A 72,089-nucleotide genomic window follows, 5' to 3' on the forward strand; every position below is an offset into this window, starting at 1 on the left:
ACATAAGATCTCTAACCAAATATCCCACCTTAAATATTGGAATTATGCCCCAAGACATTCGAAACTCTAGGCTTGAGATGCAACTACTGCAGTTAACATAGGAATGCAGTCTAAATGCACTACATATTAAGAAATTTATGTTGCATTTCCAATAGCTAACCACATTCAGTGAAACGCTCCACTTGGATTATATTTTAGCTGTGTGGATGAGTTTAAAGCAATAGAAAGTTAAAGATTTTGAGTACTAATTATGGCTATATTATGCATCATGTGTACCAGGGGAATCCCTTTTGTTGCAATGGGGGAGTAGATTGATTCCTTTGTTTCTCTTTTTTCAAAGAGACCAATAGTTTGGTGTTGCAACGATCAGACGTTTTCTGTTCCATGGAAATAATGTATCTATGCTACTGTTGCTACTATCATATACATATCAAAAACTACACCTAGTTTTGTAATAGTCTACTTGCATATTTGCATATATTTAATAATAATCTCATGTCAACTAATTATTCTATTTTTTATTTAATTGTTTTTGTTTTCAACATATTATTTTTATTTGAGTTGAAAGAAGAAAAATACTAATTGCACTTTTGACTTAGAAAAGAGAATATTCATTAGCGACTTAATCAATTTAAATAATCAATGTTGATATTTCACATAGGAATGGATATTCAAATCTTATATTTTACATGGTTATGATTTAAGTCCTTATTTCATTTAAGTAACTTTATTATAATATCTTATTTTATTGATATTTTTATATTTAATCTAATTTTTATTATTTATTTTAGTTTTAATTCTAAATTTTATTTTTATTTTAATATTTAAGATAACTTGAGTTCTAACTTTTGGATTTTAATTGTGTTATTAATTTATTATTTTAGATTCTAGATTTAAATTCATTAATTTTTATATTTAGTTTTTAAGATAAAATTTTAAAATTTTAACTTAATTAATATTTTTATCCTTAAAAGTATATAGTTTAAAGTTCAAATTTCAAAATAAAACATAATATAATATTTATCATAGAAATAAATATTATTTAATTAAAAATATTTTTAAAGGCTATGATCTTTAACGGCGTTTGTGGGAAAAGCGCCGCTAAAGGCCATGATTTTTAGCGGCGTTTATGGGAAAAACGCCGCTAAAGGCCATGATTTTTAGCGACGTTTGTGGGAAAAGCGCCGCTAAAGGCCATGACCTTTAGCTGCGTTTGTGGGAATGGCCTTTAGCGGCATTTTTTTCATAAATGCCACAAAATGTTAGCGGCATTGTTTTTAGTGGCGCTTACAAGTGCCGCAAATAATTTTAGCGGCACTTATAGGCCCAAAAAAAATACCGCTAAAAACCTGTTTTGCTGTAGTGATTTATGTCTCTACCCATGGAGTCAGCTGCTCCGATAGCCAAGACTAGCTATCTCTCCAATTGGAATTGTAGACGACATAATAATTCTTCAAAGTAATTGAATTAAATGCTCACTTTAATTTTTTTACTAGATTACGAACTCGTTTAGATTATCTACTGAAGTAAGTTTTCTTTCTTGCAATGTAAACGTTCTTATCATGCCACTTATCATCAGTTCAAACTTAAACAATCACTGAGTTAATATTTGTTTGTCATAATTTCTCTATGTATGCAAAACATGAAAGACGAAAACACAAAAGATATTATAATGAAATGTGAAATTAAATTTATTCATTTATTTATCGTTCAAATACATAGAAAATAGATACATGTTTACTTCAATATGGGCACAATTCCCAACACATAGAGTTGTCATTGATACGTGATATTCATGACAGGTTTTAAATATTTATAATGAATCATTCTTGAAACTAACTATTATCACGATAAAGGCAAGTGTACCTATCGAATAGTAGAATAACTTTAGCAAGACCGAATTATCGAACCCAAAGGAACTAAAAGTACTAGTATCAACTTTCTTTTTATTATCTAGCCTAAAAAATACAAGGGTTTTGTTTATCTAACTAATTAATTAAACTAAGAAATCACAAAAAAGAAATTTGGGGAAAATACTTTTTGGAAAACTGGATTGATTAAGACAATACCTAAGGAAAAATCCACCTAGACTTCACTTGTTATTTGACTCTGAATCGGACGATTTATTCATTCAACTTGTTCCATAGAGATCCCTAAGTTATATTATTATCTCTCTCGAGACTAACAACGTCTAACCCTAGTTTGAATAATTGAAATCTCTTTCTAATTAACGCCCTAGGGTTGCATTAACTCGATCTATGGATCCCCTTATTAGGTTTCACCCTAATCCGGAAAAATCTTGTCACCCTATCTCTAGGCGCGCAACCAACTCCGCTTAATTATGACAAATTTACTCTTAGACAGGGTCTATTCCTCCTCTGAATAAGAGCATAACTTGAATCAATATCCTGGAATATCAAAACAAGAATTAAGAACACATAATTAAGAACAAGTCAAATATTTATCATACAATTCAGATAATAATAACAAGATTCGTCTTATGTTTCATCCCCCTTAGGTATTTAGGGGTTTTAGTTCATACTAATGAAAGAAAACATCTCAAAAGAATAAAAATAACAAAGCATAAGAAAACCCAAAAATCCTAAGGGAATTTGAAGGGAGATCTTCAGTCTTGATGGTGAATCCGGCTTCTGAGATGGATCGATCGGCTTTCCTTGAGCAATTCCTTGCTTCCTCCTATGCGTTCCCCCTCTTCTCCTCTTCTAGGGTGTATTTATAGGCTTTGGAATGCCTAAGAGCCCTCAAAATTGGCCTTTTCTAAATTGGAATAAACTTGGGCTCGGTAGGGACATGCCCGTGTGCGATTGCTTAAGGCCGTGGTCAAGGCTGTTAAATGGGCACAGGTGTGTGATTTACCCGTGTAAATTGTACTTTGACCTTGCCAAAGGGACACGGCCGTGTGGTCTGCCCGTGTGAGGAAGTCCAGGCCGTGTTGATTTCATACGTTGGCCCATTTTCTTCGTTTTTGGCCCGTTTCTCGTTCCTTTCACTCTCCTATGCTCACCTAAGTATAAAACATGAAATTAAGGCATTGGGAGCATCGACTTCACCAATTTTAAGGAAAAATCATCCATAAAATGTGCTAAGCATGGGATAGAAATATGTATAAATTACGGTTTATCCGTCATCATCACTGTACAAGCCTATTTTTAGTGAGATCGGAATAATGGTTTCGAGACCACAAATCCGGGCCAAAACTTTTATTTTATTTTATTTTATTTTATGGTTGGTATCATGATAGGAAGCTCACATGAAAATTTTGGTACGAAAATTTTACCGATTGTGTGCTTAATTAGCGAAAGGACTAAATTGCATAAAATGCAAAACTTGGGTTCTAGTAGCTATAGGTATCAAATAGCTATGGAATTCAAAACTTAAGGTCCTTATATGGTAATTAGACCATTGAAGAGTATTTAGTAGATATTTTAATGACTCATCCATGGAAAAATTAGAAATGGGTAGGGACTAAATTGAAAATTAATAAAATTAATAGATGATAATTAATTAAAAAGAAAAAATCATCTATTTTCATATCATCTTCCCCAGTTTTTCTATGGAAACCATAGGAGAGAGGAATAAAACTTTTCAAGCTTAAAAAGGTAAGAAATCAAGTCCCGTTTCTAGTAATTTCTATATTTTTGGAATCGGGATAGTCTAATCTTTCTATTTAGGGGACTTATTTGAAAAGTTAAGGTATGAAATTTGGGTCACGGATGAATATGCTGGAACTTTAAAATTTATGGTAGAAAATGAAAAGTTATTCATATATAAACAACTTTTACAAAGCAATTTTTTATGAAAACTTGATTTAGGGACTAAAATGAAAAAGTGGTAAAACCCATGGAAAATTCTAAAATTTGTGAAATGTATGTGCTATAAGTGTAATATATAGATTTTGGCTAGGCTTGTAAAGAGGGTTAAATTTCATGAATTTCATTTTTCGGGCCTAAGGACGAAATTAGAATTTTTGAAAAAGATAGGGGCAAAATGGTAATTTTTCCTACGTTGTAATAGGATGCAAATGTATATGAAATATGATAGATTAATAGTTAAATTTACCCATATAGATCCGGAGTGACCAACCATGGAACTAGATCAAGGAAAGCAAAAGGTTTCGGATTAGTTGAAATTCAAATACGAAGGTAAGTTCGTGTAACTTAAAAATGTATGTTAATATCCTTGAATTGCATTGTATGATTGTGTTGATATGTGTGAGATGATATATACATAATGAAATAGTCTTAAGTTGTGTAACATGAACAAATTATCATATTTTGGTTGAATGTTGAGTTTCGATAGGTTAAGAATAATAGTGCATATGTTGCAAATAGAATTTAGCCCGAACGGGAAATTCTAATGTAAGCCCTCTTGAGCTTAGGTTGTAAACTGGATTTAGCCCGGACGGGTAATCCATATTAAGCTCTCTAGATCATATGCTACGAATAGGATTTAGCCTGGACTGGTAATCCTACTGTAAAATGTACGGCTCAAGAGTGTGCCTTTTTATTATGTACCCTAATGGGTACTTTTACACATGTGTATGTTACTGAACATCCATCGAGATTTCAATAGTTCAACAGAAAAGACTCTTGAAGTGTGGAAAGGTGAAATTAATGGAAGCTTGTAATGTGATAAGCTCATTTACGTTTACTTGATATTCATATGAGATTATGTGACTAACTTGTTGAATAAGTGTATGGGTTTAGGTAACTTACCCAAAATCGATGGAATGTAAATTTATGTATGCTTGTGTTAATAAATATGACCGGTAAGTTTATTTTCTATTATACGAACTTACTAAGCATAAAATGCTTACTCTGTTTAATTTTCCCTGTTTATGTGCTCAAAGCTCGCGAAGGTTGGAAGTCAGTCGGAGCAATCATCACACTATCCACTATCACATTTTGGTAGAAATAGAAATCTCATTTTGGTATAATGGCTTGTATAAACTTATTTGGCCAATGATGGCTTGTAATTGTTGTTTTGTAATCTAGCCATTGGAGTGGCTAGTGGTGGTCTAATTTTGGCTATTTTTGAAGTAATATTTTGGTAATCACATAAGTGCTTATTATGTGTTAGTTTGTTGGAATTATGTTAGCATTTAAGTTTATGATAAGAGTAAGGTTATATCTTTTGATGCATGAGATAATACCACATGATTCATGGCTAAATTTATGTGAATATGATGTTGGATTGGTGGATATATGCTTGTGAGTTTTGGTGCAAGAAAATGGCAAGTTTTGGGTGACAAATGAGGCTGGGAAATTGCTTTATTTTGTCCACACAGGTAGAAACACAGGCGTGTGTCTTGGCCATGTGTGACACATGGCTTGTTCCCATGAGCATGTGGTCCGGCCGTGTGTTCCCTACATCTTAGAAATGAGAAACAGAATGCTCAGAATTGGGCACACGGGCATGTGTCTTAGCCGTGTGGTTGACACAACCTTGAACACGGCCATGTGAAAACTGCACCTAAATTTTGAAAATAAAATTCGCCACACGGCCTAGCACACGGACATGTGACTTAGCTGTGTGACTTTAATTTCTTCATGCCTTAAATTCAAAGAGTTACATGAGTTAGGGGCATGGGCGTGTGTATTACAAGGCTTGACCACGCGGGCATGTAAGCCCTGCACCTTGGAAAATTTTTGAAATGTCGGGAAAAATTTTACGAGTTTTCGATTAAGTCCCGACTTAATTCTAATGCTCGTATTGGACCTCGAGGGTCCAATTAAGGGACGTTTTGAATGATCTCGGTAAAGGAACAATAATTTACATAAATTATTTGTAAAATGTTCTAAATGTTTTGGTAATACTCTGAAACCCTGTTCCGATTACAGATATGGGTTAGGGGTGTTACAGTCACCACTGCTAGCCATTACTGGGTCACTACCAAACATTATTAGTCAGTCGCCATCATGTTATAAAAAACCAGGTTCGAAGATGAATTTCTAACATAGCGAAAAAATAAAATTTTGAAAACCTAGTCTGTTTGTAATATTTATGGTAATAAACTTTTCCCCAAAATCGTACATGTGTTTTGGGCTAGACGAATCCTTGTCGTTCCCTACTTTGAACGGAATGGCCTTCTCTACTATGATTGTACCATGAACTACTTCAAGTGTGGGCTCGAACGAATTTGAATCAAACACATAACCATAAATAATTTACTTTACTTTCAGTGGGAAATAAAAAATCTCTCTTTAATAAAAACTAATAGAATTCTTATTTCAGAAAATATAATTTACACTTAGAGATAATTCTCATTATTTTCGAACAAAAATAACAATATCTCAAATTTGTGTAAAACTTATTTTATTTTTAGCCCTACCATTTTCATCTATTTATAAGGAGTAGAAGTGAAACCTTTGTTGAATTAGTAGAAGTCTATTTAATAGAAAAACAACTTTCTAGTTGAACTAGGAGAGAAAGGGGTGGCAACCCTAGTTAAATGTACTAGGGTTTTTCTTTCCTTGTTTAACATGAGAGGCTTTTTGGCCTCTCCTATATCGGGTCCAATTATAAGTGTTTCCTAAATTTTTAACCCAGCACTAGGAAGCACTTTATAATTCAATCCAACTCAATATATGTTTTTCTATTTTAAAAAATAAACATCATAAATTAATTAATTTTTAAATTAAATAATTTTCTCAACTCGAATCTGATTCCATTAAAATCATGGAAACTTTACCATAAAAGAATATGAGAAAATATATTTAATGTCACTCCCCAAAATATAGGGGGTTAATTGTAATGATAGACAAGGCAAATGTATAGGCTTAATGGTTAAGTTTTAGAGAGTCCTCCCTAAAGACCCAAGTTCGAGCTACCTTCCTCCCATTTCTTTTCTTTTAATTTTTAGCAACCTAGAATAAAATTCACACCTAAATATATACGATTGGGAATAAAGATTAAGCAAGAAATAAGTTTAGGCGTGATGGTAAAGAATTAGTTTTCCCTCCCCAGTAACCCAAGTTTGAGTCACTCCTTCCCTTTTTTCTTCAGTAATTTCATCAAGTGCTCCCCAAAACACAAATTAAGTGTCTAAATTAAACAAGAAATTAGCAACAGGGCCCATGGTTAAGGCATCATCCTCCTTAAAAGCCAAGGTTCGAGCCCCATATTTCCCACCGTTCATTTTAAATTCAAGTTCGACAAATCTTGGGAAAATTACAAGTGATGCCCATAGGGTTTACAAACCTTAGGAATTTAACCAATAATTTCCTAATTAGAATTCATATCTTATACTTCCTCAAAAATCCAATAAACTTAGAATTCCACAATCTTTTTCTTTTATTTTACTAATTAGATTTTTATGTTGCCTTTTTTCAAATCCTAATAGAATTTGCTTTCCATTTTTCTATTTATTCTCTTTTTATTTTCTTTCCGTTTTCTTTACACCATATTTTCATCCTAATTGTTGATAATTATTTTTCTTTCCCAAATCAAATCATTCTCTATTCAATCATTCTTTTTATCGGTTTTGTAATTGACTTCAATAGCATCCCTATTTTTGCCAAGAATCGGTAAGTACATCTCGTTCTCAATATTTAGATTCTAAATTTTTGTAATATTTTTATATGATGTTAATCTTATGTTTGATTAATCAATCTTTTACGGTTCTTGCCAAATTTGTTAATATTGACAACTCTTTAAATCAACAGTTAATTCATTTGTAAATATTATTTGAAGGATCGAATTTAGGTGAATTAGATCAGAATTAGGAGTGAGGAACTTCGATTGGACTCTCGATGAAAGGTGTGTGTTCTTTCTGATCGGTTGTTTAACGTCACAACAATAATGTGCAAGTATACACTATCGATGGAAGTATAGTAGGCATATATGAGTTTGTCGGATATCGATCTCACGAGGATTGTTGTCTTTTGTCTATCAATGTTAGTGCAATAAATAGATAGAAACGAGATAAATTGTGGGAGTAGTTGTCACAGAAATAACTTGAAAACAATAAGATAAAATATGATAATGATAAATTGGGATCCCCAACATTAATATTCAACAAAATAGTAAGTGCTCACAAGGTATAAAAGGATAGGTTATTGTCGATGCATTAAATTGCAATGAATATCTTACCAAGCTTAACTTCTATATTTAATCTAAGATTTAAACATGTACATTAACCACACCTTTCGATGATGGTAATGGAACATTATTAAGAACAAGTGGATTAAATTCCTCTAATTCTCATGCAACTTCTATTGTCATGCTTGTTAGCTTGAACTGTTGCTGCATTTTCCAGTGTCAGTGATCTCAATAACACTTCAATGCTGAAAACAATCAAACCCAAAGATTAAATACTAGAAGCAAGATTGAATAAAATAACATTTAAGTCATAAATCATGTGTACTTCCGTACAAACATGAAATAGAAAGTAATCACCATCGTTTAAAAAAGAAATATAAAAGAAACAAGTAGAGAATACTATTCCTAGAAAATCTCGACTTGATCTCTCAACTCCTTCTTGTGTCACACTCAGGGCTCCTCGTCAAGAGCTAATCTGCATGCCTTTCACGTCAGTTCACCCGTAGGAGGCTTAAGCCGCCATAGCCAAAAAGCTTCAAAAGATAGGTTGAAGAAGATAATACCCGCTTAAAAAACTCTTTCCTTTTCTCATGAATATTAATATTTATCTAAATAGCACAGGTGTCCTTTCATCAGAATCATTCTGCCTCTGTACGTACATGTTAGTTGTACCAGACTAGATAGCTTACACCTTTTTGTTCTTATCCAGACAGCTATTAGATGTGGCAAAAATTCGGGGCGCAATCTGGAAATACTCATGCAGCCACATAAGTACCATAAAATGAAAAAATTAAAAATAAATTGGTTAAGATCCACTGATTATAAAATGAAATTTACTGAACTGAAAATGTTAAAATATGTGCTAAAGATAACTAAATGAGGACAAATTAACCAATAAGTAGGGAGAAAACATATTTTCTTTCTAGTATTATCACTTTCCAAAGTGAATTAGTAGTGATCGTATGTAAGATTAAGGCCATACGAGTGGACCACATGGCCCCCCATACAACCATGTACCCTGGAACCCTAGGCTAGTTTGTGAACCACACGGCCACAGCCCTTCCACATAGCTTGCCACACAACCGTGTCTCTCCTGTAGGGTAATTTTAATATTTTACACACGACCACAGTCTATTACACGACTTGGCCACACGACCATGTAACCCTTCCGCACGGCATGTAGCCCTTCCACATGGCCTCTAGTATCACACAGGCCTGGCCACATGACCCTGTGACCCATGTTTTATAGTTTTTCCCATAATTTTGAGTCCATAATTTTGAGAATTGTTCTATTTAGTCTCTATATCATCCCCAAACTATTTTTAGAGTTTTATTACTCACATTTGAACCCTTGATAATATGAATAATTGAAAGCTATAATTTGAGTGACTAAATCATTACTGTTATATGCATAATATGTAGACAATACATGCATAATATGATTTGAGTGACTGAATCATTACTAATTGCATGTTTAGCATGCCTTTTGATACTATTAAACTGAGTACATCTTAAGCATGCCTTGCTATCGTACTAACTTGTTGTAAGCATGTTTATTGCTACTGTATTGATATGTTATAAGCATGTCTATTACTACCGTATTGATCTGCTATAAGCATGTCATATTGCATTGTATGGGCTGGGATAATATGAACAGAGGAAGTGTGAGCACTTTATATTTACAGTTAAGTGGTTTATACACACCATATAAGTTGTTTATCTATATGGATGAGTGGTTTATCCATACTGTATTGTAGCTTTTATTAACACCAATGAGTGGTTTATCCACACCGTATTAGCAGCTTTTATATGCACCAATGAGTGGTTTATCCACACCGTATTAAAAGCATTTATCTACATCAATGAGTGGTTTATCAACACTGTACTAGCAATTTTTATCTACACCAATGAGTGGTTTATCCACACCGTACTAGCAGTTTATCTGCAAAAACTTTTTATCAAAAAGCTTCGATGGTTCATCCACCCTTTTTATTACTAGTGGTTCGTCCATATCGATGAGTGGTTTATCCACAACGCGGTGTAAATTTAAAGGAGTTCTGGGGAACTCCTATTGAGGTGTGTAGTGGAGTTGTGTAGGATCTATTCTGATAAATTGAAACTACATTACCATTCATGAGCATGTGCATATATAAGCTTTGAATTCGAAAATATTATGATATTGATGTGTTGATCTAAAGAATTAATACTTTGAATCACTATATGAGTGTGATTGTTCTGAGATTTGTTATATTGTATGAGTCATCTATTGTTTACATTGATTTACTTACGATAGAACTCATACTGAGCTTCATAAGCTCACTCCCTTTAATTTCAATCTTTATAGATAGCCCATCGAGTTAGGATGTGGACATGGCATCCGAAAGGTCTCGGCTCAGAATTTTTTTGAAAGTATTTTAGATTTATTATTTAAAATTTCAAATTATTCAAAGACTGTATTGTTTTAATTTTAAGCTGTGGCATGGGACTTAGGTTTTGGGATTTATATAGCATGCATGACATTTAATTTAATTATAAATTTTTGAAATATCGATATTAATTGCTCATGCATGAAATATGGTTTTTATTAAAACTATAATCACTTTTTCGTTGCATGACTAAGTAAATGTGATTTGAAAAATATATTCCTTTATAATACTAGAATACAACTTTTGCAAAACAATCATTAAGATCAACCAATTTTTAAAACTAAATTGTGATCCCTTTTGAAACACGCTAAGTTTTCTTCAAAAATTAAAGCAAACGTTTTAAATAGTTGTTTTTAAAATTTGATAGTTCTACTAAACCATTTCGGGGCCAGGTTTGGGAGGTTACATTTAATTTTTCCATATTCAACAAATTCAAAATGACCAATTAATTTAATTCCATTTTTGAACTTTAATTGTTTAATTCATTAATTAAATGATAAATCGAAAACCATAAATTAATTTTCACGTCATTTTCATGCTTAGTGAGAAAACCATATTCATTTTCTAATGTTTCTCATTTCTCTAACTTTACCATTCCTATCCATTTTTGTTCATTTGATTCAACATGTAGTTCATTTTTGGTTTCAAAGAGCTAGCGAAAGGATTGCTTGGACATATGTGATTATGGCTTAAATGATTTATAATTAAGTTCTAGCTTTTCACCTATTAATTATAAATTCATTTAGTCATAAAGTAATTCCACTATAGTATCATGATTGAGCTCTCCCTAATAACATACCATTACAAAATCAACTCGATTAGTGTTCATCCAATGACCTTGTCATAAGTGTGTTACCCTCATAGGATATCTTTAATCTCTTTGAGAAAAATTCACGCTCGAAATATGATCCTATTTTATATCTGGTAACCATTACATTCATTCATGAAAAGTCAATTACTATCAAATAGTAATTAAGTCATTCATCACAAAGACGAATGACCCATGGCTATGTTTACTTTGCATCTATCATGCAATTCCAATAAGAGGATATCATTTATACATGTCTTGGGATATGAATTCTACTATTGTGAATGATGCTACATATTACAGAAATTGTATACTCAACGTAACAGCTTTTGGTTCCTTATCTATTTGAACTCAGGCTTTTACATACATCAAAGTATAGAAGTCACACATAAATAGTCCTTCATCCACTCAGGATTAAGGTATGACACACTATGAACGTCACAAGTGAATAAATAAATAAACTGATTTAGGATCTATTTTGCTTGGGTCCAGCTCGATGCACTGTCAGTCTAGTCAGTCACATCTATGTCTCTATCTTCTGAGAGCCATCTGTTCCAATGCCCAAGACAAGGCATCTCCCTAATTGGACTTGATAGACGACATATTAGTCTTTTAATCATTTTGCTCATTTCTAATTAGACCAAAGACATTTTTATGTTCGTCTACTAATGTAAGTTGTCTTTCCTTATTACAATCTGACCACATATGTGACAGCCCAAAATTGACCCTAGCCGGGAAGTGGTTTCGGGACCGCTAAACCGATCACCGAAATGTTTGAATGTAAAATTTATTGTCTAGAATATGTAATTATGAATGTGTGAAAATTTCAAGTTCCGATTTAGCAGATTGCATGTGAATTCAGTTAGTAGGACTTGTGTGACACTTTTGAAAAGTGAAAGGCTAATCTATAAGGACCTAATAGTGCATGTAGTCAAAGGGAGGACTTGCATGTCAAATTTCCCCCAAGTTGTAGTGGCCGGCCATGACAAGGAATCATGGGCTAAACATGTCATGAAACATGTTTTGTTGGGCATTAGGAGAAATAATAAACAAATAAGCATGGGTAATAAAGAAAGAAAAGAAAAAAATGTGAGTGTGAGTGTGAAACCCCATTGCCGTGTATTGTAGATGAAAAAAGAAAAAATTGTTCATCCAACCTTGCATTCTCTCTTGACCGAAAATACTAGAGGAAGGAAGGAATTTTTCTTCATGTTTGTTTTGGAAGAGGATTAGGAAGAGGTTGGCTAAACTTGCATCAAGATTAAGGTATGTTTGAGATTGTGCCATGAAATTCATGCATGTTTTTAGTTGCTAGCTTGATGTTCTTGGTAGCCCATGGTTCAAATCTTTGCAATGTCATGGGAATGAAATTCGGCCAAAGTAAATGTGGTGTAAATGCCATTGCATGCTAAATATCAAGCTTGATAATGATACATGTGATGGGGGGGATTGAGGACTCTTAGATTTTCTTTTAGCATTTTCGAATGAGATTCTAAGTTCTTTGTTTAATCATGACCAAAATTATGGTGTTGTGATGTATTCGGCCATGGTACATCCAAAAGTGTGATTTATGCTCATTGCATGGAAAGTAAGATTTGTGTTTTGAAATTTTGTTCGTGTTTAGTTACAATCAACTTGAGATTCGGCTCTAGCATATATATATGTATATATGTTGTACATGATGTATTGGTATGACATATATACTATTTCAAGGTGTATATTTGCTTGTGATGATGTTTCGATCATGAAGGAAATGATAGATGTGTATTGAGTTACATTATAGAATGCATTAGTTAGTAAAATGTATGCTGTTTTTTTGGTGTGGTATAAAGTGTATAATTGGCCTCAACATGGACATGCATATTCGGCCACATGAGGGGAAATTGGTGTGCATGCACTCGCTTAGAGGCAAGCATATTGATGCCTATTTTGGCTTAGAAAATTCGCTAAGAGGAATATTAACTAATGTGTTGAGTTCGATTCATGATTTCGTACATATGCGACTTTGATGCCAAATGAGTATATATATTGGCTAAGTACCTTGAATTCCTCTTCGATGCTCAAATGATTAAATCAATTTATTTGTCAAATTAAGCTCAAGAGCAAAGGGAGCTAAATCCGATAAAGGGAAGGAAAAAGTAGTCGAGTAGTCGTCGAAATCGCTCGACAACATCCAAGGTAAGTTCTTGAGTAATAGAGCTTAAATTCTGAATTGATTAGATCATGTTTAAAGCAAATTAAAATCATGCTCTTTGTGTGTGGCTATTGAGCCGAAATTGCAAGTGTAAAAAAGTGCCTTGTGTTTGTGCTTTGCTATTAAAAATGAAATACGAATGTGTCATAATTTATTGACAATTGTGCTCGGTTATTCGAATGATGTTCGGGCTAAGTCCCGAAGGCTTTGTGCTAAGTGACTATATCAAGACTAGGATCCGAAGGCATTCGTATGAAGTTAATAAATCCGGCTAATCCCAAGGCTTTGTGCAAGTTACTAAACCCGGGTTAAGTCCGAAGGCATTCGTGCAAGTCGCTATAACCGGGCTTCGTCCGAAGGCATTTGAGCGAAGTCGTTATATCCGGTTAAATTCAAGGTACGTGATTCTAGAATAAGCAATCTTGCTGTAAAATTTCAGTTAATGCGCTTGAGAAAAATTCCAGCAATGAGGTATGTTCATATGAGCTTGAATCAGTTGATTCCTTCAATAATATTCGCCAATCGAGTAATGAGTTTCCGGTATGTGACTAAGGTGATCCCTTATGTATGATCATAGGGGTTGAAATGTGAAATGAGTATGATATTGAGAGTTTGTACATATGAAATTATCCGTTAGCTTTATGAATTCTAAGCTTTTGTTGTGCTGGAATTTCTTGCTCAAACTTACTAAGCATAAATTGCTTACTCCGTTTCCTCTGTTTCTCTGTCTTATAGATTTTTCTCGTTAGCTATCGGATTCGGGATCCTTGAAGTCGAAGTCATCCACACTATCAAAGCCCCCATTTTGGTACTCTTTTAGTTGAACTTGGGATATGGCATGTATAGGACTACCTCGGTTGTTTTAAGTACTTTGTGATGTATATGTACGGCCATGCGAAAATGGTTCGTAAAAGTGGATTATGAATTTGACCATTTGTGCTTGTAATTATATTTGGTTTCATGATGTGATTATGGTTCGGAATGAGAGTGTTGGTCACATAATCAGCCATTGGAATGGCTAAGTATGATCATATGTGGACCTATGCTTGTCAAAATTATAGTTGGCCCATGGAAACCACAAGATAGGTAAAGGTTACCTTGAAAACAGATGCTGGCAGCAGCAGTGGTGTGGTTTTGAAAAATCACCAAAATTTGTAGGAATGGTATTAAATAGTGAATAAGTTATGTAAACGAACCTTGACGAGTCTATTTTCATATGAAAGTAACGAAATGATCATATGAACAGTATATCGAGAGATATTAAAGTTCTCGTGAGACAGGGCCAGAACGGTTTCTGGGTCCCCTGTCGCGACTTTAAAAATTTACTATAAATTATCCAGAAAGAATTATAAGTCATGCCTTATATGTGAAGATTTCATTCTGAGTCTAGTTTCATTAGAAACAAACGGCACCAGTATTAAAGCCCTGTACAGAGAGATATTCAAGTTGTAACGCACGAAGGTCAGTGTAGTCGACCCCTGTAACATGGGTGACTTTAACTAATAAACTGTACCAATTGGCCCAACCAAAAATTCTAGAAATAAATCCATGGATGGATATATGAGTCTAAATTCAGGGAAAATTTACGGAATCAGTTTCCGAGTTTTGAAACTCGAGATATGATTTTTAAGGCAACAGTGACGCAGTTTTCCAGCCTGTCTGGAAATGCCAAATTGGTCGGTACTTTAAGAGGATTTGTCTCGTTAACCCCTCGTGTCCGACACCGGCGATGGTCTCGGGCTCGGGGTGTTACAATTTTATTGGTATCAGAGCTACGGTTTAGTCGATTCTAGGACTACCGTGATATGTTTGGGGTCTAGCTATACATGCCATATAGAGATAAATTGATAGTGTGGTGATTTTTGACAATCTGAATTTGTGTTTGTTTATAGCAATGGATCCCGATCCCAACCGAGCAATAGCTGATGATGTGGAGAGTGTGGCGCTGCTCCGCGCAAAGGGACAGCGCCAAGCGGACTCTCAACCTATGGCCAGCAATTGAATGATGAGGCTAGGCAAGCCTTTTATAGTGTGATGAATGATTGGTTCAACCAATACATTCGAACTAACACTACTGCTCCACAACCTCCATTCCCGACTAATGCAACCCCAGACCTACACTACCTCCGTGAATCGACCAAATAAGGTCAAGTAAGCCCCAATCGACAGGATTCAAAACATGGGGCCACTGAATTTAAAGCTACGGATGATGACGATGCCGAGCAAGCTGAATTTTGGTTGGATAACACTATCCGGTGCTCGATGAGCTATCTTGTACACCGATGAGTGCTTAAAGTGTACCATCTCCTTGCTACGCGATTCCGCCTACTATTGGTAGAGTACTCGACTTGTGGTGCCTAGAGAGCAAGTAACTTGGGAGTTCTTTCAAACCGAGTTCCGAAAAAAGTATATCACCGAGATTCATCGACCAAAAGCGAAGGGAATTTCTTGATCTTAAGCAAGGCTCTATGTCGCCATCGACTACGAACGAAAATTTGTGAGGCTTAGCCAGACGCAGCAAGAATGCATTTCGTCCGGCTATTATGTAAACGCTCGAGGATGGGCTGAATGATGATATAAGGATGTTCGTTGGCATTCTCGAGATACGAGAGTTCGTAGTACTTGTTGAGCGAGCTTGTAAAGTCAAGAGCTTAGAAAGAGAAACAAAAGTTGATGTAGGAATTGGAGAATTTCAAAAGGTCCTCGGAAAGTCTCTTCAACAGCATCAAGAGATTTCGAGATGATGTGAGCCGGTCTAGAGGCGCTCGGGCTTTTCTAGACGAGATCGCGATCGACCCCTGTGACCACACGAGTCACTTCGATCGCCATGGTGGAAATGATCGCCGAGAGAGAGCGAGTGTCTGCATTGTGGCAAATGGCATTCGGGAGTCAGAGGTTCCGTGATCGCCCTGCTACAAGTGTGGATCGGCCGACCACTTTATCAAGGATTGCCCGAGGTTGCTTGAACAAAATGTAAGTCAAAGTGGAAACCCGGTGCTACCACCGCTAGAGGTAGGCCATCCAAAATGCGGCAACGCTAGTGGCGATCGAGAGGGTCAAGAGATGCTACAACAAGACCCGAGGCTCGTGCTCTGCTAGGACTTATGCCATACGCAAGACGCGAGGATGTTGCCTCACCGATGTTATTACCGGTACTTTCACTCTTTTCGATACTAATGTGATTGCTTTGATTGACCTCGGTTCTACTCATTCTTATATATGAAACCTTAGCATCCAAAGAAGACTTTGCCTATTGAGTCTCTCGAGTTTGTAATTCGGTGTCAAACCCTTGGGTCATTACGTGCTTGTCAACAAAGTGTGTAAGAAAAGTCCCCTAGTGTTCCGAGGTTCTTGTTTTCCTAGCAGACTTGATGCTTTTGTTGTTTGATGAATTCAACGTTATTCTTGGTTTGGATTGGTTGACCATGCACGATCGCGGTTGTAAATTGCAAAAGCAAGACTATCGATTTGAGGTGCGCGAATAATGAGATAATTCGGGTTGAGTCTACGGACTTAAAGGGGTTGCCACCGTAATATCGCAATGTTGGCCCGTAAATATGTAAGAAAAGGGTGCGGCGTACCTTGCATATGTGCTCGATGACAAGGAGTCGAAAAGAAACCCGAATCTGTGCCAGTGGTTTGTGAATACCCGGATGTTTTCCCTGAAGAATTGCCGGGTTTACCACCTGTTCGGGAAATAGAGTTTGGCATCGAATTGGTACCTGGTACCACTCCAATTTCGGTAGCTCCATATCGTATGGCACCAACGGAATTAAAGGAGTTGAAAGCTCAGTTGCAAGAATTGGTGGATAGAGGTTTTACTCGTCCGAGTTTTTCACCTTGGGGTGCGCCAGTGTTGTTTGTGAAAAAGAAGGATGGAACCATGAGGCTGTGCATCGACTATCGTCAGCTTAATAAAGCGACGATAAAGAACAAATATCCGCTATCACAGACGACGATTTGTTCGATCAACCAAGGAGCCTCGGTGTTCTCGAAAATAGATTTGAGATCGGGCTATTATCGCCATGAATTCGAGATTCGGACGCACCCAAGACCGCCTTCGAGCGAGATATGGTCACTACGAGTTCCTAGTGATGCCGCTTGGGTTTACAAATGCCCTGCGGTATTTATGGATTTGATGAATCGGATCTTCGCACCATATTTAGATCGGTTCGTAGTCGTGTTCATTGATGACATCTTGGTCTATTCAAGAAATGAGACCGAACATGCTTGAACACCGAGGTTAGTGCTGCAAATTTTACGGGATAAGCAATTATATGCTAAGTTCACAAGTGTGAGTTCGTTAAGAGAGGTTAGCTTCTTGGGGCATGTGGTATCTCAGACGGTATTCGAGTCGACCAACAAAATTTCAGCCATACTTAACCGAAGCCTCCGAGAAATATTACCGAGGTTCGGAGCTTTTTGGGGCTTGCCGGTTATTACCGACGATTTGTAAAAGGTTTCTCAATGATAGCCACGCCAATGATGAAGCTACTCCAAAAGGATGTTAAGTTCGAATGGACGGAGAAATGTCAGAAAAGTTTCGATCAACTGAAAACTTATTTGACTGAAGCCCCAATTCTAGTGCAACCCGAATCGGGCAAAGAGTTTGTCGTTTATAGTGACGCATCCCTACTTGGGTTAGGTTGCGTATTGATGCAAGAAGGTCGAGTTGTGGCCTATGCGTCGAGACAATTAAAGCCACATGAGAAAAATTATCCGACCCATGATCTCGAATTGGTCGCCATCGATTCGCCTTTAAAGATATGGCGACATTACTTATTTGGTGAGAAGTGCCATGTGTATTCGGATCACAAAAGTCTCAAATATTTGATGACTCAAAGAGACTTAAATCTGCGACAAAGATGTTGGCTCGAGTGTTAAAGGATTATGAGTGGTCATTGACTATCACCCGAAAGGCGAATGTGGTTGCGGATGCCTTAAGTCGAAATCATTATTCGCTTTACGAGCGATGAATGTGCACTTGTCCGCTCGATCCGACAATGTGTTAGTAGCTGAATTGAAAGCCAAACCATTATTGATACATCAAATTTGTGAAGCTCAAAAGTCGACGATGAGTTGGTTGCAAACGGGTGAGTGTGTTCAACAAGGAATCGGAGTTTCAGATCGATGATGACGATTGTTTGAGGTTCAGGGGACGTCTGTGTGTTCCAAAGAATTCGGAACTTATTTCGATAATTCTGAACGAAGCCCATTGTAGCCGAATGACAATCCACCCGGGGAGTACGAAGATGTACAACGATTTGAAACGTCGGTTTTGGTGGCATGGTATGAAATGAGACATCTCCGACTTTGTTTCGAGATGTTTAATATGTCAACAAGTAAAAGCGAAACATCAAGTGCCTTCAGGATTACTTCAGCCGATCACGATACCCGAGTGGAAATGGGATCGAGTCACCATGGACTTTGTATCCGGACTGCCATTGTCAGCGAGTAAGAAGGATGCGATTTGGGTCGTGGTAGATAGATTGACTAAGTCGGCTCACTTTGTCCCCGTACGTACGGATTTTTCAATGGACAAACTAGCCGAATTGTACGTTTCTCAGATTGTGAGATTACACGTTGCCTATTTCCATTGTGTCGGATAGAGATCCGAGATTTACCTCGCGATTTTGGAAGAGGTTACAAGAAGCTTTGGGTACCAAGTTGCATTTCAAAGACCGCTTTCACCCCAAACCGATGGTCAATCCGAGCGGATAATTCAAATACTTGAGGATATGTTGAGATGTTGCATCCTCGAGTTCGGTGGTTCATGGAACGGTATTTGCCTTTGATTGAATTCGCTTACAACAATAGTTTTCAATCAAGTATTAAGATGGCACCCTATGAGGCTTTGTACGGTCGTAAATGCCGTACACCATTGTTTTGACCGAGCTCGGTGAAAGCAAAATTTTCGGTGGATTTGATTAGAGATGCTGAATGAAAGTGAAAGTAATCCGTGAAAGTCAAGATAGCCTCCGACCGCCGTAAGTCGACGCGGATCTGAAACGTAAAGACATCGAGTATCGTGGGAGATAAAGTGTTTCTCAAGGTTTCGCTTTGGAAAAAGATACTCGATTCTACCGTAAGGGCAAGTTGAGCCCGAGGTTCATTGGACCATATGAGATATCCGAAGCGAAGTCGGTCCAGCTTGCAAATCGCTTGATTTTGCCCCCGAACTCGAAAAGATTCACGACGTCTTTCATGTCTCGATGCTTCGACGCTATAGATCCGATCCATCGCACGTGATTAGTCCATCGAGGTTGAAATTCAAGCCAATATGAGTTATGAGGAAGAACCGATTCAGATCCGCACGTGAAGTGAAAGAGTTGCGAAACAAGCGGTTCCGCTAGTGAAAGTGTTATGGCTCAAACACGGATAGAAGAAGCTACTTGGGAAAACGAGAACTCTATGAAAGAGCGATACCCAACCCTATTTACTAGTAAGATTTTCGGGACGAAAATTTCTTAAGTGGGGAGAGTTGTGACACCAAAATTGACCCTAGCCGGAAGTGGTTTTGGGACCGCTAAACCGAGTCACCAAATGTTTGAATGTAAAATTTATTGTCTAGAATATGTAATTATGAATGTGTGAAAATTTCAAGTTCGATTTAGCCGATTGCATGTGAATTCAGTTAGTAGGACTTGTGTGACACTTTTGAAAAGTGAAAGGCTAATCTATAAGGACCTAATAGTGCATGTAGTCAAAGGGAGGACTTGCATGTCAAATTCCCCCAAGTTGTAGTGGCGGCCATGACAAGGAATCATGGGCTAAACATGTCATGAAACATGTTTTGTTGGGCATTAGGGAGAAATAATAAACAAATAAGCATGGGTAATAAAGAAAGAAAAGAAAAAAATGTGAGTGTGAGTGTGAAACCCCATTGCCGTGTATTGTAGATGAAAAAAGAAAAAATTGTTCATCCAACCTTGCATTCTCTCTTGACCGATAATACTAGAGGAAGGAAGGAATTTTGCTTCATGTTTGTTTTGGAAGAGGATTAGGAAGAGGTTGGATAAACTTGCATCAAGATTAAGGTATGTTTGAGATTGTGCCATGAAATTCATGCATGTTTTAATTGCTAGCTTGATGTTCTTGGTAGCCCATGGTTCAAATCTTTGCAATGTCATGGGAATGAAATTCGCCAAAGTAAATGTGGTGTAAATGCCATTGCATGCTAAATATCAAGCTTGATAATGATACATGTGATGGGGGATTGAGGACTCTTAGATTTTCTTTTAGCATTTTCAATGAGATGCTAAGTTCTTTGTTTAATCATGACCAAAATTATGGTGTTGTGATGTATTCGCCATGGTACATCCAAAAGTGTGATTTATGCTCATTGCATGGAAAGTAAGATTTGTGTTTTGAAATTTTGTTCGTGTTTAGTTACAATCAACTTGAGATTCGGCTCTAGCATATATATATGTATATATGTTGTACATGATGTATTGGTATGACATATATACTATTTCAAGGTGTATATTTGCTTGTGATGATGTTTCGATCATGAAGGAAATGATAGATGTGTATTGAGTTACATTATAGAATGCATTAGTTAGTAAAATGTATGCTGTTTTTTTGGTGTGGTATAAAGTGTATAATTGGCCTCAACATGGACATGCATATTCGCCACATGAGGGGAAATTGGTGTGCATGCACTCGCTTAGAGGCAAGCATATTGATGCCTATTTTGGCTTAGAAAATTCGCTAAGAGAAATATTAACTAATGTGTTGAGTTCGATTCATGATTTCGTACATATGCGACTTTGATGCCAAATGAGTATATATATTGGCTAAGTACCTTGAATTCCTCTTCGATGCTCAAATGATTAAATCAATTTATTTGTCAAATTAAGCTCAAGAGCAAAGGGAGCTAAATCCGATAAAGGGAAGGAAAAAGTAGTCGAGTAGTCATCGAAATCGCTCGACAACATCCAAGGTAAGTTCTTGAGTAATAGAGCTTAAATTCGAATTGATTAGATCATGTTTAAAGCAAATTAAAATCATGCTCTTTGTGTGTGGCTATTGAGCCGAAATTGCAAGTGTAAAAAAGTTCCTTGTGTTTGAGCTTTGCTATTGAAAATGAAATACGAATGTGTCATAATTTATTGACAATTGTGTTCGGTTATTCGAATGATGTTCGGGCTAAGTCCCGAAGGCTTTGTGCTAAGTGACTATATCCGGACTAGGATCCGAAGGCATTCGTGCGAGTTAATAAATTCGGGCTAATCCCGAAGGCTTTGTGCAAGTTACTAAACCCGGGTTAAGTCCCAAGGCATTCGTGCAAGTCGCTATAACCGGGCTTCATTCCAAGGCATTTGAGCGAGTCGTTATATCCGGTTAAATTCAAGGTACGTGATTCTAGAATAAGCAATCTTGCTGTAAAATTTCAGTTAATGCGCTTGAGAAAATTCCAGCAATGAGGTATGTTCATATGAGCTTGAATCGCTTGATTCCTTCAATAATATTCGCCAATGAGTAATGAGTTTCCGGTATGTGACTAAGGTGATCCCTTATGTATGATCATAGGGGTTGAAATGTGAAATGAGTATGATATTGAGAGTTTGTACATATGAAATTATCCGTTAGCTTTATGAATGCTAAGCTTTTGTTGTGCTGGAATTTCTTGCTCAAACTTACTAAGCATAAATTGCTTACTCCGCTTCCTCTGCTTTCTCTGTCTTATAGATTTTGCTCGTTAGCTATCGGATTCGGGATCCTTGAAGTCGAAGTCATCCACACTATCAAAGCCCCCATTTTGGTACTCTTTTAGTTGAACTTGGGATATGGCATGTATAGGACTACCCTCGGTTGTTTTTAAGTACTTTGTGATGTATATGTGTACGGCCATGCGAAAATGGTTCGTAAAAGTGGATTATGAATTTGACCATTTGTGCTTGTAATTATATTTGGTTTCATGATGTGATTATGGTTCGGAATGAGAGTGTTGGTCACATAATCAGCCATTGGAATGGCTAAGTATGATCATATGTGGACCTATGCTTGTCAAAATTATAGTTGGCCCATGGAAACCACAAGATAGGTAAAGGTTACCTTGAAAACAGATGCTGGCAGCAGCAGTGGTGTGGTTTTGAAAAATCACCAAAATTTGTAGGAATGGTATTAAATAGTGAATAAGTTATTTAAACGAACCTTGACGAGTCTATTTTCATATGAAAGTAACGAAACTATCATATGAATAGTATATCGAGAGATATTAAAGTTCTCGTGAGACAGGTCCAGAACGGTTTCTGGGTCCCCTGTCGCGACTTTAAAAATTTACTATAAATTATCCATAAAGAATTAGAAGTCATGCCTTATATGTGAAGATTCCATTCTGAGTCTAGTTTCATTAGAAACAAACGGCACCAGTATTAAAGCCCTGTACAGAGAGATATTCAAGTTGTAACGCACGAAGGTCAGTGTAGTCGACCCCTGTAACATGGGTGACTTTAACTAATAAACTGTACCAATTGGCCCGACCAAAAATTCTAGAAATAAATCCATGGATGGATATATGAGTCTAAATTCAGGGAAAATTTACGGAATCAGTTTCCGAGTTTTGAAACTCGAGATATGATTTTTAAGGCGACAGTGACGCAGTTTTCCAGCCTGTCTGGAAATGCCAAATTGGTCGGTACTTTAAGAGGATTTGTCTCGTTAACCCCTCGTGTCCGACACCGGCGATGGTCTCGGGCTCGGGGTGTTACAACATAAAAAGGCATAGTATTAGTTTAAACACTAGACAACTAGTGAGTTAATATTTGCTTCTATTTTGCATTATATGCAAAAACCACATGAGGAAATTATACAAAAACTATTAATGCAATCCATGAATTTTTTTTCTTAACCAATCTGTTTGAAAAAATTACAAGTTTACAAACGAATATACTACACTTAAGGCACTAGATCTGTTAAACTAAGCCTTATTTGATAATATGTTTTGATATAACAAATTAAAGTGTTTTCAAATAAAAGTTAAGTTGAAAATTTGATAAAATCAAGTTAACATGGTTTCAATTAAATCAAAAAATTTCAATTATGTTTTTAACTATTTTCAAACAAGTTAGTATTGCTCTAGGACAAAAAGTATCAATACTTTTTGTCCAAGTATCGATAGTTTTGAATATATTAATACCCATTCTAAAATCGATACCAAATTGACATTATGTTTTCAGATTACACAAAAAGCATCGATACTTTTACAAAAAGTATTGATACCTTTTACCAGTTTTCGATAATTTCTCTTTGGTATTACTGTAAACTAATTTCAACGGTCATTGAATTAGGCATTAAATGCTAATAGTACTGATACTCGTAGAAAAAATATCGATACCTTTTGTTGTAGGTGAATTTAATAAACTGGTATTTTCATTCCAATGGCTATATTCACTTTCCCAACAACCACAACGATTGGAAATCAATTAGAAGGTATAAATACCATTTTCCAAAGGTCCTACAACAACAAGAGACATTTGTAAAGCTTAAAGATCAATCACAACAACAGAAGAGCTTAATTCTTTCATACCTTTTCTTGTAAACACTTGTGAGCTTTCATTGTATTCATTTAGCTCAAGTGTTCTTCTTTGTATTAGTACTTAATTGGTAAACATTTTGATCTTGTAAGGATTACTTCTTACTTTGCTTATTTGTTCTCTTTGAGAGAGGGTTAATTCTTATGGTTTCGGTAGAAACCTTAAGGGAGTGCAATCTTAAGATTTTGAGGCATAAATGTTAAAAGAGCTGTAAGGTTAAACGTTGTCCTCAAAGGTTACCAAATTAGTGAATTTAGGAAAATCCTTAGTTGTGGTAAGCTAAGGTAGTAGAGTAGGCAATTGGGGATATAAATCATTGTGTTCTCTGTTGCGCAATTTTTATTGCTTCCACCACAACATCTCAAAAGCTAATTCAACTTCCCTATTAGTGTTCTTAAGTTGATCCTTCTGAGCAAACAATTGGTATCAGAGCTAGTCTTTAAAGATAATCTAATAACCAAGAGAAGATCCTCGAGGTAGTTCAAATATCATCTCTTCAAACCGCACAAGATGACATCTTCTTCGAGCGCTATTATGGTTGGTGAGTCTCAACCATCTCCAAACCTCCTTATTTCGATGGTGTAAATTATTCATATTAGAAGACTAGAATGATGTTGTTCATATAAGCCAACGATCTTGCTGTATGAGATGTCATCACGGATGGCCCTTCCATACCTCAAAATAAAGAAGAGATCTTTGTTTCAAAGAGTAAAAATGAATAGAATGAGGAAAATATTAGAAACATTCAACTAAATGCCAAAGCAATGCACACTCTATTTTATACACTTGGTCCGGATGAGTATAGTAGAGTTTCGTCTTATTCAAATGCCAAAGAGATATAGGATAAGCTTGAAGTCACCCATGAAGGCACTAGCCAAGTAAAGAAGTCTAAAATTGGAATTCTTACTCTCAACTACGAAACTTTCAAGATAAAACCTAAAAAAGATATTAAGAAGATGTCTAGTCGATTTACAATCATCATAAATGGATTGAAGTCTTATGGGAAGACTTATCCAAATGAAGAAATGGTAAGGAAGATGCTTCAAAGCTTACCTACATCATGAGAAGCCAAAGTGACCACTATTGAAGAAGCAAAGAATTTAGAAACCTTTATATTGGATGAGTTCATTGGTTCTTTGTTTACACATAAGATGAAGCTTAACAAATGGAGTGAAAAAGAAAGAGTTATGAAGAAGAATATCGGTAAAGCTCTAAAATCTGCTATAATTGACGATAGTGAATCAAGCGAAGAAGTGGATGAAGGCAAAAAGATGGAAATGTTTGCTAGAAGATTCAAAAGATTTATGAGGTCTAACAAAGGAAGAAATTTTCAAAAGAATGAATGACTCAAGCTTGAATCTGCCAAGGAGAAAGATATCATTATTTGTTATGAGTGTAAGAAACTGGGACACATCAAGTATGACTGTTCTTAATTTAAAAAGAAAGGGTCTAGCAAACAAAAAGGCTTATGTTGCTGCTTGGAGTGATGAGTTTTCATTAGGTGATGAAGATTAAGAAATAGCCAACTTATGCCTTATGGATATCAATGATCCTAAGGTAACTTCTAACTCATCTACCTTAAATGATTATTCTTTTAATGAGTTCAAGATGCCTATGATGAGTTAGGTTTAAAATTTGAAGTCTAGATATCAAAACAAAATAAAATGTTTCAAAATTGAGAAATGAGAAATGACTAACTTTCCAAAACCAATCATGGTCTTGAAGAGAAAGTAAATATAATGCAAGAAATTATTAAAGACTTTGAAAAGAAAATTTTAGACTTGCATAATTTACTCTCAAAAGTTCATGAGAATCATCAAAAGTAACTTGAGTTGCGTAAGAGTGAAAAAGCTCACTCTAAAAAAGTTTTTAAAAAAGGAGAAAATTCAAAAGAAAACTTTGTTAAAAATAGCTTTACTTTCAATAAACATAGAGGTCCCTCAAGATTTTACAAGGGAAAACTTATTAAGAGTGTATGGGTTCCTAAAGGACTTAATGCTACTCAAGGCAAGGAAGCTCTTTCAAAATAGATACCAAAAGGGACTAGAATTTTGCAAACTAATGTTTATGATCCCAAAAGAAATTGGGTACCAAAAACCTAATTCTATGTTTGTAGGTAAGGTTCATTGCTTCAAGGTGAACAAAGGCAAATTATATATGATTGCACCTTAATGTTATTTGGTATGGTAGTTCATTTGTTCTTTATTTTTAATATCTATCTTTGGATTAACCACATTCTTTTCCTCTTAAGTTTTTCTTGATTTTTTTATATAACAAAAAGGGGAGGAAGAGAAAGGTAAATTTTATGGTTGATTGATTGCTTATATGCTAAGATTAGTGACAAAATTTTCAAAACAAAATGAATGTCAAATTTGAGCTTATTTCAAACTTTTATGCTCCAAATATTTATGCCTTAAATTGAAAATGATTTTTATATAAGTGGAGCTTATATTGAAAATGACTTTTATTAAGGGGGGCAATCAATTCAAAAATAAATTTACCAAATGTTTTGTTATATAAAAAAGGGAGAGATTGTTAAAGGCCTTATTTGATACTATGTTTTGATATAACAAATTAAAGTGTTTTTGAATAAAAGTTAAGTTGAACGAATTGATAAAATCAAGTTGAAATGGTTTCAATTAAATCAAACATTTTCAATTATGCTTTAATTGTTTTCAAACAAGTTAGTATTGCTCTAGGATAAAAAGTATCGATACTTTTTGTCCAAGTATCGATAGTTTTGAAGATATAAATACCCATTCAAAAATTGATACCAAATTGACATTATGTTTTCAAATTACACGAAAAGTATCAATACCTTTATAAAAAGTATTGATATATTTTACTAGGTTTCGATAATTTGTTTTTGGTATCGTTGTAAACTAATTTCAACGGTCACTGAATCGGGCATTAAATGCTAATAATATCGATACTCATAGAAAAAATATTGATACCTTTTGTTGCAGGTGAATTTAATAAGTTAGTATTTTCATCCCAACGACTATTTCCACTTTCCCAACAACCACAACGGTTGGAAATTAATTAAAAAGTTATAAATACCATCTTCCAAAGGTCCTACAATAATAAGAGATATGTAGAAAGCTTAAAGATCAATCAAAACAACCTAAGAGTTTAATTCTTTTATACCTTTTCTTGTAAACACTTGTGAGCTTTTATTGTATTCATCTAGCTCAAGTTTTCTTCTTTGAATTAGTTCTTAATTGGCAAACATTCTAATCTTGTAAGGATTACTTGCTAGCTTGCTTATTTGTTCTCTTTGGGAGAAGGATAATTCTTATGGTTTGGGTAGTAACCTTAAAGGAGTGAAATCTTAAGATTTTGGGGCACAAATCTTCAGGGAGTTGTAAGGTTAAACCTTGTCCTCAAAGGTTACCAAATTAGTAAATTTGGGGAAGTCCTTTGTTGTGGTAAGCTAAGGTAGTAGAGTAAGCAATTAGGGTCGAATCACTATAAATGCTTATGTTCTTTATTGCACAATTTTTATTACTTCCACCACAACATCTCAAAGGCTAATTCAACTTCCATATCAGTGTTCTCGAGTTGATCCTTTCGAGCTAACAAGATCCAACAGTCTCCCATTTGACCTAATGAAGTAGATGAGTCATATTCCGCATTCTCATGATCTCCACGTATTTCTCAAATATCCTAGCTAGTAGAGTCTTGGTAAATGGGTCCGCAGGGTTGCCTTCAGATTCGAATTTGACTATATCCATGATTTCGTCTACAACTGCCTCATTTTTTATATGACATTCTATCAATATGTTTCATCCTTTTGTGGTTTTTGGTTTCTTTGGTATTGGCTATTGTCGCTAAATTGTCACAACGCAGTGCGATAGCTTTTTCCATACCAAGAACGACATGAAGATCCATAAGGAACTTTCGAACCCATATTTCTTATTTTGTAGCCTTAGAAGCAACCAAATATTCGACCTCTGTAGTGGAGTCCACAGTACAACTTTGCTTGACACTTCTCCACACTATAAACTCACAGCATAAGGTAAAAGCACAGCCTAATGTCAATTTCCTCAAATCGCGACAAGTTTAGAAGTTAGAATAAGTATATCCAATAGGAGTAAGATCTTCTCCAAAATACACAAGCATGTAATCCCTTGTTCTTCGTAAATAGTTAAGAATATGCATAACTTCTTGTCAGTGTCTTGTCCTAGATTCATCTGATATCAACTCACCAACCCCTCTACGAAACAAATATCTGGACGTGTGCGCAACATAACATACATGAGACTTCCTACTGCGAAAGTATAAGAAACCTTTCTTATGTTTTCTTTTTTTTCTGTTGTCTCCAAAGAAAGATGAAATATTGATATAGAAGGTCGAGTTCCCTTTTTTTAGTCAATAATTTCATAACATTTCAATATCTTGTCTATGTATGAAGCTTATGATAATGCTATCACTATGTTCTTTCAAAAAAATATTAATGTAATCCATGAATTATTTTATTAACCAAGCTGTTCAAAAAATTTTACAAGTTTACAAATGAATTTACTACACTTAGGGCACTAGATCCAACACGCTGGACCACTGCCAGCCAACACTGGCAAACCAATAGTAGCCTTCGCCACTGGACCACTATCATTCTTTTGCTGGTTGGCTAGGTTGGGATTGTGTTGTCTAAATCAATCTTGGATGTTTTTTGGTTCCTAAGGATTCGTTGAAAATTTTTTTTACATAATACTTATTTCTATTTTTGGCTCACATGAATTATTCTAAAAATAAATAAAATAATTTCTACATGGAGATGATAGTCTATAATCTAATTACATATCTCAAAAATGATGCGATCCTAGCTCGGGAAGCTACAGCCGATCCCATTGAGTTGCCACAAGGTCCCATTACTTAGTCTCGTGCCAAGAAGCTTCAAAACGCCATTGCTAGTCACATTGATCAAGTTTGGGGAGGGGAGGTGGTCGGACTCATCAAGCAAGCATGGAGCTCAACACTATGTGTTCCATACAGCTTATTACAAGCTGAATTTTAGTTAAATAGTTGTTGGATTAAACTTTAAATGTGTTTAGTTATTTTAGTTTAAGTAATTAAGTTGTTTTAATTTTATTTAGTTGTTTAAATAAATTCGACAATTAATATGTTCTAAGTTAATTAATTTGCTACACCTATTTAATTTGTTTTGGCTTATTAAATGAGTTTTAGTTACTACAGCTCATTAAAGTTTAATTGTGTTTATAGGTGAACTAACCAATTGAACCAGCTGGTGCATTGATTAGCATTAAAGAGAGGAATGAATTTAAGACCAACAGCTGTTATGAGCTTCTCCAAGTGACTGTTTGAGGAGTTCAATGGACAAGGAGCTATTCACACAAGCCCATTCAGTTCCCAAACGTTTTCACATGATGGTGGCTGTTCCAATTCGTCCATTCACACGTTTTTGACAGTTTATATTCAAGCATTTACATAAAGGGAGTTGTTCGTGTGCCAAATTACATTAATTTTTGGCTGCTGCTCATTTGGCTATCCAAGGAGAAATTAAAAGGCTGTTATGACTCTTTAGCTGATCAAGCATTGAATCAAGTTTATTTAGCTCATTAAAGTTAATTATTAGCTGAATAGGAAGACCAAACATGTTGTCCAGTCGTTCCTTATGTTAAAGTTCATCAAAGGTCTTGTACTTTTTAATTAGCTTAATTAAGTTTATTCATAGTTCAATTAAGCTGAGTGTGTGTGTCTATTCGACTAGAGTTTGTCTCATGCTTATAAATACTTTGTTTTGAGCTAGTTGTAAGAACTTTTGGACCAAATATATGAACTTTTGTTTTTATGTGAGAATTCAACTCTCATTGTTCTTTTTAGATTGAAACGACTTATCAAGCTTAGCATGTGCTATCATTCTTCCTTGTTATCTGAACTTATCACTTTTCAAAGTGTGGCGTTCGGCCATACCATCGGTTCCTATCTTGCTAGATAGTGGGTCGAGGTTAGCCAAATTATCTCTTATCCATTTCCATCTAAGTGCAGTCTAAGAATCGGGTCAACAATTTCCTTCATTGTTGGTTCACTCTTGGCCTTAGCCGAATTACTCCATTAGCCAATTTAATTATCTTTCAAACCTAGTCTGAACCTATCTTTTCATCTTTTCCAGCCTACTTTGTTAAAACTCAACACTTGCTTAATTTCACAATCGGCAATCTAAACGACTCGAATCAACACCGAATCGAGCTCGTATCAGAAAAAATATTAAAATAATAATTACAACCACTTTAATTTCTAGGTATCACAACTTTGGCAAAATTATTTTATCATATAAATGATAAAATACATTCATTCACAAACATAACCCTAAACATACTAATAATTATAAGAACGCCACATCTTATCAAAAATTAATCAAAAATGAATAAAGAAATTTCAGTATTGATTTATACTATAAACATAACACAACTTGGATTTGATACCAATTGTTGGAAAATCTCGATTTGAAAACGATTTCCTACACAATGGAGAATTAAAAATTTGAAAATCGAGTCTGTTTGTGATATTTATAGCAATAAAAATTTCCCGAAAAATACTTTTGCTTTGTGCGAGACCGATCCTAGATGTTCTCGACTTTTAACCATGCCAAGTCAGCTTACCGTTATACCGTTAACGACTCAGTAACTAAAATGTTATAATAGGTGTTAACATAAGTTACTAAAATACAATATTTCAAATATAATTAACTAAAATATATATTGAGATAAATAAAATGAACTGTTTTGGCAATTTACCTACTTAAAAATTAAAAAAAAAAAAAAGAAAAAAAAGTGGAGAGTCCACAATAATTGGCATCAAATGCTTACGGGGATTCGCACTGTTGTTCAATTCCAATATCAGCAAACATCAATTTATGAGTTTAATAATATACTTCAAAAAAAAATTTTAAATTTACTTTGTCAACACCAGAAAAACCCCCCATCATCTTTTTGTTTCCCTTTTACTTCCCTTCTTTTGCTTTGTTTTGCAAAGCTTTGCTTCCCATTGGGTGGAGCCATGGAAGCAGGTCTAAGTTAATCTCTTGTTCTCTTTTGAAGGAAATGGAGATAGTAAGCAAAGCTAAGGAACCCCCCCCCTCTCCCCCCCCCCCCCCACAGACACACACCAAAAAGCAAAGTAAGTAGCAGGAAAACAGCAGCAATTTATATTGAAACAGAAAAAGGCAAAACCAATTAGGGATTCTAGAAAAGTTGCCCTCCACAAGGTAATTTTCCCTCCTACCCTCTTCACTCCTCTCCTTTCCTTTTGTTTATTGTTTATTGTTTATTGGTGTTGTTTTTCAACCTCGGGTTTTTTTTTTGTTTTAGTTCAAATTGATGGCTCTCTTTTTTGTTCTAGATTCAATATCGGGGTTGAATTTCGGAGATTATATGACATTTTTGTTACTGTTTTTGGTATTGTTCTCCTTATGCAACGGTAAGTTTTTGAGCAGCTGAAATGAAGAATTTTTTTTTTGATGTGCGAGCATGAGATAATGAGGTGGAAGTAAGGAAGTTTTTTTATATTTGAATTTGGTCTGAGTTTATGGGTAAAGTGGATTTTGAGTGAAATCGGCTGAGGAAGAAAGAAAAAAAATGAAAACAGAATCGAACACTGGGTTTTATTATCATGGAGATGGTTTAGGTTCTATCTTGAATCGGCACGGTATATCTTTCCAATCAGCTGGTATTGATAGTAGTTCAGAGATGATTCCGATGAGTGGTTACTTTGCATCACTGCCGACGATCTTGCCTGGCAATTCCAGTGCTATTACAAGCTCCCCTGCCTTAATCCAACCTGGAAATTCTTCTGGATCTTCCCTGCTTCTTGATTCGATTTCAGGGCAGAAGCATGAGGCAGGGTTTGCTGTCGAGTGGTCTATTGACGAACAGTATATATTGGAGGACAGCCTTGAAAAGTATGTAATAATTATTTCTTTTCTTACTGTATGTGCAAATCTTCTAATTTGTGCTACTAATATAGGAAACCTAGTCCAGGTGAACGTAGTTAATATTAAGTAATAGATTCTCTAATGTGTGCTTTTGCTGATACGTTTTATGGTATAACTGTTTTTAAGGAGGTATTTATTAGGTATGTCTTCTTTTTGAGTTGAGATTAAGTGCTGGCCTTTACTTTAATGTATGTGTATATAGGTATAAAGATGAACCAAGTATTATGAAGTACATAAAGATTGCAGCTACCTTGCCTGATAAAACTGTACGTGATGTTGCATTGAGGTGTAGGTGGATGCAAGTAAGCTCCTTGCTTCTTTAATGATGCATTTCTTCCATTATTTGTTCTATTTTTTATTTTCTTGTATCACGTGATTTACTATGTATGAAAAATTGGTCCGCAAATTATTAGTTTTGATATACTGGTGTAAATGTTCAATTATTAGTTTTGGCATTGACTGCAGCAAGTGTGACTCAACTGATCTGTTAATGTGCTTTTGTTCTTTTTAATTCTTAGACATCATATTTTTATATTTAAAATCATCTCTAGATTCATCTGCTTTAAGAGATAAGTTATATTTGCAAATTGGCAGAGAAAGCGAAGGAAACGTGAAGAACTTAATGCGGGAAAAAAGGTGAACAGTAGGAAGGTATGCTGATGAATTATGTAACTTCACACAACACTTAATATTGATTTCTTAGTTCGTTTTCCCCCTAAATGATTTCAATTATGTTAGTTAAATTTCTTGAGAAGAAGCACTTAGAATTGGATGCTCCATTTAATTGTGAACTTTGTATAAAATGGGTTTTCATTAGTATCAACTATGAGAATCTCTTTGTCCATAGAATATTCTGTCTGTACTGCTCCCTGGGCCCTAAGAATATTGTCTTAACTTTGATCAGTGATGCAGTCCTAGTTTGTGAGGCTTCATTCTGAGAAAACCCATCGCTGTTCAAGCTTGTTCACTAGTTCATTGAGCACATTGATTCACTCAAACCTCTGGATGTGAAGCTTTATACTTTTTATTGGAAAAGAACTATAGTTTCCCTCAATTGCTTTCTTTCCTTCAAGTCAAATAATAAACAAAGCTGTTAGTTATGACTAAAAATTCAACATTAAGTAAATTCTTTGTATCTCAATTTGCTTAGTTGAATGTCATAACTGGGATTCCTTCTCTAATTTCCTAAATAGACTAATTTCTTTAGGATGTAATATGATTAAACAACTGTTGTTTTAAAGCTCATACTTCTTCAGGTTAAGCTTGTGGAATCATCTTCAAAGGTGAATATGCCTTCAGCTCTGCCACAAAACATGGCTGGATATCCTCTCATGATGCACCATCTCGACCAGTATGGAAGAATGTCTTCTGAAGGTTTGTATTTAATACCACCAGCTAGAGGTATCGATATCTTTCTTTTAGTTGCAATTGCTTTTGATTAGTATTTTTCTATCAATATTTGTCCACATCTGCCAGTTATCTCAAGTAATGTAAGACAAACTTTTGGGTAATCTTCCAAGATGATGTTTATGATGAATTTAGGTTTAAGAAATTATGATTTTGGGGTTTTAAGTTATAGTATGATGTGGATTACAGTTATTATTGCTGAAATCATGAGATTGATCTGTAGTCTTCTGAAATAACTGGAAAATAAAATGGTTTTGTAAATGTTTGAAGCATATGCGTCGACAAGTTTTACCCAGGAAAAAGTTTCAATATTTTATCCATAAGTGAACATGGGACTAGGTGTCAAAGATGTTGATTTAAAGAACCGAATTGAGGAAATGAAAAACTCAAGCAACATTATTTGATGGAAGGAATTTAGTTAGAAAAGGTTTTGGGTAGTATTTAATCATATTGTAGCACACTGTGTTAAGTATCAACATTTTTGCTCATTATTTTTTCCTTTTTGGGATATTAAATCTGTTATTTTAAAATGAGTATGGTAAGTGGACAAGTTTGGTTTGAACTTGTTCGATAGTTCACAAGACAAAGTAAAGCAATTTCAGGAGGAAGCTTGAAACCTAACAGCATTGCTATGTTTTTGTTGTGGGTCCCAGGAATAAATGGTACAGTTATACATCTGTTGAAGCAAAATTCTCAAGCTTTTAGTCAAATCACGTCCAACCTTTCTGCATTCAAGGTGAGTGCACCATGCCCTAGTTCACAGCAATTATTTTATTGGCAACATGCAATCTTATAGTAATAGGTGTTAGATGATATGAATATCTTGTGTTGTTTGTACAGTATTTAAATGGTTAGTATGCAGGTTATGTTAGGTTTTGCCATGTCAAATTCAAGAGGTTAAATAAGGTAACAACTGCCTATTAAATGATGAATGTAGGAATTTACATGCAATAAGAATGTCATGGTTCTTGTTGAAGAGGTCCATATGCTTCTAGTTATGATTGTATTGTTACATGCCCCCACACTTTTGTTGGTGGATACTCTATTTGACAGAAGTTTGATTGTCCAGTGAACCTCTTTTCTTTCAAGGGAGGAGGTCATGGATTCTATGCATCTAGTCTAGTCCTTTTTAACATGTTCATGTAAATCTTGTATGTGATGGCCTCATATCAGGCACTTCTACCATGAGCTTCACTAAAAAAAGCTTAGGAAAAGTTTTTACCAAAATATCTAATGATTTTCCAATATAGGTAAGTCATTAGATATTTTGGTAAAAGCTTTCCTAAGCTTTTTCTAGTGAAGCTCATGGTAGAATTTCCCCTCATTTATCATATATGGTTTCTTTTTAACAGTCTTCTGAGGTTGGTTCATTAAGTAAAATTTGTATGAACAGTTACGGGATAATATTGATCTCTTCTGTCACACAAGGAACAATATTACTGCCATTCTAAATGAGTACGTCAATGTTCTTTATATGTTGGTTATTTTTGGGTTTATGTGTTGCCTATGCTTCTGGTTTTTAATTTCTACTGTGACTTCTTTCAGCATGAGAGACATGCCAGGTTTAATGAGCCGGATGCCTCCATTGCCTGTATCCATTAATGATGATTTAGCGATTAGCATCTTGCCTGGTGCAACTCAGGTAGGTTATCATTTAAATTGATTTAGTTTGCGTGTGCTGGAGTGGATGGCCAAAAAGGTGGGTTATATAAACGACCATAAGCTGAAGTTCACTTTATGGGATTTGCAATTAACTTTATCTTATTTTCATTGCATATTTCTTGCTGGTTGAGAATGCAACCTTTCTGGGTTGACCTGTACTCTTATTATATTTATATCAAATGTACTGTGCTCTAAGATTTCACTTACAAAACATCCTGAACTCTATCTTCCGAAATGATGAAAACATGAACTCCTCTGCTCCCATTCTAGCAAGGGCACCCTTATGACCTTTTTCCCGCTTATTCTTTTATTACATGTATCTTTCTCTCTAATTAACACCTCTAATCTCTTTCAAATCCCTATTTCACTCAGACCCCCTCTAGGCCTCTACCTAGTTTTATGACGATTTGATGTAATATTGATTTTGAATTGAAATTTGACATTTTTTGGCTACTGTTGAGAGTAAAAGGATAAGAGTTCACTTGCAGTTGCCTATTCACCAAACAGAGTGGCATGATAAAGGATCTTTGACCAAGTTTCGTGCGGTCTGTTCCTTCCTATTCAATGTCAATATTTTATTGTGTCTTGCATCCTATTCTGCATTTGCTTCTTTGTCGGCACTTCAAACTTCATTTCTGTGTGAGTACCATTGTAGACCATTTGTCACCCCCTTCCAACGAATTTTTTTCCAACGTGGCTGGTTAATCCTTTTCCTGTTTTTATTTTATTGCACTGTAAGTGCTGCAAACCTCATTTTCCGAGCAATTTTTTTGCTCTGTAAAGTTGTCATACTGAACTGTTTCATAGCTGGTTGATCAAACCCTTATATAGTCTTTCATGTTATCTCAATGTTAGATCTACAATTGCAGTATCATCAAATTGTTGGCTAGCATGTCAGTTGGCAAAGCATCCTTCTTTTACTTATCATTCCCCATCATTGCAGTATTGTCTTCATGCTTTTGTCTATTTGTTGACAACTTACAACCCAGCATCTAGCCATCTTAATTTTTTCTAATTAGGTCACAGATACTTGACTGTATTAAAGAATTCTGGTGCTCATCTTACCTTTGAACAAAGAAGGTGGGGGAGGGGTACCCTCAATTTTGTTATTACTATCAGCTAATGTTAGATTTAAATGACAGGAAACTAGTTGCCCCACTAGGCAATAGGCGGTCTGCAGATGTTTTAACAAGTAAGCAATGATTGTTCATTGGTTTATTCAATCACCATGAGAAACTAAATATCTTTTTCCTATGATGCATACTTGTCTACACTTTGCGTTACCTTGTATTTTTTCCCCTTCTATCTCAGTTGGTTTTTAGCTCACCAAGCGGGATCCATCTCAAGCCAAGCCAAGATACTTAAAGGGAATTGTTGAGATTGAGGTTGGGTATATATATATCTGATCTATGTAAATTACAAACAATTTTCTAGTTGTAAATCCATAAGAAGCTTGTAGGTTATGCTCTTGTTCCTCGTGTACAAAACATTCTTCACACATTGGGTGCCACAATGGAAAATTTGTGAAGACCCCATTTTTGGAACCCAAAATTTTCACCCGCTTATGTCAAACCCAGGCGCCAGATAATGAGAACCCAGATGCTTATAATCTTCTAACAGATTCATCTGGATTTTGCATTTGAAGCTTCATGTGTAATTTTTTTAGAACTTGCTACATCTTGTTTCAGTATAAGACAAATTAGAATGCCTGATGTCAAATATTAGTTGCTATTCATTAATCTGTAGCTTTCATTTTAGTAGTTTCTTACACGTCACCTGAAATATGTTCAAAAGATACAGATCCAAAGCCGGCTGGAGATTACAGCAAAACCAAATCAGGTTAGGTTAGGTTCAGTTACAAACACGTTCAAATATAACTAAACCATTCACCATAAAACACCTACGTACATTACATGGTAAAATTAGCAATGGCAAAACTCGATCTTAGAAAACTCAAATTCTCAGTTGTGCACAAAACTACCTGTAACATTTGAAAGAAAAGAAGCCATTTTCTGCTATAATGCAAAAACATATGTAGTGACAAGCGCAGAAGAGTAACAATGCCAAGCTATACTACAGATGATGCCATTATGACGTTGGTTCTCATAAGAAGGCAGTGACTATAATTTTGCAAAAGTATGATGCCCTACTTGTCTTTATCTCGGAATTCCAGTCAGGAAAGTTCACAAAAAGCAGGGGAAAGAAAAAACAATAATAGTAATAGTTGACAGTTGGAAGTCAAGCTGACTGCAAAGATCGAGCTCGAGCTGCTGCTCTTTCTAATGCTTTTAACCGATTAGCTTCCATGCGAGCACGCTGCTCTTCTGTGATTTGATCACTAGAGGCAGATGCAGCTCTTTCCAGTGCCTTCAACTTGTTAGCTTCCATCCGAGCTCTCTGTTCTTCTGCAATATGAACTTCAGTAGAGCAGTTAGCTTCATTATTTGGCATTTGTTCCGGCCTAGAGCCACTAGCTGCGAGTACTTCAGCAGAAACCATAGGGGTGGGTATCTCATGAGATGGTTCCTGTGGTCAATGACATGAACATACCTCTGTTAAACATTAGCACCACACCATAATTGAAACAACAGCAAGCCTATAACATGACACTACGAAACTAGGAGCTTATAATAAAAACGAACTCATGCATAAACTAAATTCTTTAATCTGACTGAGTTCTGAAAACAAATGCACAATTAAGTAGGGCCGTGAATTAAGCAATACTGATAAATGCATTTCTAGAAGCAGCCAAATCCAGTATTAGGAACAATGATGTAAGCACTTTCAGCATTCCCTAACATAAATACTTCCTTATAGCTAAAAGTCAATTCATCCATTTAATGTAAAAATTGCATTGTTATACAGGGATACTAATTTGGCATCAAATGGGCTCGGAAACACAAATATCAAAAGCAGCAATATGATAAAAGGAAAAAACACAAACGAATGCACCAAATGCCATAGGATCATAACAATTTAAGAATGCTTGAAGCATACTATCCATTATTGCTTTTAGTTTCTAGAAAACATGGTAATGATTTTCCTTTGAAAAAAGCCTTTTACTAAAGGACCCCCCACACTACTAGCTATTGACTTGAGTGTTCACAAGTATAACAGAAAGAACATAGACAACTGAAGAACAAGTTCAAAGGAATACGGTTACCTCAGAAACTTTCTGGTAAATCTCATTAAGCATGCTGTCTTGAATATCATCTACATGATCTACCTCATAGTGGGCATGAGTTTGTTCCTCAGAATGTCCAGCCACTACAATAAAGAGAGGGTTGCTTATTTTGTCACCTTAAAGAGCAATACAATAGTATGCCTCTAAGCAATAAAACAAATAAACATGCTTGAAATGGGCTACATGGAAATGGAATCTGTTACAACCAAAAGAAAAAAAGGCACTGTTGCAGCATACCTTGCCCATCGCTGGGGCCATTAAATTCATCTGGACTTTCATGCAATTTTGTAGGATCCCCTCCTCTAGCAACTCGCTCTCTTAAGTCTCTAATACAGTTCTGACAAGATATATGCAACAAAAGAATTATGCTTATGTATACCCAGAATTTACTCAGCTGTCCATATCATGAAGATGCTAAAGCAAATTCACTGGCACGTAAAGGGATTTAAATTTACTGTCATCAAAGCTGCCTGTATTTTAGGGAAACAAAGAACATCTATGGAGTCCAGATCAACACGAACAATCTCAAACAAAGCTAAATAGCTAATACAATACGTGAAATTCAATGGTTAAACATTAAAGCTCGTCTCGTTATGTACATTTAAATTTTAGAGTCTCAAAAGATAATATCAGAATAACCCAAAGCTACGAGTAAGAGGTAGTCAATCGCGTAATGTCTTGCAGGCTACTCCCCTGAAACAAAAACTACTTTACCCTAAATTCAGTAAAAAGTCATTGAACACTGCAAATTAAGGGTTGAATGAGTTACCTTAACACGTTTGGAAGAAGCAACTTTATCCACTTTATGTACAAACTGATCAAAGGAGTAATAAGGGAGCAAATACTTGTGCCACTCTCTGTACAACCCAATTAAGTTTCTCAAATCACTGGCCTAAAAGCAAAAAACTTTAAAGCTTAATTAAATCACCCAAAAAAAGGTAAAAGAAGAACAATCATATGAAGTTAAGAGAAAGAAGATAAATCTAGTAATCTACCTCGTGACTGCGACCGCGGTCCCTAAAAGCCCGAGGGAAGTGGCGAAGGATGTAACCGATACCATCATCGGAGAGGAGAAGTTCAGGTGTGAGCTTGGGTCGGGTTCTGCTTTTGGATACTTTCTTGGGCTTTTCGGGTCTAGGGAGCTGATTGGGAGTATAGCTGAGGGCGGCGGAGGCGGCAGAGGAAGCGTTGAGATTGGGTTGATCGGGGCAGTCACGAGCCCAGTGACCGGGTCTTCCGCACTTGTAGCAGCCTTTTCCGACGGGATTTGGGATACCGGATCCGGGTTTTCCGGGATTGGGATGATCGGATTTGAGGGCCTCGGGGCAGTCATGGGACCAGTGGCCTGTCTTTCCGCATTTGTAGCAACCCGTCGGCGCTGATTTTGGATTCTCCATTTCGCACTTCTCTCAGGTGTTTAGGTTCTTCTCTTACAACGTTTACTATTTATTTGCTTCTTTTGTATATGGCGGAAGATATTGGAGGGAAAAAATATTAGCATTTTTTATTTCGGCCCAAATCCACCAGTTTCTAATAAACTTATCTTTAAATTCGGTCCTTTTTTTTTTCTAATATCTAAGAGATAAGTTAGTAAGAAAAAGGTTTTCCCTCCAATATCTCCCGCCACATACAAAAAGAGCAAATAAATAGTGATCGCCCATTTTTCTCTGTTTGTCTCAAGATTTCGTCGAAACTTGTGGGTTTCTGTCGAAATTTCTTGTTTGATCTATGGTTCTTGAAGCCGAAGTGCGAGAAAAGGTCCTTCTCGGCGCTGTCTCGATTCAACTCTTGTTCGCTGGTTTTTCTCCGTTTTATCTCGGGATTTTGTCGGAGCGTTTGGGTTCCCTCCGGAAATTCTTTTTTCTGTGTTTGCTCGCTGCTAGTTGCTTCCTTTCAACTGGGGTTTTCAGGCTGCTGGTGTTTCTTTCTTTTCATTGCTGGTGGGGTTCTGAGAGTTGGGTCTCACTGGATTCTTCGATTGGCTCGGTTTGGGAGCTTTTTTGGTTGTTTCTGTTGTGAGGGGTCTTCTCTTCAGTGAGCTCCTTTTTCAGCTTTTCTGTCAGGTTCAAGTCTTCCCTTGGATCCACTTTTATTGTTGCTCTTTCTTTTTCTATGATTTGATTTTGGTTTGGTTATTTCACTTCTTCATTGAAAGATGACTCAGGGTTGATGGATTGTTGCTTTATGATTGGTTTTCTTTGCATTATTGTTTGCTTATTATGAATATTGTGGCTTGGAACTGTAGAGGTTTAGGCCAACAACACTCTGTTAGGGCTTTAAGGGATGTTTATCAAAAACATAATCCCGACATTATATTTCTTAGTGAGACTAAACAGAGGGGCTCAAAACTGGAAAAACTCAGGAACAGATTGGGCTATGTTTACTCAAAGTATGTTGATCCAACGGGGACTGCAGGAGGTCTCTCTTTGTGGTGGCGATAAAATGTGAATCTGCATGTCAATGTAGCTACTAAGAATTTCTTTGATACAACTGTTCAAACGGAAAAAGGTTCCTTTGTGTACGGACATCCCTATGTTAAGGGTAAATTGGAAGTTTGGGAAGCTATTAAAAAGCTTAATCACTGGTGCAATAAAGCATGGTGCTGTATAGGAGATTTTAACGACGTACGTTTTAACTATGAAAAGCAAGGAGGTAATCCGATTGATGTGTCAAGAGCTTGGGAGTTTAATAAATTTATCTCTGGATGTAATTTGTTTGATCTACCGGTTCAGGGAGGGGAGTTTACTTGGGCCAACAATAGGGACAATAAAGGATTCGTCAGAGAAAATCGACAGAATCCTATGTAATGCTCGATGGTGTAATTGGTTCCCGAACTGTTTAGCATCTTCTGACATTGCTATTGGGTCTGATCATAAGCCTCTCTTTCTTTGCCTTGAGAAGAGGGATAAACAAAATTGGAAGTCCTTTAAATTTATGTCGAAGTGGCTTGTCAATGATGAGCGTAAAGATGCTGTCATGGAGGGATGGTCCTTTAACGGTAGTGGGGAGTTCGGGGTTAATTCTCATATAAAATGGAGGAAACTAGGAGAGCTATCCCAATGGAACAACATGACGAGGAGAAATGTTAGAAAGTGAAGCTGAAGGATTGTCGAGGAAAATAAGCTTATTCGAAATGGGGTTTTAACCCAAATGAAGATGGAAGAACTGAAGATTTCTATCTTGATCAACGAAGCTAATAGGGAAAGATTCAAACTGGGAAGGGGACTTAGGCAAAGGATGATGTGTGGCTTTGCCAGAGATGTGAAGAGATCAAATCGATGTAACATATTCTATTTTTCTGCCATTTGCTATGAAAGTTTGGAAACTTTCTTCCTTCAGTAACTATCCAAGGAAGGAAGGTTTCAAAGGGATGTTTTTTTTTTACCTCTTTTGCATTTTGATCCATGTCTTTTTATCTCGATCAATCTTTTAAAAATTATTTTTTGAGTAATTAAAATGAAAACAATTTAAAAATTAAGTGACTAAAATGAAAGTATAAATATGATATGGTATACATAATCAACTATTATATGTAACTAAAATAAAAGTGTTTTAAAAATATATAATGAAATTGTGAGGATTTCATTTTTAGATAATCAAAATATAAAATTAGGTGACCAATTTAATTGTTTACCCAAAAACTTAATTACCCTTTTATTCTTTTAACTTTTAACCGAAAAAAATTATGGATTAATGTCACCGTAATTAATGAATTATCTTTATGATACCCGTAAACATGATAGGCTGACAACAATGATTGACACGTCACTGTTTCACTTCAACGATTTTCAACTTTCAAATGTTTCATTTTCACCACCATACCATCTATAGGATTAAAAAACAAATAAAGGACAAGACAAGCAAGTTTTCCCACCTACCAAACACATTGTTTGAATTCATATAAAATCTGTATCTATAATTCCTAACTTTAATGCCTTTGCTGAAAGGCTGGAGCCTAGTTCCTCATTTAACCTCTGAAACTGAGATATTATAAATATCTATATTTACAAAACAAAAGAACTCATTCTTCCTGCCCATTATAATTGCAGCTTCGTCCTATTGTTTTGTTTCAATGAATTTTCATTCCATCCCAAAAATAAATTTTTTACTTCTGAAAAAAGGTTGGGAGGTTCATAAATTACCAGCCCAATCATAATCTTGATACACGAAGTGAATAGGGCCTCCATCAGACAAAAGATGCGTCAAAAGCCCCGCCCTGGTTGTATCCAGGTAATTCATCACCCACCTTAGCACATCTTTCTCTTGTCCAAAATCTACGCTAAACCTGTTTCAAGGTAACCCCCAAAAAGAAAAACAATGCATGCGTCAAGGCCATCCTTTTCTCTCTCAATTTCAAATTTACTTACTCATAAATTGGCATTAGTATGTACTGAAAACTTACCACTTGATGATCCTAGTTAAAGAAACAGTTCTCTTGTCCAGATTGATCTCTATGGCTCCATTCTGGAAGTACTCCCTTGCAGCACCTCTTAGCTCACCTTCAACACCCTGAGCAGTGAAAAACCTAACGGTGGGGCTTGACCTTGTTCCATTGCATAGTCCAAAATGGATCAATGGATTAACTTTAGCTGGAGCAAACTATCATTTTAAGAAGAAAAAGAAACCAGTTAAAAACGAGGCTGTAGAGCGAAGACAATTGATGAAGTTGGGGCCGGGGTTACCTTTAAGCGCCTGTCTCCATTGCCAAAAGGCCTGACCAAGGAATAAGGTGACTTTCGATTGTTTCTAAGGATTCCGTTCTGTATAACGCTGAGGCTGTAAGGGTAGCCCCCAATTACATATTGGAAATCACCGAAAAAAGCTCTTCTATCAAGTATTCCTTCAGGATGTCCAATGGTAATTACAGCATGGATGGCCATGGCATTATATAAGTTCAAGAAGAAGGCTAGTCTCTCGTCTGGACTTAATAATCGAAGATCCACCCTTTGCAGATCTCGTGTCAAATTTAAGTACCTGCATCAAATCAAGGCTTAGAAAACCGGATTACATGCTTAATCTATTGGAGTTGTTAATGAATTGAAAGAGGAGGAAATATGGAAAAAAAAAACCTGCGGAATTCTTCACTCTTCCCGATCCTGTAATAGTCAACATGATGCCTGTCATCTGATGCGTATGCTTCGAGTATGGCGGTCATCAACCTGGCAAGCTTGTCGGCTAGAAAAGATGGAGATTTGGGCTCACTATCGTTGATTGAGATCCGAAAGTTGAAGCATGCTGTAATGAAAGGCTCATGCTCAAGGAAACGATAAAAATGTCTTCCTTCTTCAAAATCATTTTCCCTGCACCAACAATGGTATCATATAGAAAAGCACGAGTATGATTAGATGTCGACTAGAATAAATTGGAAACAGTGTGGGAGAGAATGTTTGTACCCGAAAACATGTTTGATGAAATGCTTCTGGACCAGCTGCCTTCCAGTTTCAATTCCCTATAAAATAAGGAAAATAAAACACGTAAGAGTAATTTGATTGTTTAATGTTGGTGCAATTTCAACAGTAAAGATGTTCATGTCAGTTAACAACAAAACATTTTACATGTCGGATTTTTTATCAACTTTTAAGAAATCACTTTCTTTGTTTCCGTAAACTTTATTTTATTCATCATGGTATGGTATGACTCTATTCATGGTAGCAATAAAATAATGTACCCTTCAAGTCAAAACAACCTTTTTTTCCATAATCATAATTCTCTGAATTACAACAATAAAAAGATGTAGCAGTTTTTTTAATCAATATAATCCACACCAGACCCATCTCCGTTTATTGTCTTCTTCAAATTCTTAAAAGACAAATGTTTTTCGAGAAAAGTATTTGGTACAGGATAACACATGTTTTTTTTTTTTAAAAGTTTAATTATAAAATAAAAAAGTGACAGACTTATAGAATTAAAATATTTCATTAATAATAAGATTATATGCATGTAATCATTAAGAAAATACATTCGATAAAATTTGCTTTGGTTAGGACTTAACAGTCTTAATGTACCAAATCATTTTGCTTTGTAATCATACAAATAGTCCCAAACAACACACACGTGACATATATAATAGCCCAATAATGAGAGAATTGGTATATACAATATAAGCCTATAAGTACAACTTAAGGTTTGCAGCTAATCTACCATAATTAGTGCTTAATAGGTTGGGTTAATCAATAAATATCATCCCTTTCCAATAAGATTTTCTAAAATTTAATAATTTGGATGAATGATGGTGGGTTAGTGCTATCATCCCTTGCTTCGTGCAATCCATCATTAGTGTCGTGTAACGTGTTGGTTTTTTTCCCTAGTTTTTATTCATCATATTTATTTATTTATTTTAAATCGAATTTTTAATGGTCAAGAAAATGCTAATAATTATTATAGGTCCCTATATTTCATCACTGTGAATGGAAGGGTGTGTTTTTTTTTTTTAATATTTTCAACTTTCACATCTATTTTTTAGAAATACCACCATTTCCTTATTTTCCTTTTCTTCCATTTATTTCACGATTTTTAGGATAAGTTACTTATTTTCATTATTTATTACCAAGTATAGCGATTTATTAAATTAATTCCTAGTATTATTATTAATAAGCAACCAAAATTGAAAAAGAAAAATAAATGAAATACCTTTTTTCTGCCGCAGTCAAGGTGGTGAATGATGACTTCCAACATATCATCACCGGCGAAGCAATTCTTGACGATCTTCATCTTAATCAGACGGTCCTGAATCGGCAAACTCTGTCTCAGAAGCTTCACAATCCCCAGCAACTCATCTTTTTCTTCTTCTTCTTCTACATCTTCATCTTCATCATCATCGAATCCATACACCGGTACTTTAGGAGCTCCGTCAGGGCATTTCTGGCTCAACAATTCCCTCATTCTCTTATCCAACTCCCCACTATTTCTCAACGAATTCAACGTCACTAACCCACCCAATAACTTCTCGTTGAAAAATATCTGGGGTACTTCCGATTTCCCCGTTCTTTCCACCAACTCCTTGGCTCTTTTGGGGAACACGTCGATGTTTATTTCCACGTACGGTAGCCGTTTTTCTCTGAAGAGTTTCCGAACAGCGGTGCAGTCACGACAATTCGACCGCGAAAAAAACGTTATTCGACCTTTTAAATCAAACCTTTCGTCTTCGCTTTTCAGCTTCACTATGACTTTGACACCCGGGATTTTGATCTCCGTCACCTCCAAGTTTAACGAATCGTTTTTCACGACGAAATCCTCGCCGTCCTCTGTTAGCGACGATAAGCGTTTTATGATTGCCGCTGAGAGAGTAGTGCTTCGATCTTTTATGTACTTCCCTATGCTAGGCATGCTTTCGGCCAGGGATACGGATTGAGAGCGTTCCAATTCGGGCTGTGGCTGTGGCGGTGGCTGAGGTTTCGGGAAATGAGCTTGAGCCTTGATGGCTGGCATGTAGCTATTATAGCCATTAGTACCGTTGCTTTGAATTTGATGATTAACCTCCTTAGCGTTGGACTCTCCGATTTTATTCACTTCAACGGAATTCAAACTACAATCTTCCTTCTTTTCACTAATGATTTTCTTCATTTCCACATCAGAGAATCCAGCTCCGAGTTGATCATCCAGCTTGACGACGGTTCCGTTAACGTCGCCATTGGAAATATTAATTTTCCGATCATCGACGACGACGTCTTTGGGTGGCTCGGGGTTCATTTCTTTTTTATTAATTATTTCAGAAATGGAGAAAAAGGAAACTAAAAGAAACAAGAATAAAGAATAAAGAAAAAGAAAAAAAGGTAACGAGAAAACGAAAACCAGAGCGATGAAAACGGAGTGATTGAATGGAGAGAAAATATAGAGAGAAATGAAAATCAAAATGGAAGTATATAAAACAGGAGGGGGGTGGGCTCTCAGGAAGAGGTCAAAAGACGTGAAGACAGAGCCTTCCTTTTTTATTTGATTCATAAATATTTTTTCTCTTCAACATATTTGATTGATGAATATTACTTACCAAAAAAGAAAACAAAAAATAAGGTTAATTCCCACAAACATCCTCAACTTATTTTCTAAGTTTTAAATTCAGCCATAAACATCAAAACGTTATAATTAAATTATTAAAGCATTGATGTTATATTATTTGACATTTTGCCAACTAGTTGCGAATTTAAGCTTTAAATATTAAGACCTAAATCAAAATATAAATTTATGTATACTTATTCCATGACATATTAAAAATAATAAACATGTCAATTGGATGACTATTTTCATTAACAAATTAAATTTAAACTAACTCATGTGGTAAGTACACACATATTTGTAAAATATGATTCATGCATTTTAAATGTATTTCATGTAAGGTTTGAGTGAGGATTTAAGGCTTAAGTTATTAGATAGATTAATAAACAGACTTAAATAATATAATTGTTGATATTTTAAATACTAAATTAAAATATTTTAAAATTTAGTAATGAATTAAAATATAATCCATAGTTTGAGGATGTGAAATTAAACCAAGCAATAAGAAGAATAGTGGGATTTGGCATGAGATTGAGTGGCTAAACTTCGGTCCCAAATTAAGCGTTGTTTAAGGGGGAAAGATATTAGTTTGGTGGAGGGGTGAAATGACTTGGGCTTAGTCAAAGGGGGCTTACAAAAGAAGTCAATTTGCTTTAGATATGGTTTCGGCTTTTGGAGAATAGCCGAATTGCCATTGGGGGCATTGTTCATCCCTCCAAGTGGCATTTGCTTGAATCGGACCAAATTGAAGCCGTCCAACACGTAGTACAAATTTTTTAAAACAAACTATATATATATTTTAATTAATCTATACTGTTAAAAAAAAACTTCTGACTCCACTAATCTTACAAGATAATTCTATCAATTCGATTAAAAATATTTAATATATTATTTTATTAAATATTTATTATTATTATTTTGATGATTATAATTTTTGTCTTCTCTTATTTTTATATCGTTTTAAATAAAAAATTAAAATTTATCTGTCTAAGTATTAAATCTGTATTTAATAAATTTATAAACAATTTTTTACCACTACACTTAATGATAAATAAATTAAATTTTAAAATAATTAACTTTTAACATAAAATATTTTCTTCCATCAAATTTATGTATTTATACTATTATTTAAGTTTCTTCTTGAATTGGTGTCACCCTCAATCGGGTCATCAACTTAGTCAAAAAAATTACAAAAATACCCTTACATAGTTAAAATAAGTTATACTAAAAATTCTATTACACGCATATGTCTGTGGAACCACGTATTCAGAACAAATATGGTTTGAAACTAATTAATCATAATAACACATGAAATGTATACATATTTGAATGTATAAGTTTTTATCGTATTTGTTCTTTTTGATATAATGCCTAGAACTACCTATAGCCCTTCCTCAATCCTTAAATAGGAGGATAATGCGCTTCTGCACACTTGAACCCGCGTCCTCCTGCACTGGCAACAATGTCGATGTCAATCGAGCTAGGACTCAATCGGCTATTATGATTAATTAGTTCAAACCATATATTTATTTATTTGTTGTATGTTATTTTTAAACACAAATTTGTTTTCTAAATACATTGTTTCTCCATGCATATGTGTAATAGAATTTCTAGTATATTATAGTTTTATTCGAATCGGCATAAACACTATGCTAAATATAGTTTACCCAATTACAAATAAATTATTTAAATAATTATAATAAAATTAATTGTTATAATATATAATTTAATTGAAAATAATAAATTCGAATTTAGACTAAAATAATTGTTGGGGATCGACTCGATTAAGCAACGAACAAGTAAAAATAGTGAAAGAATTTGAGAAATTGAACACACAAATTTAACATGGAAAAACTCATCCAAAGAGGATAAAAAACCACAGGTAAAGATAATTTTACTATAATGGCAAAAGAATAAAAAGTACAGAGATAGAGATAAAAACTAAATCCCAAAACCCGAAAAACAAAGAACTCTCAAAACGTAAACAAAAAATTCTTCAAAAGTGTTATGAGTTCTAATATCTAATGGGTGTATCTTTTAAGGTTGTAAAAGAGCTTATTTATAGGCTAAATTCATAGGTCAAATAATAATAAAATAATCTAGACTAATCAAAATTTGATTGAAATAAATAAATAGAGTTTAACTAGAAGATTATTTCTCAAATTTGACTAAAATAGGAGTCATACTCAACAAATCTCTACCTTGACTCATATTTCCATAATGCCATCTTTGCCAAAGCCTGCCACGGGCCTATCTTGAACTATACAGAGAATTAACTGAGTCAAATTTTTGCTTAGAAATTGGAAGGCTTCTAGCCTTCGACTTATACATTGCCAAATCAAAACTAACCTGAGTCTAATTTTCACAAACACAGTGCTCTAACTTTTCAAAACATGAATCCAAAAGAGAACATTTATTCAACAAAACAACCATACCTTTTTCCCTCCTATGACCAAGTTGCCTTCGCTCCAAACGAGCTGACTTTGACTCCGTAACGGATGAGGGACGTCCGATTTCACTGATCATTGTAGAACCTTCTAGAACATAAAGACTGTTGATTCTTTTACCTTTTAACAAAATGAGAGCCCCACGAGACACCTTAATGCCATTCAACTCGATGTTGATTTTGTAACCTTTTAAGTTTTATACTCAAGGAGGTGAGATTATTTCGTAAATCAGGTACCTAACATCTGAGAGTGTCTTAATTGTCCCATCATGCATCCTAATTTTAACAGTACCAATACTAATACTAATTACCTTACTAGATGAATCGTTTCCCATGCGCACAACTTCATCTTCAACTGAACTGTATGTGGAGAACTATTCTCTATTGGGGCACATGTGGAAAGAACATCCTAAATCTAAGATTCACCCGGACGTAAGCTTGGAGCTTTCGCTCGTTGACACTAACAAGAAATCATCACTGCTTTCGTCAGCCAAATTAACACCAGCTTCATCTTTCTCGTTACTCTCAACAGCCCTTTTGTTTCGCAGTTTATAACAATTGACTTTGACGTGACCTAACTTCTTACAATAGTGACACAATTTGTCTCGTTTCTTTGATGCTATCGAAACGGATCTTGCCTATCTGTCTTGCTATCCGAACCAAACTCATTGTCGAGTTTGTCTTTACTCAACAAATAACCCTTCACATTCTCGAGCGAGAGTTTGTCTCTGCCATAAATCATGGTCCCCTTGAAAGACTTGTATGAAGGGGGTAAAGAACACAATAATAGCATAGCCTGATCTTCATCGTCAATCTGAACCTTAACATTATTTAAATCATTTAAAAGGGTAATGAATTGACTGATGTGATCTCTAAGAAGCTCACATTTGTTCATGCGCAACGTAAATAGATGTTGTTTCAACACTAAACGGTTAGCTAGAGATTTAGTTGTATAAAGAGTTTCTAACATTTTCCACAAAGCGGAGGAGGTCTTTTCCTTCAATATCTCCTGTAATGCCCTATTCGCGAGGCACAACTGGATTGAAGACAAGGCCTTTTCATCAAGCTCTTCCCATTTTGACTAATTTAGATTCTCGGGCTTTTTTCCAGTAACGACCTTTTTTAGGTCGATCTAAACTAAAATTGCCATCATTTGAACTTGCCACAGATTGAAATTTGTGACACCATCGAACTTTTCAATGTCAAATCTTATTGTTGCTATATTTGAATGGGTTGATCTACGAAAATTAAACTAGCTTTAATACCACTTGTTGGGGTTGACCCGATTAAGCAACGAACAAGTAAAAATAGTAGAAGAAATTGAGAAATTGAACACACAAATTTAACATAGAAAAGCCCCCTCTAAAGAGGATAGAAAACCATAGAGTAAAAGAATGAAGAGTACAAAGATGGAAATGAAAACTAAACCCCGAAACCCGAAAAACAAAGAACCTTCAAAACATAAACACAAAATTCTCTAAAAGTGTTTTGAGTTCTAATCTCTAATGGGTGTATTTTCTAAGGTTGTAAAAGAACCTATTTATAGGCTAAATTCATAGGTCAAAAATAATAAAATAATCTAGACTAATCAGAGTTTGATTGAAACAAATAAATAGAGTTTAACTGAAAGATTATTTCTCAAATTTGAATAAAATAGGAGTCACGCTCAACAATAATTTTTATAGGACCCAAACCAACCAACCAACCTCAAAGTAAAATCTGAAAAAAAAATCTCTCATAATTTATATAAAGTGGAATCCAAACTTATAATATTAAAATAACTAGTGGTTTGTTTGATAAACCATTGAAATTTTTATTTAATTGAAAATGAAAATTTTCAACATTTAATATTTTAAATGTGTTTGATAATTATTTTAATTTTTACTTAATATAAAATTTTCAACAAAAAATGTGAATAAGGTAAGTAGATAGGAGCTACTTATCAATTAATGTAAAATATATTAAGTTGATTTTATTTTATTAAAAATTGAATTAAATTGTGCTTTTATAAAAAATAAAATATTCAAATTAGTATATTTACCTTTCAACCAAAACTATCCACAATCATACGAATATTATATTAAAAGATTAAAATTAAAAATAAAAATTATTTTAAAATTAATATTTACTTTTATCAAAAAAATAATTATATTCAATTTACTAATTTATCAAACAATTTTCTAATATAAATTCAACACTTATAAAATTTAGCAATAAAATTCTAATACTTAATTTTTCAATATTTAAATTTTCAATTTATCAAACACACCATTGTTGAGTATTTTTCTCTGTCTTTTTTAGATGGTGAGGCTTCCCTATTTATATGATATAGATATTGTTCACTGATATGACATACTAGGTAGGTTCCATACAAATCAACACGTATCCTGCTCTAGACTTAACATGTGTTTATGTGGTACCATGCACGATCCCACATGTGAGGCTTCCCTATTTATATGATATAGGTATTATTCTCTGTCTCCTTTGTTGCGAGCTCTATCCTTGTTACACGTGCTCACGTGTTTGCTTGACCGACAACATATGACACTGCCTGGCTGTTCACTGATCAGATTGCATGAATCTACCCCTATTTTTATAGGAAATTCAATCTTTATGTAGAAAGTTGCAAACATCATCTTAGCCATCCTCATTATGGGATGTCTAGAAATGACATTATATGCCATGGGATGATCAACCACAAAAAATTAAACATACTTCATCGTGGTATGCTCGCCATCCCCCAAGGTCAAGGGTAAAGTAATACAACCCTTTACCTCAACAGGATGGTTAGCAAAACCATACGATGGGCTCACCCTCTTTAATGCCTGTTCCTTCAATCTCATTTTTTGGTAAGCCTCCCAGGTTAACTCTTCCACAACACTGCCCTATCCATTAATATTCTTTTTACTTCAAAACTTGTAATAGTTGCTAACATAACTATCGGATTGTTTCCCTCCTCATTGCAAACTAGCTCTTCATCTTCGTTACCAAATTCCACCTTTCATTCTTCCTGTTGACGTACCCTCTTTGGCAAGCTAACTGACATAACACTTCTAAGATGAGCCTTCCTCTTAGTATTAAAGTTCACCCAATCCTCATCTATCCTAATTATCACATGAATAATTCCTCTCACCTTCTGTTTACCTTTAGCTTCGATCCTCAAACTTTTCCTTGGCTGACTATTATGCTGAGCTAGAAATCCTTCTGCTTGTCATTTCTAACTGCTTCTTCAATGGCATCATTCAAAGAAGAACAATCCTCAGTTTTATGGCCCCTATCTTCATGAAAAGCACACCTATCCCTCGAGTTCGACCTTCTTGCATTATGTCTCATAGGTGAAGGACTTAACAGAATGCCCAGACTCTTTACTTGATTGAGGATATATGCACGCGTAGCAGTTAAAGGAGTATATGTCTCAAATTTACCATAAGGAGGATACCTTCTTGCGTGCTTAGGTTGAGACCATTGGGACATCCTAGATGACTCATTCTGTGACTATCCCTTTTGCTATTCTCCACCTTGTACACACAGAGCCTGAGAAGATGGACCCTGACAACTGCAAGCTCTCTCTCTATTCCTCAAATGCCTATAATCCTTTTGGAATGTACTATCTCTTAATCTCTTCTACTTTAGTAAATTTGTGAGCCTTCTCATATAAATCTGCCAAACTTTGTGGCCTGCTATCAGTGAATAAGTACTGTACATACTCATTCAAGACTCCCATAATGAAAGCATCAATAGCCCATTGGTCTTTCAGATTTTTTGTATTTAATGTCGCTGCATGAAAACACTTGATGTAATCCGGCAAACTCTCTCATTCTCTCTACTTGACAAACATTAAACCCATTGGAGTACTCATTATTGTCCTATACACTAGAAACCTCCCCAAGAACATCTAACCTAATTGTGAAAAACTTTGAATGGAACCTTACGGTAGAGATAAATACGAGTCTTTTGCACTTCCCTTAAGGTTCGTTGAGAAGGCCTTACATTTCGGAGCATCAGAAGCTCCCAACATATTCATATAATCATTGTATTGCATGAGATGTGCTCGAGGGTCTCTCTTACTTTCAAACATTTCTTTTGGGACTTTAAAGTCAGTCGGTAAGCTTACAGTTGCTACTACACCAATTTGTTGAGTATTTTTTTGTCTCTTTTAGATGGTGAGGCTTCCTTATTTATATGATATATGTATTATTCATTGATATGACATACTAGGTAGGTTTCATGCATATCAACACGTATCCTGCTCTAGACTTAACACGTGTTTATATGGTCCCATGCACAATCCCAGGTGTGAGTTCGCAGGAGAATATAGGTACTCCTCCTGTGAACACTATTATTATACGAGTTCAATCTGTGAACTCGACACGCGAGCTCGTTGGCAACTGACCCGAACTCATTCGGGTTTTGGGCCAGTAATAACAAGTATCCTAACAACCCTAAATTCTCAATCTTATCAAATTTTTAGGGGAATTCTCAATATTATCAACAATTATTATTATTTAACTCAATTATAGTTCGACTTATTCTTTTTCTTTTTCCTGAAGGAGTTCGACTTATTCCTTGTTTACATAGTTCTGCGGATGTATATGATTTTTTGTTTTCGATGAGAATATGTATATGATGTTAGCATTATGGGCGTTGGCGAATCCGTCTCTCTTCATGCCTTCCCCTGCGTCGCATTAATAAAGAAATTAATATATCACAAGTGAAAACGTGGGATTGCATTTAGAGACCTCTTCGTGGGTAGGAATGGGCTGCCTCATGCTTCAGTTTCTTATTTAATCTGGGTTTAAAATGTATTAAATTTTCGTTTATATTAATTTTTAATTGTTTTTAGTTTATTTTTATAAACAACTAACCTTTCACACTGAATTGAATCAATCTCAATTCTAAAGATAAGTTTAACTTGGACTTGGGACATCTTTGATGGTACTTAACCGAGTCAAGATGATAGTTATAAAATTATATTAAAGAATTGAAATTTAATCTGCTTTTTATTTAAAAATTTTGATTCATTCATACAATTATGAAAAAGTAAAAATAATTTTGTAGCCCTTAATATTTAGAACTTTTTCAATTTAATCCTTATTCTTTAATACATAAAAAAAGAAAAATTAAAAGTTTTTTTATAAATTATATATTTATTTACAGAAACCATTAAAATTATAAAAAAACTATAAAAAATTTAAATAATTTCAAATTTTCAAAAAAAATGTTATTTACTTCTTTATTAATAATAAAGTCTGTCAAAAGTTTGAATTTATTCCTTCTTAGATAGACATTTTATCATTCAAGAAGCAACAACATTTTTGAACATTTGAAACTTTTATAATTTTATTGAACTTTTAAATGAATTTCTTAAAATTTTAGATAGACATTTTACCATTCAAGAAGCAAATAACACATTTTTTTTGAGTTTTTGAAACTTTTATATATTTATAGTTTTGTTGAATTTTAAATAAGTTTCTTAAAATTTTATATAGACATTTTACCATTCAAGAAACAAATAACACGTTTTTGTTTTAAACATTTGGAGTTTTATATTTTTATGACTTTATTGAATTTTTAAATGAATTTCTTAAAAATTTAGATAGATATTCTACCATTCAAGAAAAATAACAAATTTTTAAAATTTTTGGAGCTTTATATTTTATTGAATTTTTAAATGAATTTTTAAAATTTAAGATAGACATTTTACCATTGAAAAAGTAAATAACACACTTTTTTTGAATTTTTGAATTTTTATATTTTTAAATTTTATTGAAAATTTAAATGAATTTCTTAAAATTTTATTTGTACTTTTATTTTTAACATTTTAGGAAAAAATTTAAAAGTTTGTAAATTTTATTTTAGGATTTTTAAATATAAAACTTTTATTTTTAAATGACAATAGTTGTGACTATAGCAATTTGTACTATGCAAACGACAAAAATTTCCCATACAGTATGTGACCATATTAATAAATTATGTCGAAGGTTCTTCCAAGGACATAAAGCATGTTGGAGGGTTTGGTTTTAAAGTCATGCGTGATTGGAATTTGTTGCTTTTGGCTAAATTGGGTTGATGGATGCATTTGAAAATGATAAAATATGAGCACGGGTGCCACGGAATACGTACCTCTTTAATGGCGCTAGTTTGCATAGTTGGGGAACATGCCCAATTCTAAAGGTTGTTAGAGGGTGCAGCCATTTAGGATTTAAGTTGAAAGGGGTCTAAAAATTTTTTTTTTCAGGTGGAGAAATTTTTTTAGACTAAAATAAATCAATTAAATGCTTAGAGTTTTCAATTTTTTTACCATAAATGCTTTATCTTTTAGGATTTCAATTTTTTTAAGTTTTTATTGTATTATATTTTATAATTTTTTAAAAATAGACTCAATTTATTGTTTCACCTAGGGCCCAAAAAATGTCAAGAACATATTTGTTGGTGAAGCATCCTATCGATGAGAGAGAGATTAGAGAAAAAAGTTGCGTTGGAGAATTGGGGATGGGAGCAAGGTTTTACTTTGGTTTGGAAAATGTCTTGATTGTATGGTTCTTCATAAATGTACTAATATGCCAAATCTTAATCAACTATAATATGTGGTGAGGAATTGGAAAATGTCTTGATGGTATGGTTCTCCAAATGTACTAATATGCCAAATCTTGATAACTATAATATGTGGTGAGGAATTGTTATGATGATTTGGATTGAAATCTTGCCTTATTAGGTGATTTGTTGCCTAAGGATATTTTGTGGTGAAAAGTTTTTGTTACTCTTTCTCACCTTTAAAATACTAAGGATGAACTAATTTGTAGAGGGTTGTCTATTGATTTATTTACTATTAAGTCGACATATAAGATAATTTCCAGTAGCTCTTGGGAAACTGACCTTATTAGGGGTGATCAAAACTCGATTCGATTTAAAAAAATAAATAAAAATTCGAATTTCAAGTTAACAAATTGATTTATTTGAGTTAATCGAGTTATTCGAGTCAACTCGATTTGTTTTTCGAATTTCGAGTTCGAATCGAGTTAAGTTTCCAAATTCGAATAACTAGAATAATTTGAATAAACTGAATATCAAATTATAATATTTTATATTTCTACCCCAAACTTCCAAATATTTTTACTTTTTCCCCCAAAATTTTTATTCCTTCCCACTTCCCCCCAGAACTTTTCTCCCCTCCAATCTCACCCCCCATCTACCCCAAACCCATTTCCCTTCAAATTTTTTTAAAAAAATTTTCACTCTAGAATGTTACTCTCCATTTACTTTCTCCTATAATTTTACTCCCCAAAACCCCTCAAAACTTTTTATTTTCCCCCAAACTTTTACTCCCTCTCACTTTCTCCAAAAACTTTTACGTCCCTCCCATCTCACCTCCCATCTACCCCAAACCCATCCCCCCCATTTTTTTTGGAAAACCCCCAAAACTTTTTATTTTCTCCTTAAACTTTTTACTTCTTACCCTTTACCGCAAAATCAAAAATCAAAATCATCCAAAAAAAAATCCCTAAAACCAAATAGTAATAATTTTATTTATATTTACTATTTATATTATTAAATAAATTTCACATTTTATACTATTTATATTATTGAAATTTTAATCATCTTGAATCTTTATATTAAAATTGAATTATAAATGATGCTATAAAATATTAGTTTAAAATTTATGTTGGTATCAATTTCACATTTTATCTTTAAAATGACTTTTATTAAAAATCACATTTTTACATTTAATATATTTTTAATTTCAAAATACATAGTGACAAGAATCGGAATATAATTGAAGCAGCTAGCAAGTAAAGAAGCTAACTTGTATATAAAATATTAGTAAATAAATTATGAGGTGACGGAAGTTAATAACAAATTTGATTACGGTGGGTAACAGCAGTTAATCAGTGGTTACAAGGACCCAAAGTTATTTTTAAAAATTTAACTTGAACAAATATATTCGATTCGATTCGATTCGATTCAAATTCCATCTCACTGACTCAATTCGAGAAAATTTTAAATCGAGTTAGGATGATAAAATATAATTCGTCAACTCGATCAACTCGATTAACTCAAAATTTTTTCATTCGATTCAATTTGATCGAACACTCACCCTTAGACCTTATTGCAATTAGTATTTGGAGGACACCTTATCTGCAAAGAATTCAAACATTTATTTGACTTGATTGGTGCAATCATATTCTAACAAATGCTAACACGAGAATTCATCATTTGTCTTATGATGAAAGGTGTAAATTTTGTGGAGCTAAAAAAGAGGATACTATTTAGGTACTTAGAGACTATTCGTGTAACAACTCATTTTTTAGTAGTGTCAGAACAGTGGTTTCGAGATCAAAAATTCTGACGCATCAACTTGTAAATATTTATTATTTATTATTTACAGAGTAATTATAATTGAGTTAAAATTTGGTTAAGAAATTTCATCGTTTAGATAGTTAATTAATTAAAAAGGACTAAATTGTAAAATATTTAAAGGTTAGTTTCTAGTAGTTAAAAGAACTAAATGGCCATGGAATTAAAAATGCATGGACTTAAGTGGTAAATATACCATGTTGATAGATATAGTGGATGGTTAGTAAGTAAATTAGTGTGAAATTTTGATTTTTATTTTAGGGCAAAATAGTAAATAGATAATACAAATTAAATTAATTTAAAAAAAATAGTTATCTTCTTCATTTCTACTTGAAGAAACGAAACTCCATAAAAATTAGATTTCCAAGCTTCGGTCTTGCTATTGTTACTGCATGTAAGTCCACTTTTCATTTATTTCTTGTAATTTTTATGTTTTTGAGACTGCTGCAATTAGATCCAACTAACCCATACCTCTGTTTTCAAAATTTTTGAATGTTTTAGAATGTACCATAGATGAATTTGAGGTGTTTGTGAAAGTTTTTGATAGATTATTAAGTTTGGTTGTTAAATAGGACTATTTTGAAAAACAATTTTTGTTGATTATAATGTTAAAGGACTAAATTATTTAAATGGTAAAATTCTTTGGTATTTTTGTGAATTAATGGTATATAGAGGGCTGAATAGGAGCTTTAGACATTAGGCTGGTTTGGTTATGTCCAAACAAGCTTAATTTTTGTAATTTTTAAGTTAGGATTAAAATGAATAAAATGTAAAAGTTTGGGGCAAATGTGTCAAATTGTAAATAAAAATTATATGTATTGAATTGAATGGAATATGAATTTGTGGCTAATAATTGAAATAAATTATACTATAGATCAAGATCAAGTTGATAATTGTGGAAAAGGGGAAGGTTGTTGATTAGTCTTTGAACTTTTGTTGTTTCTGTAATTTGGCCCTGGTAAGTTTGTACGGTTGAATTTTGTATAATCTAAATATTTTATTATTTATGAATTGAAATTGTTAAATGTCTTGAGAATGCTGAATTGTATTAAGTGGATTGATTTGAGAAAGTAATTATATTAAGTATGGATATTCGATAAATAATTGAGTCGATGAACGTAAGATAGGTTACAATTGGCATGCCAATAGGTTATACGCCCGCTGTATGGGATTCATTGGTGTGGAGATGATGATTTCTGATTTATTCTTATTTACTGAGTATACCAAAGTTCAGCATTTGTCGTAGACTATCATGTTATATTACCGTGATTCAGGTGTGTTTCAGGGGTGGATGTAAAACCTTCGGGCTTGACACTCAGTGTCGAGGTGTGTTTCGGAGGGATGTTAGCCTACGGGCTTGGCACTTGGTGCCTAGGTGTGTTCTCATAGGATTAGCTCATTTGATCGATTTAGTGTGTTTTAGATGGGTAACCATGTATCCGAATCTGTTATAACGTTCATCGGACATATATTCTGTAACAGCCTGTTTTTGGGTCAAATCGGAACAGTAGTTTTGGGACTACAAATCTGAAGTAGAAATGTCTATTTTATTATTTCTTTATGGTCTACAGTATGATAGGATAATTGTGTGAAAATTTCATTAAGAAATTTTATCGATTGAGTACTCAATTTGACTAGAAGGACTAAATTGCAATAGGTGCAAAATTTGAGTTCTATAGGCTAAAGGTAGTAAATTGTTATGAAATTCTAAATTAGAGGTCCTTAAATGGTAATTAGACCATTATACTTATGGACATGGAGTAGGTAAAATTTCAAAGTTTAAGTGAGGCGTAAATAGGTAATTTGGTAAATAAAGCCAAAATAACTAAATAAAAGATATCATCTTCTTAAATTTAGTCCCTTATACTCGAAATTTTAGGGGAAACCATAGATAGGATTTTGGAAAAGCTTTCAAGCTCGATTGTAAGTCCGTTCTTGCCCCGTTTTTAATGATTTTTATATTTTTGAAATCGTTGTAATTTGATTTAGCTATTTCAAGGACTAATTTGAAAGAAAATTAAAGTATAAAATTTTACCCATGTTGGATGTGCATGTATTTTGATGTTTGATGGTAGAAAATACATGTTCATTGTTAGTTAAACAACGTTTGTAAAGTGATTTTCGATAAAAACGTTAAATAGGGACTTATATGTAAAAGTCTATAAAATGTGTAGAAAAGTGTGAATAAATGAAAATTGTGGGTTGTTATGAGTACAAATAGCAATCAGATAGGCTTGGGTTGTGATGAAATTGAATGAAATTCATTTCACGAGCCTAGGGACTAAATTGTAAAATATTGAAAAGTTAGCGGTAAAAATGTAAATTTTTCCATAATGTATTTTTGGGTTGAATTGAATAATGTGATGATTAAATAAGTTAAATTTGACATTATAGATCAAGAAAAACGAAGTTCGGATTTAGATCGGGGGAAAAATAAAATAATTGACGAATAGATCCTTTTGTTGTTTTTGTAACCGAGGTAAGTTCGTATGTTAAATAAGCTTTACTTTAAATATATTTTAAATGCTTTAATTTATGTATGATTTGTGTAATCAACCTTACGGACACATTTGACGACGATTTGGCAAATGAGAAATCCCAATCGAACCTTAGGAAAAGATTAGGATACAAGTGACATGTCAGTAGGGTTTTATGTTATGTGATTCCAAGTGCTGGTCCTGTAACAGCCCGTTTTTAGGGTTAATCAAAATAGTGATTTCGAGGCCACCAAATCCGACGAGTAAGTTTGTAAATATTATATTTAATATTTACGAGTTAATTGTGAGTTTGAAAAAGGTTTTTGATATTGTGATTTTTGTTTTATAAGCGATTTATTAAGTTCAAGTGGTATGACCCTAAGGTCAAGTGGGTTTAGAAAATGAGGTATTGAGACCTCGTTTCTATAAATCGAGTCGTAAATATTTTTATAAATATTTACGGAGTGGCAATAAGATGGTATTAAAGTTTCGTTGAAAAATTTTATCGTTTTGATAGTTAATTAAGCAAAAAAGGACTAAATCACGCAAAGCGTAAAGTTGTGTTCTATAAGTTAAAGATATTAAATGGCTATGGAACTAAATAATGGGAGTCCTTAAGTGGTAATTATTCCATAATTGTTGATAGTGGAATTCCATGGCTTGGTATAATTGAAATTATTAATGTATATTAAGGTTAAATATGATATTTGGTAATTATAATAAAACAAAAGCCAAATTACATGCTATCATCTTCATCAATAGCCGAATGTGAGAAAGAAAATAATATTCTCAAAGCTTTGAAGTTCGGCCATGGTTTTCCATGCATGTAAGTCCATTTCGTCTCGGTTTTTAATAATTTTTATGTTTTTGAGATCGTTGCTTTGTGCTCTAGCTAGCCCGTACCTCCGATTTCAAAATTGTTAAAGTATTTGCATGATTCCATTGTTGAATATTTGAGTATCTTGATGTTTGATGATAGAAAATAAATCTTTGATGGTAGATTATTGAGTTTTGTTAAGTGAATTTTAGCAAAAATGTCAATTTTGGACTAAATTGTGAAATATAATAAATTGTGTGGTAAAAGTGTGAATAAATGAAAAATATGGGCTGATATGAGCATGTATGAAATTTGAATAGCTTGGGCTGTGATGAAATTGACTAAATTTGCATTTTACAAGCTTAGGGACTAATTTGTAAAAAGGTCAAAAGTGTAGGGGTGAAATAGTAATTTTACCAAAATATGAAATTGAGTTAAAATGAATAGAATATGAATTGAAATAGCTGAATTTGATTGATTAGATCAAGTTAAGCCTCGTACGAGTCTATATCGAGGGAAAAACAGAGTTTCGGACTAGTCGATCCATTTCAACGTTTTGACGATCGAGGTAAGTTCGTATGTATTAAGCATTGTTAAATTTATGCTTTTAATGCTTGATATTGTATAAATTTTCTATACGTGATTATTGTTATGATTAACGACTTATCCGCTAAAATGGCACTTAGTGTGCGGTTCGAAATAGCTTCGACTAAAAGTGGCACTTGGTGTGCAATTTGAGATAGCTTTGGCTATATATATATAAATGGCACTTAGTGTGAAAAGTATCGAGGATGGCATTTACTGTGAGAAACATCCAGAAAAGCACTTAGCGTGCGATGTATCGAGTATGGTACATAGTGTGCGAGACATCGAAGATGCAACGACATTATGTATATGTATGAATTGGTAAGGATCGGTACAGGTATGTGCAGAAACTCAACTTAATATGAAATCCATGAATGGTAAGTCCATGAGCATTGTGAAATGATGTTGTGTTAATTTGGTGAATAATGATATATGTTTATAAATGTATGGATTTCTAATTGAAAGAAAGGAAGGTGTGGTAAATTTAGTTATTATCATTTTCTTACTATAACAGTTTTGGACAGCAGCATTCTGACTTTGAAAATACACCAAAAATAGTAGAAAGTGAATTAGAGATTGAATAAAATATGGAATTGAAGCTTATTGAGTCTAGTTTCTTATAAAAGAAACAGTGTAAGCAACAAAATTTCATATTATGAGATATTTGAAGTTGTGTGAGAAAGAGTCAGAACGATTTTGAAATCCTCTGCTCTGATTTGAGAAAATCATTAAAAATTGTAAAAAAAATATTTATGGGTCATAATTTAAATGCATATAATTCTTAATTAGTATATTTTCAATAAAACATAAACATTATCCAAGTCCCGTACTATGAGACAATTAATTTTTAGTGAAGAAAGGTCGAAGTTGTCAAGTAGCGAAACATGGGTGATTTTAAAGAATAAACTGTATTATTGGCTAAACAAAAAATTCTAAAAATTTTATAGTAAGAATATATGTGAGTCTAGTTTCAAGGAAAATTAGCAAAACTTAATTTGGAGTTCCGTAGCTCCAGATATAAATAAATTAGTGACTGTGACTTGAGAAAACAGCTTGACCTGAACATAAGTAAAAATACAAATATGGTTGTATTACCTTGAGAAGCAAGTTAATAAATTGCTTATTATTTTCATATGAACTTACTAAGCTTTATAGCTTAATCCCCTTCCTTTTCATCTCTTATAGGTTTATTTAGCTAGCTTGGGTTGGAGATCGCCGGAGATGCAATCATACTATCAAGCTACCATTTTGGGTATAAGTATTCAAATACTTAAGTCTATGGCATGTATAGGGGCTTTATCTGTTGTAATTATGTCATTACTAATGTGGCCAAATGTGTTGGCCTATAATGGTTATAGTTCAATTTGTGTATAGCCATGAATGGTGGCTTATGTTGATTATATGATTATGCATGTGCCTATGTCATGGAGATGAGGCTTGTGATTGTGTGTACGTAATGAGTTATATTGTTGGTGGTGAATGCTTGATGGTTTAATTGAGATGAGATGATGCGTTAATAAATAAGGCTTAAATGTATGATATGGGAGTAATCTTAAAAACTTTGATGCATGAGAATTAGTAAATTTGAGCTTGACTAAGCATGATGTTTTAAGTATGTAAAATATGATATGAGGTTACCATGATCTTGTATTGTTTGTGGATGATTGAATGTTCAAATGTGCCATGTTAATGGTCAATAAAAGTAAGCATGTGAGTTTATTATTGAGGGTGGAAATTGGCTTGGAAAATAGCCTAAAAATTGTCCACACAGGCCGTGTGTCCCTTGCATCATGTACTTTAGTTTCGAATTGGCCACACGGGCTGTGACACAGCCACGTTTCTCAGCTGTGTAAGGGACACGGCCTGGAAGCACGGGCGTGCGCCCTTATTTTTGTGATGACATCATAAACATAGAGTTATATGGGCTGAGGACACGGGCGTGTCCCGAGTCACACGGGTGTGTGACCCTGTTTCATGATGAAATTTTCTAAGTTTTCCAAAAGTTTCCAAAGTTCTCGATTTAGTCCTGAACCACCCCCGATGTATGTTTTGGGCATCGTAGGCCCGTATAAGGGATGATGTTATGCATGTGTATGAAAAGTTTTAATTTGGATGAAATTTTATGGCCTGGTTTTGTATGAATGTTTTAATGTAAGTCCGATAATGCCTCAAACCCTGTTCTGACTTTGGATACGGGTAAAAGGTGTTACATTTAGTGCTATAAGAGCTATGGTTTAGTCGATTCTCGGACTAACCTAGCATATGTGAGTCTAGCTATACATGCCATATTACTTCTCGTGATAGTGTGATATCTCCCGGCTCTAACGAAATTGTTTTCTTAAGACAGAGGTGACTTCCAATTGAGCTATTTTTAGTAATCCGGAAAAATGACATTGAGAGGATTGAAACATGCTTATATGTGTCAAAATTGAGAAACGTATAAATAGAAGTTCACGATATTTATGTGCTAACGTAAGCAATGTGAGAATCATAAGTTAAGAAATGTGGAAACGTGGAATGAAATGAAAGTTTATGTGGTGATAAGCTTATCTATGTGTGCTGGTATTCGTATAATGTTATGTGCCCAATCTATTTGATTAAGTGAATATGATAACCTAATTTACCCAAGATGACGGAATGTGTGTTTATGTACACTTATCGAATGATGTATAATCAATGTGTTTATTATGTTTCAATTGCTAAATTAAAGGTATTATAATGTTATGTTTTATGGTTTTGATATGGAATCATAAATAATATGATAATATGAAATTGAATTGGAAGATCAAATTGAGTAAAACGTAGGAAATGAGTATAATCATTCGATGATGAATTGACGGATAAGACCATGGTTGGACCATGGCAATACATGTGAGCTAGTGTAAAACCATGTCTGGGACATGGCATCGGCTTGATATGTGTCAGTGTAAGACCATGTCTGGGACATGGCATCGGCACGAAAAGAGGAGAGCCAGTGTAAAACCATGTCTGGGACATGGCATCGACTCGATATGTGATTACATGTAAGACCATGTCTGGGACATTGGCATTGTATTGTGATTTCGTGTAAGACCCTGTGTGGGACAGTGGCATCGATATGTGATAACATGTAAGACCAAATCTAGGATATGACATTGTACGAGCTATATGTGATTATCAAGTATCCGTAATGATTTCGAATGGTTCAACGGGCATATTCAAGAAGAGAATTAAAGTACGATCAGAATAAGTAATACAGGTACATATAGAACTTATGTGAGAATCAAATAAAAGTAAAATTGGTGAGTTTATATTGTATTATGTATATTAAATAAGAAAGAATTGTGTATAGATATGTTTCATGTCAAAATGTGTTTATTTGACTATAATGAAGTATGTATTGAATGTTAAGTGAGATATAAATTATAGTTGCTTTTACTAAATATACATATGGCAATCAACTAATAAGACCATAATCGGGTTATGGCAAGTGAAATAAAGACCATGGCAGGGCCTTGGCAATGTATGTGTAAGACCATAGTTAGGCTATGGCTTTAAGTAAACGACGTACTAAGACTAGTAAAATGCTCTTTAATTTGACAAATGCTGGTAAGTAGATTTGAAGTTAAATGTTGAAATTTAATTAGATACTGATATTGGGCTTGAGTAAGTAGATTTACTGTTTGAAATTTTGGATGACAAAAACAGTTGTAAAATAAATAAGTATGTTAATTTGCTTAGAGTAAACTATGTGATTGTTATGATATTATATTGACGGTGAATGTTGAGTCATAAGTGTGTATTTATGAGAGTCAAGTTAGAGGCTTTAGAACTTCCCCTTACCAGTGTTGCTTTTGTGACAAAAAAAAAATTACGAGATTTATGTTGAATAAGCTCACAAGTATGAGATTAAAGAGTTCAATGGTGGGATAGTTAGTAATGCAAACAGAGTAGAGTACAAAGTAACAAATGAACTCAATTTTAGAAGAAATATCAGGATGTTTTAAGAGATCATACAGAGTATGTAATGTTTTAGTTAAAGAAGAAAATTGGTCTCGGCTATTCTACTCATTTGGGTATGAAGTTTAAAGATATGTTTGCTGGGATTCCTTTTGAATTGGTTTTCATTAGTGAGTGGGATAATATGGGGTCCTTGATGATAAAATTAGTCAGAGAAACGATAAATGAGTTGCAAAGATGTCTGTGTGTAACAGTTAAAGTTGAATAAACTACGGTGACTTCTTCTGGGTGTTCCAAATATTCAATTGTCCCTAGGGGTTTATATGATCGTTCTCTTTATGATGAAATTCTTATTTTTTGAGAATATTAGCTAACTATGATATTAGATGTAAGCACTGTTGGACTCGTTGGTTTATGATTGGCATTTCTTTATTCTCTTCGAAATTCTATTCTATTAAGTTGGAATAAGGACGATGGTAAAAATTTGTGTGAGGCTATTCTTCCGTTCCTGCCAAATGATGTTTGTCTTATGTGTATACTCGAAAGATATGATATTTCTATTACAATGGAATTCCAAAGTAGATAAGTATTATTTTTCTTCTGGTTTTCTCTGAGAAAATTTTTTCGAGTCTTCATTATTATTCTCTTATGAGTTATGTTCTCGGGTTTCTGTTGCGAGATCGTATCTGGGGTTTTCTTATCATCCTCATTGTGTGGATTATCTGACATGGCTCATCTTTAAAGTGCATTATTTGATCTGTGATGATTATGTTTATTTGAAGGTATTTCTGGATTTGATAATAGAATGTGGAAAATTCTAGTATCTGGATTTCTCTGATTTTCAGTGTCAAGAATTGTCATCGGCAAAGGCATAAATGATGGAAAATCAAGCTTGAAATGTGTAATGGTTTTCTTTTCTCGGGTAAGCTTGACTAAGGTTAGTGAGTTTAATCAGAATATCTCCGTTTCCTTGAGCTAATATAGTTGTGAGATCTTTGATTTGCATGACAAGAGAATTATGAACGAGTGCATGTACTTAGGTTGTAGTAGTGGAAATCAACTCAGTTGTTTATATCAGCGCGAACTGATTTGTCAAGATGTGAATTGAGTTATATGTATTTAAATGATTCTCTGGTATGGTGATTAATTTTTGTACAATCATGAGCATATAGATAGACGGATAGTTGAAATAAAGAAACTATGTTCTCGAGAGTATGATATGGAACTATGCTTATTGGAATATTCTAACCGAATGATGTTGTTATGAGTTAAAGTTGTTCTAGTTAATGAGATTATCATGTTTGTGAAAGTTGAATGATCGATGCGAGTTAGCAAAGTTGGAAATAGTTGAAAGTATTATTAACTGAAGTTTTAGTGCTGAATTAAGTCTAGATTAAGTAAAGAAGTTATGATTTTCAGTAATGTACTAGTGAACTGATTGGAATAAGTTTCATTAAGAGAATATAAAGAAAACAGATATAATTACAGATGCTAAATGGAAAGATCTTTGCTTATTTTTGTGAGAATGGTTACTCGATTGATCTTATCTAATGATGGAAAAAAAATCGCATGATAGTTTTAGTATATACAGAGTTCCTATTTGATAGATCAACAAAGCTATGTGTTCTGAGTGAGTAATTCAAAATTTTGACAATATTCTCCGGCACTGTGTGTTAAAATTCAAAGGCTATGGGAAAAAAGATATGCGAGGCTGAAATCGATTTGTGACCTTGAGAAAATAGTGAAAGTGATTCATAAGATTTGGAAGCAACTTCTTTTGGTAAGATTTTCGGGGACGAAAATCCCTAAAGGGGGGAGAGTTATAACAGCCCGTTTTTAGGGTTAATCGGAACAGTAGTTTTGGGGCCACCAAATCTGACGAGTAGGTTTGTAAATATTATATGTAATATTTACGATTTAATTGTGAGTTTAAAAAAGGTTTTTGATATTGTGATTTTTGTTTTATAAGCGATTTATTAAGTTCAAGTGGTTGACCCTAAGATCAAGTGGGTCTAGAAAATGAGGTATCGAGACCTCGTTTCTATAAAATGAGTCTTAAATATTTTTATAAATATTTACGGAGTGGCAATAAAATGGTATTAAAGTTTCGTTGAAAAATTGTATCATTTTGATAGCTAATTAAACAAAAAGGACTAAATTGCGCAAAGCGTAAAAGTTGTGTTCTATAAGTTAAAGATATTAAATGGCTATGGAACTAAATAATGAGAGTCCTTAAGTGGTAGTTATTCCATAATTGTTGATAGTGGAATTCCATGGCTTGTTATAATGGAAATTATTAATGTATATTAAGGCTAAATATGGTATTTGGAAATTATAATAAAACAAAATAAAACAAAAGCCAAATTACATGCTATCATCTTCATCAATAGCCGAATGTGAGAAAGTAAATAATGTTCTCAGAGCTTTGAAGGTTCGGCCATGGTTGTTTATGCATGTAAGTCCATTTCGTCTCGGTTTTTAATAATTTTTACGTTTTTGAGATCGTTGCTTTGTGTTCTAGCTAGCCCGTACCTCCAATTTCAAAATTGTTAAAGTATTTGGATGATGCCATTGTTGAATGTTTGAGTATCTTGATGTTTAATAATAGAAAATAAATCTTTGATGGTAGATTATTGAGTTTTGTTAAGTGAATTTTAGCAAAAATGTCAATTTTGGACTAAATTGTGAAATATAATAATTGTGTGGTAAAAGTGTGAATAAATGAAAAATATGGGCTGATATGAGCATGTATGAAATTTGAATAGCTTGGGCTGTGATGAAATTGACTAAATTTGCATTTTACAAGCTTAGGGACTAATTTGTAAAAAGGTCAAAAGTGTAGGGGTAAAATAGTAATTTTATCAAAATATGAAATTGAGTTAAAATGAATAGAATATGAATTGAAATAGCTGAATTTGATTGATTAGATCAAGTTAAGCCTCGTACAAGTCTATATCGAGGGAAAAACAGAGTTTCAGACTAGTCGATCCATTTCAACGTTTTGACGATTGAGGTAAGTTCGTATGTATTAAGCATTGTTAAATTTATGCTTTTAATGCTTGATATTTTATAAATTGTCTATACGTGATTATTGTTATAATTAATGACTTATCGGCTAAAATGGAACTTAGTGTGCTGTTCGAAATAGCTTCGGCTAAAAACGACACTTGGTGTGCAATTTGAGATAGCTTTGGCTATATATATATAAATGGCACTTAGTGTGCAAAGTATCGAGGATGACACTTAGTGTGCGAAACATCCAGAAAAGCACTTAGCGTGCGAGGTATCGAGTATGGTACATAGTGTGCGAGACATCGAAGATGCAACGACATTATGTATATGCATGAATTGGTAAGGATCGGTACAGGTATGTATAGAAACTCAACTTAATATGAAATCCATGAATGGTAAGTCCATGAGCATTGTGAAATGATGTTGTGTTAATTTGGTGAATAATGATATATGTTTATAAATGTATGGATTTCTAATTGAAAGAAAGGAAGGTGTGGTAAATTTAGTTATTATCATTTTCTTACTAAAACAGTTTTGGACAGCAGCATTTTGACTTTGAAAATACACAAAAAATAGTAGAAAGTGAATTAGAGATTGAATAAAATATGGAATTGAAGCTTATTTATTCTAGTTTCTTATAAAATAAACGGTGTAAGCAAAAGAATTTCATATTATGAGATATTTGAAGTTGTGTGAGAAAGAGTCAGAATGATTTCGAAATCCCCTACTCTGAATTGAGAGAATCATTAAAAATTGTAAAAAAATATATATGGGTTATAATTTATATGCTTATAATTCGTAATGAGTATATTTTCAATAAAAATAGACAGAAACCTTATCTAAGTCCTGTACTATGAGATAATTAATTTTTAGAAAAGAAAGGTCGAAGCTGTCGGGCTGCGAAACAAGGGTGATTTTAAAGAATAAACTGTACTTATTGGCTAAACAAAAAATTCTTAAAATTTTATGGTAAGAATATATGTGAGTCTAGTTTCAAGAAAAATTAGCAGAACTTAATTTGAAGTTTTGTAGCTCTACATATAAATAAATTAGTGACTTTGACTTGAGAAAATAGCTTGACCTGAACATAAGTAAAAATGCAAATATGGTTGTATTACCTTAAGAAGCAAGTTAATAAATTGTTTATTATTTTCATATGAACTTACTAAGCTTTATAGCTTACTACCCTTCCTTTTCATCTCTTATAGGTTTATTTAGCTAGCTCGGGTTGGAGATCGCCAGAGATTCAATCATACTATCAAGCTACCATTTTGGGTATAAGTATCCAAATACTTAAGTCTATGGCATGTATAGGGGCTTTATCTTTTGTAATTAAGTCATTACTAATGTGGCCAAATGTGTTGGCTTATAATGGTTATAGTTCAATTTGTGTATAGCCATGAATGGTGGCTTATGTTGATTATATGATTATGCATGTGCCTATGTCATGGAGATGAGGCTTGTGATTGTGTGTATGTAATGAGTTATATTGTTGGTGGTGAATGCTTGATGGTTTAATTGAGATGAGATGATGTGTTGATAATTAAGGCTTAAATGTATGATATGAGAGTAATCTTATAAACTTTGATGCATGAGAATTAGTAAATTTGAGCTTGACTAAGCATGATGTTTTAAGTATGTAAAATATGATATGAGGTTACCATGATCTTGTATTGTTTGTGGATGATTGAATGTTCAAATGTGCCATGTTAATGGTCAATAAAAGTAAGCATGTGAGTTTGTTATTGAGGGTGGCAATGGGCTTGGAAAATAGCCTAAAAATTGTCCACACGGGCCATGTGCCCCCTGCATCATGTACTTTAGTTTCAAATTGGCCACACAGGCTGTGACACAGCCATGTGTCTCAGTTGTGTGAGGGACACGGCCTAGAGGCACGGGCTAGAGGCACGGGCGTGTGCCTTTAATTTTTTGATGACGTCATAAACAGAGAGTCACATGGGCTGAGGACACGGGCGTGTCTCTAGCCACATGGGCGTGTGACCCTGTTTCATGATGAAATTTTCTAAGTTTTCCAAAAGTTTCCAAAGTTCTCAGTTTAGTCCCGAACCACCCCCGATGTATGTTGTGGGCCTCGTAGGCCCGTATAAGGGATGTTATGCATGTGTATGAAAAGTTTTAATTTGGATGAAATTTTATGGCCTGGTTTTGTATGAATGTTTTGATGTAAGTCCGGTAATGCCTCGAACCCTATTCTGACGTTGGATACGGGTAAGGGGTGTTACCGGTCCTGTACGTCTTACCGGTGGCTGAGTATACTGACAGATGTTACAGATACTTGACGGCTTGTGTGAGCAGCACCGTGTAGCTACGTCTTGACTGACAGCTTGTGTGAGCAGGTCCGATAATGGCTCAAGAACGAGCATATATGTGTTATGAGATAGAGGTAGTAGTGGCTACATATGTGGCACCTTGTGTGTAAGGTTTTCCCGTGTATCTGATATTATTATTCCGAGTGGTTCACTCGGTATGCTAATGATGAGACTAAGTATGACATTATTATAAGATGGTACAGGAATGTACTTAAAGCATATGATTTTTAATTCGTGAAATGACGATTTCAAGGTAAGTTGTGATGGAAGTGAATTATGATCATGAGATTATGGTAAATTACATTGTCTTAAGTTATATTACTTGTATGTTAATGTATGGTAAAGTTTGCTTATTTCTTTCATACGAGCTTACTAAGCTATATGGCTTACTCCATTTTATTCTCCATGTTTTATAGTGTCACCAAGCTAGCTCAGATTGGAGATCGTCGGAGATCATACTACACTATCAAACTGTCTGTAACGCCCTTTACCCGTGTTCTACGCTGGAATAGGGTACAAGACATTGCCAGAACATAACACATGCAATCGTACGAAACCATGATGTAGATTTTTTTTTATATATCCAAGTTAAAACAATTCAAATTTCATACTTAATCATGCATCCTCATACTTTATAGTTTGAACGATATTAATTAATATCAATGGTCATATACAAAATGAGCTATCAAATATTGAAGGCTAACATTTTAGGCCAAAATAATTATGACATAAAACAAAATAACTAAGTCCTCTATACATGCCATAGTCCAAAATATTGTTTTCAAAATACCAAAAGAGTATTGATAGTGTGAATGGATCTCCAACGATCTCCGAACCCTGATCTGGCTTGGTGACACTATAATACAAAGGAAAGGAAAGAGAGTAAGCATAAAGCTTAGTAAGTAAGTACGTAAATAATAAACAATTTGTCAACATGATTCTCAAGGTAAAACAATTACTCATTTTTAGGTTAAGCTGTTCTCTTGAGTCACAGTCACTAAATTATTTATAGCTGGAGCTAAAGAACTCCAAATTAAGATCCGTTGATTTTCTCAGAAACTAGACTCACATATATTCTTACCATAACATTTTCAGAATTTTTGGTTTAGCCAATTAGTACAGTTTATTCATTAAAGTTACCCCTATTTCACTGTCCAATAGTTCCAACCTCTCTTCACTAAAAGTTATATATATCTCATGATACGAGACTCCAAATTAAGAACTGCTAATTTTACCAGAAACTAGACTCACTATATTCTTACCATAAAATTTTCAGTATTTTTGGTTTAGCCAATTAGTACAGTTTATTCATTAAAGATACCCCTGTTTCACTATCTGACGGTTTCGATCTTTCTTCACTAAAAATTATTTATCTCATGGTACAGATCTCGGATGTTGTCCCCGTCAATTCCCTTGAAAATAGACTCATTAAGAATTTTAAGCATTCAAATTATGACCCATAATTATTTTTGTTCAATTTTTAATGATTTTCCCAAATTAAAATAGGGGATTCCAAAATCATTCTGACCCTGTCCCACAAAAATCAAATTATCACAGAATATGAAATTCTTTTGCCTTCATCGTTTCTTTTATGAGAAAATAAACTCATTAAAATTTAATTCATATCTTATTCAACCTCTAATTAAATTTCTACCATTTTTGGTGATTTTTCAAAGTTACACAACTGCTGCTTTTCAAAACTGTTTTATTACAAAATTTCATTTTTACATAATTTCACTTACTCCATTCTATCTTACCAAAAGATTCACTCAACTATCGAGCATATTGCTCACAACTTTTCACATCGATATACCTGCACTTATTCATCACATAGTCATGTACATATGTATTTTCACTAAGTAAATTTTCCGTTGAGCTCACTGGAATAATAACAGATACCCA

At 34.2% G+C, this 72,089-nt stretch overlaps 4 protein-coding genes across 10 annotated transcripts in view; 2 read left to right on the forward strand and 2 right to left on the reverse strand.

The window, feature by feature from the left end:
* The window catches only part of LOC108475239 (uncharacterized), a 3,545-nt gene extending 3,235 nt beyond the window's left edge, over positions 1–310 (forward strand). The window contains exon 8 of the mRNA XM_053026260.1: positions 280–310. Coding sequence (XP_052882220.1) covers positions 280–310 — 31 coding nt within the window. The remainder of the gene's footprint in view (positions 1–279) is intronic.
* Positions 311–30,867: 30,557 nt separating this feature from the next.
* On the forward strand, positions 30,868–36,769 carry LOC108476069 (uncharacterized). Of its 7 annotated transcripts, none has more exons than XM_017778139.2 (10): positions 30,868–31,255; positions 31,390–31,948; positions 32,184–32,283; positions 32,576–32,632; positions 33,238–33,355; positions 34,042–34,124; positions 34,782–34,843; positions 34,934–35,030; positions 36,193–36,242; positions 36,362–36,769. In XM_017778139.2, the coding sequence occupies exons 2-9, from the start codon at positions 31,626–31,628 to the stop codon at positions 36,217–36,219; spliced, it is 867 nt and encodes a 288-aa protein (XP_017633628.1). In that variant the 5' UTR covers positions 30,868–31,255; positions 31,390–31,625; the 3' UTR covers positions 36,220–36,242; positions 36,362–36,769. The 7 variants fall into 7 exon arrangements, 5 of the variants coding, with proteins under 5 accessions (XP_017633628.1, XP_017633627.1, XP_052881620.1 ...); XM_017778138.2 differs by having other exon boundaries at positions 30,874–31,255; positions 33,238–33,382; XM_053025660.1 differs by having other exon boundaries at positions 30,874–31,255; positions 31,473–31,948; positions 33,238–33,382.
* A 246-nt stretch (positions 36,770–37,015) lies between these two features.
* LOC108476068 (uncharacterized) lies at positions 37,016–39,783 on the reverse strand. Its single transcript, XM_017778137.2, has 5 exons — positions 39,230–39,783; positions 39,004–39,126; positions 38,472–38,571; positions 38,214–38,317; positions 37,016–37,576 (listed from the first exon to the last, which is right to left on the reverse strand). The coding sequence occupies exons 1-5, from the start codon at positions 39,629–39,631 to the stop codon at positions 37,289–37,291; spliced, it is 1,017 nt and encodes a 338-aa protein (XP_017633626.1). The 5' UTR covers positions 39,632–39,783; the 3' UTR covers positions 37,016–37,288.
* Positions 39,784–42,005: 2,222 nt separating this feature from the next.
* On the reverse strand, positions 42,006–46,222 carry LOC108475538 (uncharacterized). Its single transcript, XM_017777513.2, has 6 exons — positions 44,865–46,222; positions 43,628–43,683; positions 43,304–43,534; positions 42,917–43,208; positions 42,637–42,833; positions 42,006–42,519 (listed from the first exon to the last, which is right to left on the reverse strand). The coding sequence occupies exons 1-6, from the start codon at positions 46,173–46,175 to the stop codon at positions 42,366–42,368; spliced, it is 2,241 nt and encodes a 746-aa protein (XP_017633002.2). The 5' UTR covers positions 46,176–46,222; the 3' UTR covers positions 42,006–42,365.
* Positions 46,223–72,089: the final 25,867 nt, after the last annotated feature.

This window comes from Gossypium arboreum, chromosome 3 (assembly GCF_025698485.1).
Source record: "Gossypium arboreum isolate Shixiya-1 chromosome 3, ASM2569848v2, whole genome shotgun sequence".
In the NCBI taxonomy this organism is placed as follows: Eukaryota; Viridiplantae; Streptophyta; class Magnoliopsida; order Malvales; family Malvaceae; genus Gossypium; species Gossypium arboreum.

Bases quoted from the DNA above. Each gene is read 5' to 3' on its own strand.
- LOC108475538 (XM_017777513.2), bottom strand. From the start codon at position 46,175: ATGAATCAAATAAAAAAGGAAGGCTCTGTCTTCACGTCTTTTGACCTC. The intron at 43,209-43,303 runs GTTTTTTTTTTC...GATTTGATGCAG, and splicing joins AAGAGTGAAGAATTCCGCAG to GTACTTAAATTTGACACGAG. The intron at 42,520-42,636 runs GTAAGTTTTCAG...ACCTTGAAACAG, and splicing joins TTAACTAGGATCATCAAGTG to GTTTAGCGTAGATTTTGGAC.
- LOC108476069 (XM_017778138.2), top strand. From the start codon at position 31,626: ATGAAAACAGAATCGAACACTGGGTTTTATTATCATGGAGATGGTTTA. The intron at 31,949-32,183 runs GTATGTAATAAT...ATGTGTATATAG, and splicing joins TTGGAGGACAGCCTTGAAAA to GTATAAAGATGAACCAAGTA. The intron at 32,633-33,237 runs GTATGCTGATGA...ATACTTCTTCAG, and splicing joins AAAAGGTGAACAGTAGGAAG to GTTAAGCTTGTGGAATCATC.
- LOC108476068 (XM_017778137.2), bottom strand. From the start codon at position 39,631: ATGGAGAATCCAAAATCAGCGCCGACGGGTTGCTACAAATGCGGAAAG. The intron at 39,127-39,229 runs GTAGATTACTAG...TTTTGCTTTTAG, and splicing joins ACCGCGGTCGCAGTCACGAG to GCCAGTGATTTGAGAAACTT. The intron at 38,572-39,003 runs GTAACTCATTCA...ATATCTTGTCAG, and splicing joins CTTCTTCCAAACGTGTTAAG to AACTGTATTAGAGACTTAAG.